Source organism: Mus musculus, chromosome 4 (genome assembly GCF_000001635.26).
Source record: "Mus musculus strain C57BL/6J chromosome 4, GRCm38.p6 C57BL/6J".
Taxonomy (NCBI): domain Eukaryota; kingdom Metazoa; phylum Chordata; class Mammalia; order Rodentia; family Muridae; genus Mus; species Mus musculus.
The window spans coordinates 88,649,786-88,721,874 of NC_000070.6; the positions used below are offsets into that span (position 1 = coordinate 88,649,786).

The 72,089-nt window shown below is 40.1% G+C and overlaps 4 protein-coding genes and 1 pseudogene across 4 annotated transcripts in view; all 5 read right to left on the reverse strand.

Annotated features, from left to right (window-relative positions):
• Positions 1-26,501: 26,501 nt before the first annotated feature.
• On the reverse strand, positions 26,502-27,071 carry Ifna16 (interferon alpha 16). The gene has a single exon (NM_206867.1). It carries the CDS (start codon positions 27,069-27,071, stop codon positions 26,502-26,504), a length of 570 nt encoding a protein of 189 aa, NP_996750.1.
• Positions 27,072-33,421: 6,350 nt separating this feature from the next.
• Positions 33,422-33,994, reverse strand: Ifna2 (interferon alpha 2). Its single transcript, NM_010503.2, has one exon. The coding sequence runs from the start codon at positions 33,992-33,994 to the stop codon at positions 33,422-33,424; it is 573 nt and encodes a 190-aa protein (NP_034633.2).
• Positions 33,995-40,813: 6,819 nt separating this feature from the next.
• Positions 40,814-41,483, reverse strand: Ifnab (interferon alpha B). The gene has a single exon (NM_008336.2). The coding sequence runs from the start codon at positions 41,440-41,442 to the stop codon at positions 40,870-40,872; it is 573 nt and encodes a 190-aa protein (NP_032362.2). The 5' UTR covers positions 41,443-41,483; the 3' UTR covers positions 40,814-40,869.
• Gm13282 (predicted gene 13282) lies at positions 58,107-58,669 on the reverse strand (annotated as a pseudogene).
• The window catches only part of Klhl9 (kelch-like 9), a 4,217-nt gene continuing 634 nt past the window's right edge, over positions 68,507-72,089 (reverse strand). The window contains exon 1 of the mRNA NM_172871.2: positions 68,507-72,089. This exon is cut by the window's right edge and continues 634 nt beyond it. Within this exon, the coding sequence (NP_766459.2) occupies positions 70,364-72,089 (1,726 nt within the window). The 3' untranslated portion in view covers positions 68,507-70,363.

A 72,089-nucleotide genomic window follows, 5' to 3' on the forward strand; every position in this document is an offset into this window, starting at 1 on the left:
AATTTACACAACTCTTGTAATGAAACAATTCTTTCAAATTATTTGATAAAGGTGGTTAATATCTGTAAGGTCCATTTGATTTATAATGTCTGTTACTTTCATATTTGTTTAGTTTCTGTCTCAGTGACCTGTTCATTGATCAGAATCAAGTGTTGAAGTCTCCCACTATTAGTTCATGATGTTCAATGTGTTGTTTAAGCTTTAGTAATGTTTCTTTTAGGAATGTGGGTGCCCTTATATTTGTCACATAGTTGTTCAGAATTGAAATGTTCTACTGGTGGATTTTTCCATTGATGAGTATGAAATATTCTTCACCTTCTCTTTTGACTACTTTTGAATGGAAATCTATTTTATGACATATTAGAATTGCTACTTGAGCTCGGTTTTTGGGACCATTTGCTTGGAAAACCTTATCACAGCCCTTTACTCTAAGGTAATGCTTATTTTTGTTGCTGAGGTATAGTTCTTGTATATAGAAGAATGATGAATCCTGTTTATGCATCCATTCTATTAGCCTGTGTCTTTTCATTGAGGAGCTGAGTCTATTGGGAGATATTAGTGACCCTTGACTGTTAATTCCTGTAATTTCCAATTTGTTGGTGGTTGTGTGTGTGTGCATGTGTGATGTGTGTGTGTGTGTGTGTGTGTGTGTGTGTGTGTGTGTGTGTGTGTGTATTAGAATGAGTTATGATCCAGCTAGTCCAAAAAAATGGTTACCTATGTGTGGAATGTCCCAGAATACAGTAATTGTCATTCCACAAGGGTAGATTTCTTAGCAGGTGTTGATTATATTCTGGAATCCAAAAATAGTAGACTCTAATACTAGTAAAATGAATGGACTTGCTGGCAAGATGAGAACACACAAGCAAACAGCAAAAGCTTCCTTTCTTCATGTACTTGCATAGGCTTACAGCAGGAGGTCTGGCTCAGAGTAGAGCTGAGTCTTAACACCTCAAAGATCCAGATTATTTTCCCACTCCAAGTTAAGCAAAAGTACCTCAGAAGTGTAGCCATACATATTAGGATTTCTGTCAATTCCACATGTAGTCAAGTAGATATATAAGAACAGCCATTACAAGCTCACAAGTCAACCATTCTGACTGCAATTGTGAGCCCTAGATTAAGTGAGAGATGCTGTCACAGAAAATGAGGTAGAGAGTGACTGAGGTAAAAACTTGACACTGATTGACATATGGCCCCACTGTATGCACATGCAAGGGGGAATAGACATCATGTGTATACAATAGGGCTTTTATAACCTAAAACATTTTAACAAGTATATATTACAGTTAATTAAAAGTAATTATTATTCATAAAGTGAGTCTAAGGTCTATAGCAATACTGAAAAAATAAAAGAACTGGTACAGGTGTCAGCATTCTTGCACTCACAACATATTACAGAACTATAATAGTAAAATGACTATGGGATTGGAATAAAAACATCTGGTTGATCTATGGAATAGAATTGAAGACCCAGATATAAGTCCTCACAAATACTGACACCTTGTTTTTATCTTAGATCACGGAAGTACACACTAGAAATAGGAGACCACCCTCAAAACATGGTGCTCATCTAACTAGATGGTTGCATGTAGAAGCATGGAAAGAGATCCATATTCATCATCCTGTTTAAAAAAAACTCAATTGCCTATCAAGGACCTTGATATATGAGGTGGTGCACTGAATCTGATGGAAGAGAAAGTGGTGAATAAGCTTCATCCTACTGGCAAGTGAAGACTTTCTGCATGGGATGCTGAAACAGAAGCACTAAGACCATCAGTTCCTAACTGAAACATCATGAAGATAAAAGGACTTCAGTGTGACAAAGGATGCATTGACTCAGGCAAAGTATATAATATAACCTTGGTTTTGCCAACACAATTATGTGATATTAAACCATGGTCATTGGTAAAATACTAGCTTGCCTATCTGTGTTAACAAACACATACAGGATAGCTCAGTGCTTTTCCTCTGGTCCCACAATGAATGCTTACTTTCCTTTGGTGTCAAGGTCCACATGCTTAGGAAATATGGCACTAATCAGGCTCCATGACTATCTGTGATAGCAAAGTAGCTCTCTAGAACTGTTGTGAGTACTGTTAAAATATTACCTAATTTTATAATCATTTTGGTTAACGTGAAATTTTTATTCTTATAAACATAATGTTGTAATATGGTCCAGTATCTACTAAAATCTTCTGATATGCTGAGCTATGCCAATGTATAGCACACATCTTCCTTCAAAAGGAGTAAGAATTAGGTAAATACACATCAATTAAAAGTGACCATGGATTTTAGCACAGATTTAGAATACACCATGTGGTATGTGCCATTGTAGAATAGATTACTTGGACTCTTGGAAGTCACAGATTAAAGGACAGTCATAAATCAATGCATTTACCAAACACACCATTGCTGGCATCAGCAGGCCAAGCAACAGGTGGAGAATCTCTACAGCATGTTCAGGTGTTATTTTATAGCATTCCTAGCTCAGGGATGGTTTTCTCAGTTTTACAACACATTCCACATTGTTTATAAAATGCTCAAAATGATGTGAGTTTAGTTGTGAATCACTACTGTGAGGACTGCACAGAGACTCCTGCTTCTCCAGAGAATTCCCATTACTGAAGATTTGAGGGAAAGGACACAAAAGGGCTTTTTGTACACATTTAGATGTCCATTGTTCAGAAGAAATGATCTTTGAGGACCTGAGATTTTTTTCTCTCTCTCAGAGAATTGAACGGAATGGAACTTTCTAATCTAAAGTTGGTTCTTCTGGTGGAAAGTCTGTTTTAGTGAGGAAGAAACTCTGCCAGGAATCAGAATTGTATAGAGAAGAACCAGAGTTGGACTGTTTGTTCTTTGCAGGGCATTGCCAGTAGGTGGTGAATTCTTCCCTAAATTTTTCTCATAATTTGAAGATTTGGTTCCTTTTTCCTTTTTTCTTTGTTTCTTCTTTCTTTGTATCTTTTCCCTTTCCTTTCCTTTCCTTCTTTTTTCAAAACAGCATTAAGTCATTAAACGAACATTCTCTTAATTTCTAGACATCAGAGGAGATTCTTATACAAGTGTCTTGCATTCAAACCTTGAACTAGTGGTTATACATTTTCAGAAAAAAAATTCTAGTCAGAACTATTAAAAAAAACAGTTGCACAGTGAGCAGAGCTGGTTAATGAGGTACAAATGAGCAGCACACACTGGGACTTTCTGCATCAGCAAGGATGACACAATGGCAGTGAAACTGAAAGGTAGGGTCTGGGACTACAGGGAGATACTGGGAGTCTATTAGAGGGAAAGCTGTACATAATTATATACTGCTATTGTGTACTGCTATTATGCATTGTATATACAGTGCATCATGTACAATATATGCATTTATGTGTAGTTTGACTTTCAGTTTCTAAGACACAGATGCCTATATAATTTGTCAGTCTTGTTACTTAACATTGAATTCAGTGATTAATCTTGTGTGTGCAATGTTTCTAATGGCTGAAATCTTTAGGCAGTTCTGACACAAAGCAAGGGCTTTCAGTGCCTCTACTGTCTATAATTTTCATTTATTCCTTTATCTTTCCTGATAAAAGAAAAGTGTTGGTGATAGAGCAAAAAGAAGTCTCCACTTCTGTTTTATTTCTTGTTTCTACTTTCCTAGAAAGAAAACCCTGGTTTTGGTTTGTCACTAAACCAAAAATATGATGTCATTGGAAATAAAAGCCAAAAAAGGAACTGATTCATCAACCAAATGACAAAGCAGTAGCAACAATTTTGGGATTAAGATAAAAAGAACAAGGTCTATGGTAATTAAATAGAATAATGTTATGAAAAATGATTATATTTTCAAGTGATGTTCAGGTTCAATACAATCCAAATTAAACCTTTGTGGGAATGTATGATCTTAAAGAACATAAGATGACCTGAAAGACCTTGCTAGAATAGCATGCTGGGTACCTTCCGCTAGAAGGTTGCATCGAACACTCCCTTCCCAGAATGTCCCAGCAAAACAGGTTTTACAAGAAAGCAAGACAGGTGCAGATAATGACCAAGAATGTTTCAGTTCCCTCTTCTGGTGACTAAGACCTCACCTCACTCCAGACCATCAAAGCTGCTTAAGGAAGGTCATGAAAAGACATGTGCCTCTCTGGAAGGGAGAGGCTAATTACCATTTCTAAAGGGGGGAATGAAAAGGTCAGCTCGGGTCAACAATGGACTTAAACCAACTCATGTTGTTATCAAGGTCTACCCACATACTGTATAAAAAGTGTGTGTCTAGGAGATTTGGGGTTGCCTCTACCCTGATTGCAGGATGGCCCCGACACATCAGATCAATAAACATCATGCTTATTGCATCGATATCCACTCTGTGCTTCTGTGATTGGTATATCCCGGACATAAAGTTCATCTGGTTTTACACCTTCAATAATGTTTCTCCCAGAAGTATCACTTTTAAAAATACATGAGGAATCATGAAGATACCAAAGAAAAAAGGCATTTTGTGTTGTACTCATACTATCATAATACCCAATTTGAAATTACAGCTTATATGTAAGAAAAGGTTTCTACACTGACCAACTTTTGCCACAGAAAGCTCTTTCAGTCCAATAAACACAGGGACCCACAATTGGTCACTGAGCAGAAAATAAAAGGTTGATTTCATGTCATCAAGGATCACTGCAGAAGGGGAGGCAGAGTACTTGTAATAAACAGATGCAGTGGATAAGGACAACAAAGCCATGTTCTTGGACACAGCAGAATTGTTATACAAATGTATGGAGAATCACTATGACTGAGTAAATGCCAACCCAGACAAAAATCCCAGCTTGGAAAACAGAGGCAATTCTACCTGTAGATGAGGAACAATGACAACTGGTAGTTGCTGGGAAAAAGAGATTCAGTTATTCTCAGGGATAGGACCCCTGAGGGAGGCTACTCCTGCTCCAAGAGATGGCACTGTACTGTGCATAAGAAGGATCAAGAAGAAGGAGCAAAAGGAGTAGCAGGGTGGGGTGGGGGGAGGAGGAGGAGGAGGTAGAAGAATGAAGTAGGAAAAGAGGAGAAAGGCACATACAATTGAGAGGGAATAGTGTTGTTTCAAAAGATTAATTTTATAGGCCTTTCACTTTCCTCCTGGGATTTATTTCAAGGGTTGGTTCTTGAGGCTATTATGAATAGAGTTAATTCATGGTTTTTTTTCTTGGTCTGTTTGCCTGTGCTATATAGGCAGGGTGTCATTTTTCTTCATCTATATGTACTGCTTTACTTGATCTCACTCATACTTAGAACCCAAAACAGTTATACTCATCGAAGATGAGAGTAGATGATGGGTACTGGAGGACAGGGAAGTCAGATGGAAGATTATTCCAGGAAATCCAGGAAATATTGGGTCAAAGAGGACTAAGGAATGTGACAGGAGCAAGATTATATGGCTTTCTACTGCACAGCATTCTGCTATAAATCCAGACAAATACTATATACTGGAGAGAAGTACAAAGGAAGCTGTAAGTTTTGTGTAAATACTATGCACTATGTATGTGCATTCAATCTTATTTTTAGACATTGTTCATTTGTGTAATGTTTATGATGTACAGTACAATGTTTAAAACATTTAAAGCTTTTGAATACATATCAAAGTAACAAAGCAAAAGTGGTTTATTGAGTAAAACGTAATTGAATACAAAACAATTTAATTACATATGATGGTTTGATATATTAAAGAAAATATAAGAGCAGACCTTGGGCACAAAATCTGCAGTCAGTCCCACAACACCCACAGGGAGCTCGACTCCCAGGCACTCTAACACACCCAGGATCATAGGATCATAGGGGAGGAGGCCACAACTGCTCCAACTTTAGAGAGTAAGTGGAACAAGCAGGATCCAGGCACTCAGGAACCCTGCCTGGCCAGTGGAACAGGTTCCTTCCAGTCTGAGCTGGTGCCCTGAGCAGACCTTGGGCACAAACTCTGCAGTTAGTCCCACAATACCCAGAGGAAACTCTACTCCCAGGTGCTCTAAAGCACCCTGGATCATAGAATCACAGAATCCCATGATCACAGGATCACAGAGATAGCTGGACTCTGAGGAGTTCTGACACAACCAGAATCACAGGAGGGACAGGCTCTAGTCAGATACAGTGAGGGCAGGTAGCACTAGAAATAACCATATGGCAAGAGACAAGCATAAGAAGACAAGCAACAGAAATCAAGGTTACTTGGCATCATCAGAACCCAGTTCTACCACCAAGCAAATCATAGATACACCATCACACTGGAAAAGCAAGATTCAGATTTAAAATCACTTCTCATGATGATGATAGAGGACTTTAAGAAGGACATAAATAACTCCCTTAAAGAAATACAGGAGAACACAGGTAAAAGGTAGAAGCCCTTAAAGAAGAAGCACAAAAATCCCTTAAAGAATTACAGGAAAACACAACCAAACAGGTGAAGGAATTAAACAAAACTCTCCAGAATCTAAAAATGGAAATAGAAACAATAAGGAAATCACAAAGGGAGACAACCCTGGAGATAGAAAACCTAGGAAAGAGATCAGGAATTATAGATGCGAGCATCACCAACAGAATACAAGAGATAGATGAGAGAATCTATGGTACAAAAGATACCATAGAAAATATTGACACAACAAAGGAAAAGAAAAGTTCAAAAGCTCCTAACCCAAAACATCCAGGAAATCCAGAACCCAATGAGAAGACCAAACCTAAGGATAATAGGTATAGAAGAGAGTGAAGATTCTCAACTTAAAGGGCCAGTAAATATCTTCAACAAAATTATAGAAGAAAACTTCCCAAACCTAAAGAAAGAGATGCCCATGAACATACAAAAAGCCTACAGAACTCCCAATAGACTGGACCAGAAAAGAAATCCCTCCATCACATAATAATCAAAACACCAAATGCACAAAACAAAGAAAGACTATTAAAAGCAGTAAGGGAAAAAGGTCAAGTAACATATAAAAGCATACCTATCAGAATTACACCAGACTTCTCACCAGAAACTATAAAAGCCAGAAGATCCTGGACAGATGTCACCCAGACCTTACGAGAACACAAATGCCAGCCCAGGCTACTATCTACTATACCCAGCAAAATGTACAATTACCATAGATGGAGAAACCAAGATATTCCACGGCAAAATAAAATTTACATGAGGAGGGAAACTACACCCCCCAAAAAGTAAGAAACTGATCTTTCAACAACCCCCCCAAAAGATAGCCACACAAACATAATTATACCACTAACAACAAAAATAACAGGAAGCAACAATCACTTTTTCTTAATATCTCTTAAAATCAATGGATTCAATTCTGAATACAAAGACATAGACTGACAGGCTTGAAACATAAACAAGACCCAGCATTTTGCAGTTTACAGGAAATACACCTCAGTGACAAAGACAGATACTACCTCAGAGTAAAAGGCTGGAAAACAATTTTCCAAGCAAATGGTCCCAAGAAACAAGCTGGAGTAGCCATTCTAATACTGAATAATTTCAACTTTCAACCAAAAGTTATCAATAAAGATAAGGAAGGGTACTTCATACTCATCAAAGGAAAAATCTACCAAGAAGAACTCTCAATTCTGAATATCTATGCTCCAAATGCAAGGGCACCCACATTTATAAAAGAAACTTTACTAAAGTTCAAAGCACACAGTGCACCTCACACAGCTATAGTGGGAGACTTCAACACTCCACTCTCAGTAATAGACATATTATGGAAGCACAAGCTAAACAGACACAGTGAAACTAACAGAAGTAATGAACCAAATGGATTTAACAAATATTTATAGAACATTTCATCCTAAAACAAAAGAATATATCTTCTTCTCAGCATCTCATGGTACCTTCTCCAAAATTGACCATATAATCAGTCACAAAACAGACCTCAACAGATATAAGAAGACTGAAATAATCCCATGCATCCTATCAGATCACCATGGATTAAGGCAGGTCTTAAATAACAACACAGAAAGTCCACATAGAAGCACCATAATACCCTCATAGAAGCAGGGGGGGGTCAGGTGGTCTCTGGAGGTGTGGGGGGATCGGGAAGGGGGATAATATTTGAAATGTAAATAAAGAAAATATCCAATAAAAAATATGCAATGACAAGAAGTGCATGCTGAAAGGAGCCTGATTTGCCTGTTTCCTGAGAGGCCCTGCCAGAGTCTTACAAATACAGAGGTGGGTACTTGCAGTCAACCATTGGACTCAGCCCAGGGTCCCCAATAGAGGAGTTAGAGAAAGGATTGAAGGAGTTGAAGGAGTTTGCAACCCCATAGGAAAAACAACAATATCAACCAACCAGACCTTCCAAGAGCTCCCAGAGAATAAGCCATCAACCAAGAAGTACACTTAGCTCCAGCTGTATATATAGCAGAGGATGGCCTTATCAGGCATCAGTGGGAGGAGAGGTTCTTGGTCCTATGAAGGCTTGATAGATGCCGCAGTGTAGGGGAATCGAGGGCACGGAGGTAGGAGTGGGTGAGTGGGTGGAGGAACACCCTCATAGAAGCAGGAGGAGGGAGGATGGGATAGGGGGTTTCTGGGAAGTGGGGGGAACTGGGAAAAGGGATAATATTTGAAATGTAAAAAAGAAAATATCCAGTAAAAAAAAAATCCGGGTTCTGGGACTCCGCCAAAAAGTAGTCTGCACAGGTGAGAGTGTGCACACAGAAGCTAACATCTTCTGGGACAGTCTAGAGCCACAGAGATTCTGAGGCAGCGCCCTTTTCAGGCATCAGACATCTGACCACCTTCCCAGCCAGAGGACAGGTGTCCACCTGGCCCGGGAGGCTTTTGCCTCAGGATCGGCGGTAGCCATCTTGGTTCTGGGACTCCACCGAAAAGTAGTCTGCAGAAGTGAGAGTGTACTCACAAAAGCTGACAGCTTCTGTGACAGGCCAAAGCAACACAGCTTCTGGGAAAGGTTCTGTTTTCGGCCTTCATCTTTGGCCAGAAGGGCGATCCGAACGCCAGATATCTGTGCACCTTCCCTGTAAGAGGAGATCTTGCCTGCAGAGGGTGCACTGACCACTGAAACTCAGAGGAGAGAGCTTGTCTCCCAGGTCTGCTGATAGAGGGTAACAGAATCACCAGAGGAACAAGCTCTAACCAGAGACAACTATAACAACTAGCTCCAGAGATTACCAGATGGCGAAAGGTAAACGTAAGAATCCTACTAACAGAAACCAAGACCACTCACCATCATCAGAACCCAGCACTCCCACTTCGCCCAGTCCAGGGCACCCCAACAAACCCGAAAACCTAGACCCGGATTTAAAAGCATATCTCATGATGATGGTAGAGGACATCAAGAAGAACCTTAATAACTCACTTAAAGAAATACAGGAGAACACTGCTAAACAGGTAGAAGACATTAAAGAGGAAGCACATCCCTTAAAGAATTGCAGGAAAACACAACGAAACAGGTGATGGAATTGAATAAAATCATCCAAGACCTAAAAAGGGAAGTAGACACAATAAAGAAAACCCAAAGTGAGGCAACGCCGGACATAGAAACTCTAGGAAAGAAATCTGGAACCATAGATGCCAGCATCAGCAACAGAATACAAGAGATGGAAGAGAGAATCTCAGGTGCAGAAGTTTCCATAGAGAACATCGGCACAACAATCAAAGAAAATACAAAACGCAAAAGGATCCTAACTCAAAACACCCAGGAAATCCAGGACACAATGAGAAGACCAAACCTATGGATAATAGGAGTAGATGAGAATGAAGATTTTCAACTCAAAGGACTGGCAAATATCTTCAACAAAATTATAGAAGAAAACTTCCCAAGCCTAAAGAAAGACATGCCCATGAACATACAAGAAGCCTATAGAACTCCAAATAGACTGGACCAGAAAAGAAATTCCTCCTGAAACATAATAATCAGAACAACAAATGCACTAAATAAAGATAGAATACTAAAAGCAGTAAGGGAAAAAGGTCAAGTAACATATAAAGGCAAGCCTATCAGAATTACACCAGATTTTTCACCAGAGACTATGAAAGCCAGAAGAGCCTGGACAGATATTATACAGACACCAAGAGAACACAACTGCCAGCCCAGGCTACTATACCCAGCCAAACTCTCAATTACCATAGATGGAGAAACCAAAGTATTCCATGACAAAACCAAATTCACATATTCTCTTTCCACCAATCCAGCCCTTCAAAGGATAATAACAGAAAAAAACCAATACAAGGACGTCCTAGAAAAAGCAAAAAGGTAATCCCTCAGCAAACCTAAAAGAAGACACCCACAAGAACAGAATGCCAACTTTAACAACAAAAATAATAGGAAGCAACAATTACTTTTCCTTAATATCTCTTAATATCAATGGACTCAACTCTCCAATAAAAGACATAGACTAACAGACTGGCTACACAAACAAGACCCAACATTTTGCTGCTTACAAGAAACTCATCTCAGAGAAAAGGATAGACACTACCTCAGAATGAAAGGCTGGAAAACAATTTTCCAAGCAAATAGTATGAAGAAACAAGCTGGAATAGCCATTCTAATATCTAATAAAATTGACTTCCAACCCAAAGTCATCAAAAAAGACAAGGAGGGGCACTTAATACTCACCAAAGGTAAAATCCTCCAAGAGGAACTATCAATTCTGAATATCTATGCTCCAAATGCAAGGGCAGCCACATTCATTAAAGAAACTTTAGTAAAGCTCAAAGCATACATTGCACCTCACACAATAATAGTGGGAGACTTCAACACACCACTTTCACCAATGGACAGATCATGGAAACAGAAACTAAACAGGGACACAGTGAAACTAACAGAAGTGATGAAACAAATGGATCTGATAGATATCTACAGAACATTTTATCCTAAAACAAAAGGATATACCTTCTTCTCAGCACCTCATGGTACCTTCTCCAAAATTGACCACATAGTTGGTCACAAAACAAGTCTAAACATATACAAAAATATTGAAATTGTCCCATGCATCCTATCAGATTACCACGGAATAAGGCTGATCTTCAATAACAAAATAAACAATAAAAATCCAATATTCTCATGGAAACTGAACAACACTCTTCTCAATGATACCTTGGTTAAGGAAGGAATAAAAAAAGAAATCAAGGAATTTTGGAGTTTAATAAAAATGAAGCCACAACATACCCAAACCTATGGGACAAAATGAAAGCATTTCTAAGGGGAAAACTCATAGCTCTGAGTGCCTCCAAAAAGAAACTAGAGAGAGCACACATTAGCAGCTTGACAACACACCTAAAAGCTCTAGAACAAAAGCAAGCAAATTCACCCAAGAGGAGTAGATGGCAGGAAATAATCAAACTTAGGGCTGAAATCAACCAAGTGGAAACAAGAAGAACTATTCAAAGAATCAACCAAACAAATAGCTGGTTCTTTGAGAAAATCAACAAGATAGACAAACCCTTAGCCAGACTCACTAGAGGGCACAGGGAAAGCATTCTAATTAACAAAATCAGAAATGAAAAGGGAAACATAACAACAGATCCTGAAGAAATCCAAAACACCATCAGATCCTTCTACAAAAGGCTATACTCAACAAAACTGGAGAACCTGGATGAAATGGACATGTTTCTAAACAGATACCAGGTACCAAAGTTAAATCAAGATCAGGTTAATGATCTCAACAGTCCTATATCCCCTAAAGAAATAGAAGCAGTCATTAATAGTCTCCCAACAAAAAAAGCCCAGGACCAGACGGGTTTAGTGCAGAGTTCTATCAGACCTTCAAAGAAGATCTAATCCCAGTTCTTCACAAACTATTCCACAAAATAGAAACAGAAGGTACTCTCCCCAACTCATTCTATGAAGCCACAATTACTCTGATACCTAAACCACAAAAAGACCCCACAAAGATAGAGAACTTCAGACCAATATCCCTTATGAATATCGATGCAAAAATCCTCAATAAAGTTCTTGCTAACCGAATCTAAGAACACATCAAAACAATCATCCATCCTGACCAAGTAGGTTTCATCCCTGGGATGCAGGGATAGTTCAATATACAGAAATCAACGTAATCCAGTACATAAACAAACTCAAAGAAAAAACCACATGATCATCTTGTTAGATGCAGAGAAAGCATTTGACAAAATCCAACACCCATTCATGATAAAAAGTCTTGGAAAGATCAGGAATTCAAGGCCCATACCTAAACATGATAAAAGCAATCTACAGCAAACCAGTAGCCAACATCAAAGTAAATGGTGAGAAGCTTGAAGCAATCCCACTAAAATCAGGGACTAGACAAGGCTGTCCACTCTCTCCCTACCTATTCAACATTGTATTTGAAGTCCTAGCCAGAGCAATTAGACAACAAAAGGAGATCAAGTGGATACAAATTGGAAAGGAAGAAGTCAAAATATCACTTTTTGCAGATGATATGATAGTATATATAAGTGACCCTAAAAATTCCACCAGAGAACTCCTAAACCTGATAAACAGCTTCAGTGAAGTAGCTGGATATAAAATTAACTCAAACAAGTCAATGGCCTTTCTGTACACAAAAGATAAACAGGCTGAGAAAGAAATTAGGGAAACAACACCCTTCTCAATAGTCACAAATTATATAAAATACCTTGGCGTAACTCTAACTAAGGAAGTGAAAGATCTGTATGGTAAGAACTTCAAGTCTCTGAAGAAAGAAATTAAAGAAGATCTCAGAAGATGGAAAGATCTCCCATGCTCATGGATTAGCAGGATCAATATAGTAAAAATGGCTATCTTGTCAAAAGCAATCTACAAATTCAATGCAATCCCCATCAAAATTCCAACTCAATTCTTCAACGAATTAGAAAGGGCAATAGGCAGATTCATCTGGAATAACAAAAAACCTAGGATAGCAAAAACTTTCTCAAGGATAAAAGAACCTCTGGTGAAATCACCATGCCTGACCTAAAGCTGTACTACAGAGCAATTGTGAAAAAAAAAAAAAAAAAAAAAACTGCATGGCACTGGTATAATGACAGACAAGTAGACAAATGGAACAGAATTGAAGACCCAGAGTTGACCCCACATACCTATGGTCATTTGATCTTTGACAAGGGAGCTAAAACCATCCAGTGGAAAAAAGACAGCATTTTCAACAAATGGTGCTGGCACAACTGGTGGTTATCATGTAGAAAAATGCGAATTGATCCATTCCTATCTCCTTGTACTAAGGTCAAATCTAAGTGGATTAAGGAACTCCACATAAAACCAGAGACACTGAAACTTATAGAGGAGAAAGTAGGGAAAAGCCTCGAAGATATGGGTACAGGGGGAAAGTTCCTGAATAGAACAGCAATGGCTTGTGCTGTAAGATTTAGAATTGATAAATGGGACCTCATAAAGTTGCAAAGCTTCTGCAAGGCAAAAGACACCATCAACAAGACAAAAAGACCACCAACAGATTGGGAAAGGATCTTTACCAATCCTAAATCAGATAGGGGACTAATATCCAATATATTTAAAGAACTCAAGAAGGTGGACTCCAGAAAATCAAATAACCTCATTAAAAAATGGGGCTCAGAGCTGAACAAAGAATTCTCACCTGAGGAATACTGAATGGCAGAGAAGCACCTGAAAAAATGTTCAACATCCTTAATCATCAGAGAAATGCAAATCAAAACAACCCTGAGATTCCACCTCACACCAGTCAGAATGGCTAAGATCAAAAATTCAGGTGATAGCATATGCTGGCAAGGATGTGGAGAAAGAGGAACACTCCCCCATTGTTGGTGGGATTGCAACCACTCTGGAAATCAGTCTGGCGGTTCCTCAGAAAATTGGACATAGTACTACCAGAGGATCCTGCAATACCTCTCCTGGGTATATATCCAGAAGATGTCCCAACCAGTAAGAAGGACACATTCTCCACTATGTTCATAACAGCCTTATTTATAATAGCCAGAAGCTCGAAAGAACCCAGATGCCCCTCAACAGAGGAATGGATACAGAAAATGTGGTACATTTACACAATGGAGTACTACTCAGCTATTAAAAAGAATGAATTTATGAAATTCCTAGGCAAATGGATGGACCTGGAGGGCATCATCCTGAGTGAGGTAACCCAATCACAAAGGAACTCACACAATATGTACTCACTGATAAGTGGATATTAGCCCAGAAACTTAGGATACCCAAGATATAAGATACAATTTATAAACGCACAAAACTCAAGAAGAATGAAGACCAAAGTGTGGACACTTTGTCCCGTCTTAAAATTGGGAACAAAACACCCATGGAAGGAGTTACAGAGACAAAGTTTGGAGCTGTGACAAAAGGATGGACCATTTAGAAACTCCCATATCTGGGGATCCATCCCATAATCAGCTTCCAAATGCTGACACCATTGCACACACTAGCAAGATTTTGCTGAAAGGACCCAGATATAACTCTCTTTTGTGAGACTATGCCGGGGCCTAGCAAACACAGAAGTAGATGCTCTCAGTTAGCTATTGGATGTATCACAGGGCCCCCAATGGAGGAGCTAGAGAAAGTACCCAAGGAGCTAAAGGAATCTGCAACCCTATAGGTGGAACAACATTATGAACTAACCAGTAGCCCGGAGCTCTTGACTCTAGCTGCATATGTATCAAAAGATGGCCTAGTCGGCCATCACTGGAAAGAGAGGCCCATTGGACTTGCAAACTTTATATGCCCCAGTACAGGGGAATGCCAGGGCCAAAAAGTGGGAGTGTGTGTGTAGGGGAGTGAGGGGGGGAGGGTTTGGGGACTTTTGGGATAGTATTGGAAATGTAAATGAGGAAAATACCTAATAAAAATAAAAAACAAACAAACAAAAAAGAATGGGAGATTTCCATCTTCTGAGATCTTCAATTTCTTTCTCCAGAGACTTGAATTTCCTGTCATACAGATCTTTTACTTACTTGGTTAGAGTTATACCAAGGTATTTTATATTATTTGTGACTCTTGTGGAAAGTGTGATTTCCCCAATTTATATCTCAGCCAGTTTATCCTTTGAGTAGAGAAAGGCTACAGATTTGTTTGATGTGACTTTATATTCAGCCACTTTGCTGAAGTTGTTTATCAGGTTTAGGAATTCTCTGGTGGAATTTTTGGGGTTGCTTAAGTATCCCTATCCTATCATCTGCAAATAGAGATATTTTGAGTTCTTTCTTTCAAATTTGGACCCCTTTGACCTCCTTTTGTTGTCTAATTGCTCTGGCTAGGACTTCAAGTACTATATTGAATAGGTAGGGAGAGAGTGGGCAGCCTTGTCTAGTCCCTGATTTTAATAGGATTACTTCAAGTTTCTCTCCATTCATGTTGATATTGACTAGTGGTTTGCTGTATATTGCTTTTATTATGTTTAGGTATGGGCCTTGAATTCCTGATCGTTCTAAGACTTTTGACATGACGGGATGTTGAATTTTGTCAAATGCTTTTTCAGCATGTAATGAAATGATCATGTTTTTTTTTCTTTCAGTTTGTTTATGTAGTGGGTTATATTGATGGACTCCCATATATTGAACCATCCCTGCATCTCTGTGATAAAGCCTACTTGAATGTGATGGGTGATCATTTTAATCTGTTCTTGGATTTGGTTTGCAAGAATTTTATTGATATCTTATTATTGTTTGCATCAATACTCATAAGGGAAGTTGGTCTGAAGTTGTCTTTGTTGGTTCTTTGTGAGGTTTTGGCATCAGTGTAATGGTGGCTTCATATAACAAATGGGTAGTGTTCCTTCTGTTTCTATTTTGTGGAATAGTTTGATGAGAATTGGTATTAGGTCTTCTTTGAAGGTCTGATAGAATTCTGCACTAAACCCATGTCCTGTGCTTTTTTTTTTTTTTTTAAGTTGGGAGACTTTTAATAACTGCTTCGATTTTTTTAGGGGCTACAAGGCTGTTTAGATGATTTATCTGGTCCTGATTTAACTTTGGTACTTGGTATCTGTCTAGAAAATTGTCTGTTCCATCCAAATTTTCCAGTTTTGTTGAGTATAGGCTTTTGTAGTAGGATCTGATATATTTTTTTTAAATTTCCTCAGTTTCTGTTGTTATATCTCCCTTTTTATTACTGATTTTGTTACTTTGGATACTGTCTCTGTGCCCTCTGTTTAGTCTGGCTAAGGGTTTTATCTGTCTTGTTGATTTTCTCAAAAGAATCAGCTCCTGGTTTTGTTGATTTTTGTATAGTTTTTTTTGTTTCTACTTGATTGACTTCAGCCCTGAATTTGATTATCTCCTGCCATCTTGGATGTATTTACTTCTTTTTGTTCTAGAGCTTTCAAGTGTGCTGTTAAGCTGCTAGTATATGCTCTCTCCAGTTTCTTTTTGGAGGCACTCTGAACTGGGAATTTTCTTCTTAGCACTGCTTTCATTGTGTCCCATAAGTTTGGGTATGTTGTAGCTTCATTTTCATTAAATTCTAAAAAGTCTTTAATCTCTTTCTTTAATTTTTCCTTGACTAGGTTATCATTGAGTAGGGCATTGTTCAGCTTCCATGTGTATGTGGGTTTCTTTTGTTTTTGTTGCCTTTGAAGATCAGCCTAAGTCTGTGGTGATCTGATAGGATGCATGAGATTATTTCAATCTTCTTGTATCTGTTGAGGCCTGTTTTGTGACCGATCATATAGTCAGTTCTGAAGAAGGTACCATGAGGTGCTGAAAAGAAGGTTTATTCTTTTGTTGAAATGTTCTATAGAGATCTATTAAATACATTTGCTTCACAACTTATGTTAGTTTTACTGTGCCTCTGTTTAGTTTGTTTCTATGATCTATTCATTGATGGGAGTGGGGTGTTGAAGTCTCCCACTATTATTGAGTGAGGTGCTGTGTGTACTTTGAGCTTTAGTAAAATTTCTTTTATTAATGTGGGTGCCCTTGCAGTTGGAGCATAGATGTTCAGAATTGAGAGTTCTTCTTGGTAGGATATTCCTTTGATGAGTATGAAGTGTCCTTCCTTATCCTTTGTGAAAACTTTTGGAATGTTGATTTTATTTGATATTACAATGGCTATTCCAGCTTTTTTCTTGAGACCATTTGCTTGGAAAATTGTTTTCCACCCCTTTACTCTGAGGTAGTGTCTGGCTTTGACACTGAGGTGTATTTCCTGTATGCAGCAAAATGCTGGGTCCTATTTACATATCCAGTCTGTTAGTCTATGTCTTTTTATTGGGGAATGGGTTCACTGATGTTAAGAGATATTAAGGAATGGTGATTGTAGCTTCCTATTATTTTTGATGTTATTTTTATGTTTGTTTGGCTATCTTCTTTTGAGTTTGTTGAAAGGTTACTTTCTTGCTTTTTCTGAGGTGTAGTTTCCCTCCTTGTGTTGGTGTTTTCCTTCTATTATTCTTTGTAGGGCTGGATTTGTGGAAAGATACTGTTTAAATTTGGTTTTGTCATAGAATATCTTGGTTTCTCCATCTATGCTAATTGAGAATTTTGCTAGGTATAGTAGCATGAGCTATTTATCAAGCTTGTCCTGTGCTTTAATAGTAGAACAATTGGATGTTCTATTGAATATTGCTGATAGCAGCATTCAGAGGGAATAAGGAATCCATAGTAGAGGGAGGGAGTCAGACCCAGATGGTCCAGAGAATTTCTTAGCTCTGACCATCTAGCAACCAGATCACTTCTGAAGCTCTGACTGATTAGAAACCAGACTGCATCTTTAATTTTACAGGTTTCACAGAACAAAGACAGACTCATGATTATCTAAGAAGTACAGATTGTGGGTTTGATTTTTCAACATGTCCTTGTACAACTGTATAAGGATCAATACAAATGAATGAGGATGTCTCTTTCATCAGTACCATGAGACTCAATGTTCAGATGATGACCTTGAGGCCCTCCTGCTGGTTATTTTCAACATCTCTAGCACAATATGTAATGTTAACTGTCAGGCATTGTCACATTGTGAATTACCCAAATCTGAAAATCAAGGTAGATATTTACAGTGCATGCTGAAGTTAACATGATGTCTGTCTCATTGTAAGAGAATGCACTGTTTTAAAGTCAATGTTATGCACCTGAGACTGGCTTAGGTTCTGAATATTTTGATGTAGCAATTTCGCCTTATTTCCACACACCAGTTTTGTTGTGAAAACATTGCGCTATGGGGAGAACTTTAAGCAGAAAAATAGATATTTTTCTTTAGACCACTCAACTCTCAGGTGGAAACATATTTGTATCCTACTTTCTCCAGCTTTTCAAGTGAGGTAAGCATGATGATGGACTATAATGGATGTGCCCTGAATGAAAATAGCAAACCATCTAGGATTCTCTCCCCAACTCCGCAAAAGATGACTGAGAGCATGTTCAGGGGTGGAGAAGTATATAGTGTCCCTTGCATTTTAAAATTCATTTAGGAAAGTTTTTACATGTGTTTCACAGTACATAATACATAGCAATTGTGCGTTCAATTACCACAAAAGAAATTAATTTTTAAAAAGAAGGCAGCACATGAAATTGGGAAGGAATATTGGAGTTCTAAAGGATACATTTTATACATATATCAAATCCTTTCGAAGCCACAGCAGCAGCGGTCGCCATCTTGGTCCGGGACCCGCCGAACTTAGGAAATTAGTCTGAACAGGTGAGAGGGTGCGCCAGAGAACCTGACAGCCTCTGGAACAGGCAGAAGCACAGAGGGGCTGAGGCAGCACCCTGTGTGGGCCGGGGACAGCCAGCCACCTTCCGGACCGGAGGACAGGTGCCCGCCCGGCTGGGGAGGCGACCTAAGCCACAGCAGCAGCGGTCGCCATCTTGGTCCGGGACCCACCGAACTTAGGAAATTAGTCTGAACAGGTGAGAGGGTGCGCCAGAGAACCTGACAGCTTCTGGAACAGGCAGAAGCACAGAGGCGCTGAGGCAGCACCCTGTGTGGGCCGGGGACAGCCGGCCACCTTCCGGACCGGAGGACAGGTGCCCACCCGGCTGGGGAGGCGGCCTAAGCCACAGCAGCAGCGGTCGCCATCTTGGTCCCGGGACTCCAAGGAACTTAGGAATTTAGTCTGCTTAGGTGAGAGTCTGTACCACCTGGGAACTGCCAAAGCAACACACTGTCTGAGAAAGGTCCTGTTTTGGGCCTTCTTCTTCGGCCAGGAGGAGGTCCAAATACAAGATATCTGCGCACCTTCCCTGTAAGAGAGCTTGCCAGCAGAGAGTGCTCTGAGCACTGAAACTCAGAGGAGAGAATCTGTCTCCCAGGTCTGCTGATAGACGGTAACAGAATCACCAGAAGAACAATCTCTAAACAGAGTCAACTATAACTACTAACTCCAGAGATTACCAGATGGCGAAAGGTAAACGGAGGAATCTTACTAACAGGAACCAAGACCACTCACCATCACCAGAACCCAGCACACCCACTTCGCCCAGTCCAGGGAACCCCAACACACCTGAGAACCTAGACCTAGATTTAAAAGCATATCTCATGATGATGGTAGAGGACATCAAGAAGGACTTTAATAAATCACTTAAAGAAATACAGGAGAACACTGCTAAAGAGTTACAAGTCCTTAAAGAAAAACAGGAAAACACAATCAAACAGGTAGAAGTCCTTACAGAAAAAGAGGAAAAAACATACAAACAGGTGATGGAAATGAACAAAACCATACTAGACCTAAAAAGGGAAGTAGACACAATAAAGAAAACTCAAAGCGAGGCAACACTAGAGATAGAAACCCTAGGAAAGAAATCTGGAACCATAGATTTGAGCATCAGCAACAGAATACAAGAGATGGAAGAGAGAATCTCAGGTGCAGAAGATTCCATAGAGAACATCGGCACAACAATCAAAGAAAATGGAAAATGCAAAAAGATCCTAACTCAAAATATCCAGGAAATCCAGGACACAATAAGAAGACCAAACGTACGGATAATAGGAGTGGATGAGAATGAAGATTTTCAACTCAAAGGTCCAGCAAACATCTTCAACAAAATTATTGAAGAAAACTTCCCAAATCTAAAGAATGAGATGCATATGAACATACAAGAAGCCTACAGAACTCCAAATAGACTGGATCAGAAAAGAAATTCCTCCCGACACATAATAATCAGAACATCAAATGCACTAAATAAAGATAGAATACTAAAAGCAGTAAGGGAAAAAGGTCAAGTAACATATAAAGGCAAGCCTATCAGAATTACACCAGATTTTTCACCAGAGACTATGAAAGCCAGAAGAGCCTGGACAGATGTTATACAGACACTAAGAGAACACAAACTGCAGCCCAGGCTACTATACCCAGCCAAACTCTCAATTATCATAGAGGGAGAAACCAAAGTATTCCACGACAAAACCAAATTCACGCATTATCTCTCCACGAATCCAGCCCTTCAAAGGATAATAACAGAAAAAAACCAATACAAGAATGGGAACAACGCCCTAGAAAAAACAAGAAGGTAATCCCTCAACAAACCTAAAAGAAGACAGCCACAAGAACAGAATGCCACCTTTAATAACTAAAATAACAGGAAGCAACAATTACTTTTCCTTAATATCTCTTAACATCAATGGTCTCAACTCGCCAATAAAAAGACATAGACTAACAAACTGGCTACACAAACAAGACCCAACATTTTGCTGCTTACAGGAAACTCATCTCAGAGAAAAAGATAGACACTACCTCAGAATGAAAGGCTGGAAAACAATTTTCCAAGCAAATGGTATGAAGAAACAAGCAGGAGTAGCCATCCTAATATCTGATAAGATTGACTTCCAACCCAAAGTCATCAAAAAAGACAAGGAGGGACACTTCATTCTCATCAAAGGTAAAATCCTCCAAGAGGAACTCTCAATTCTGAATATCTATGCTCCAAATACAAGAGCAGCCACATTCACTAAAGAAACTTTAGTAAAGCTCAAAGCACACATTGCGCCTCACACAATAATAGTGGGAGACTTCAACACACCACTTTCACCAATGGACAGATCATGGAAACAGAAACTAAACAGGGACACACTGAAACTAACAGAAGTGATGAAACAAATGGATCTGACAGATATCTACAGAACATTTTATCCTAAAACAAAAGGATATACCTTCTTCTCAGCACCTCATGGTACCTTCTCCAAAATTGACCACATAATAGGTCACAAATCAGGCCTCAACAGATTCAAAAATATTGAAATTGTCCCATGTATCCTATCAGATCACCATGCACTAAGGCTGATCTTCAATAACAAAATAAATAACAGAAAGCCAACATTCACATGGAAACTGAACAACACTCTTCTCAATGATACCTTGGTCAAGGAAGGAATAAAGAAAGAAATTAAAGACTTTTTAGAGTTTAATGAAAATGAAGCCACAACGTACCCAAACCTTTGGGACACAATGAAAGCATTTCTAAGAGGGAAACTCATAGCTATGAGTGCCTTCAAGAAAAAACGGGAGAGAGCACATACTAGCAGCTTGACAACACATCTAAAAGCTCTAGAAAAAAAGGAAGCAAATTCACCCAAGAGGAGTAGACGGCAGGAAATAATCAAACTCAGGGGTGAAATCAACCAAGTGGAAACAAGAAGAACTATTCAAAGAATTAACCAAACGAGGAGTTGGTTCTTTGAGAAAATCAACAAGATAGATAAACCCTTAGCTAGACTCACTAAAGGGCACAGGGACAAAATCCTAATTAACAAAATCAGAAATGAAAAGGGAGACATAACAACAGATCCTGAAGAAATCCAAAACACAATCGGATCCTTCTACAAAAGGCTATACTCAACAAAACTGGAAAACCTGGACGAAATGGACAAATTTCTGGACAGATACCAGGTACCAAAGTTGAATCAGGATCAAGTTGACCTTCTAAACAGTCCCATATCCCCTAAAGAAATAGAAGCAGTTATTAATAGTCTCCCAGCCAAAAAAAGCCCAGGACCAGACGGGTTTAGTGCAGAGTTCTATCAGACCTTCAAAGAAGATCTAACTCCAGTTCTGCACAAACTTTTTCACAAGATAGAAGTAGAAGGTATTCTACCCAACTCATTTTATGAAGCCACTATTACTCTGATACCTAAACCACAGAAAGATCCAACAAAGATAGAGAACTTCAGACCAATTTCTCTTATGAATATCGATGCAAAAATTCTTAATAAAATTCTCGCTAACCGAATCCAAGAACATATTAAAGCAATCATCCATCCTGACCAAGTAGGTTTTATTCCAGGGATGCAGGGATGGTTTAATATACGAAAATCCATCAATGTAATCCATTATATAAACAAACTCAAAGACAAAAACCACATGATCATCTCGTTAGATGCAGAAAAAGCATTTGACAAGATCCAACACCCATTCATGATAAAAGTTCTGGAAAGATCAGGAATTCAAGGCCAATACCTAAACATGATAAAAGCAATCTACAGCAAACCAGTAGCCAACATCAAAGTAAATGGAGAGAAGCTGGAAGCAATCCCACTAAAATCAGGGACTAGACAAGGCTGCCCACTTTCTCCCTACCTTTTCAACATAGTACTTGAAGTATTAGCCAGAGCAATTCGACAACAAAAGGAGATCAAGGGGATACAAATTGGAAAAGAGGAAGTCAAAATATCACTTTTTGCAGATGATATGATAGTATATATAAGTGACCCTAAAAATTCCAACAGAGAACTCCTAAACCTGATAAACAGCTTCGGTGAAGTAGCTGGATATAAAATTAACTCAAACAAGTCAATGGCCTTTCTCTACACAAAGAATAAACAGGCTGAGAAAGAAATTAGGGAAACAACACCCTTCTCAATAGCCACAAATAATATAAAATATCTCGGCGTGACTCTAACGAAGGAAGTGAAAGATCTGTATGATAAAAACTTCAAGTCCCTGAAGAAAGAAATTAAAGAAGATCTCAGAAGATGGAAAGATCTCCCATGCTCATGGATTGGCAGGACCAACATTGTAAAAATGGCTATCTTGCCAAAAGCAATCTACAGATTCAATGCAATCCCCATTAAAATTCCAACTCAATTCTTCAACGAATTAGAAGGAGCAATTTGCAAATTCATCTGGAATAACAAAAAACCGAGGATAGCAAAAACTCTTCTCAAGGATAAAAGAACCTCTGGTGGAATCACCATGCCTGACCTAAAGCTTTACTACAGAGCAATTGTGATAAAAACTGCATGGTACTGGTATAGAGACAGACAAGTGGACCAATGGAATAGAATTGAAGACCCAGAAATGAACCCACACACCTATGGTCACTTGATCTTCGACAAGGGAGCCAAAACCATCCAGTGGAAGAAAGACAGCATTTTCAACAATTGGTGCTGGCACAACTGGTTGTTATCATGTAGAAGAATGCGAATCGATCCATACTTATCTCCTTGTACTAAGGTCAAATCTAAGTGGATCAAGGAACTTCACATAAAACCAGAGACACTGAAACTTATAGAGGAGAAAGTGGGGAAAAGCCTTGAAGATATGGGCACAGGGGAGAAATTCCTGAACAGAACAGCAATGGCTTGTGCTGTAAGATCGAGAATTGACAAATGGGACCTAATGAAACTCCAAAGTTTCTGCAAGGCAAAAGACACTGTCTATAAGACAAAAAGACCACCAACAGACTGGGAAAGGAACTTTACCTATCCTAAATCAGATAGGGGACTAATATCCAACATATATAAAGAACTCAAGAAGGTGGACCTCAGAAAATCAAATAACCCCCTTAAAAAATGGGGCTCAGAACTGAACAAAGAATTCTCACCTGAGGAATACCGAATGGCAGAGAAGCACCTGAAAAAATGTTCAACATCCTTAATCATCAGGGAAATGCAAATCAAAACAACCCTGAGATTCCACCTCACACCAGTGAGAATGGCTAAGATCAAAAATTCAGGTGACAGCAGATGCTGGCGAGGATGTGGAGAAAGAGGAACACTCCTCCATTGTTGGTGGGATTGCAGGCTTGTACAACCACTCTGGAAATCAGTCTGGCGGTTCCTCAGAAAATTGGACATAGTACTACCGGAGGATCCAGCAATACCTCTCCTGGGCATATATCCAGAAGAAGCCCCAACTGGTAAGAAGGACACATGCTCCACTATGTTCATAGCAGCCTTATTTATAATAGCCAGAAACTGGAAAGAACCCAGATGCCCCTCAACAGAGGAATGGATACAGAAAATGTGGTACATCTACACAATGGAGTACTACTCAGCTATTAAAAAGAATGAATTTATGAAATTCCTAGCCAAATGGATGGACCTGGAGAGCATCATCCTGAGTGAGGTAACACAATCACAAAGGAACTCACACAATATGTACTCACTGATAAGTGGATACTAGCCCAAAACCTAGGATACCCACGATATAAGATACAATTTCCTAAACACATGAAACTCAAGAAAAATGAAGACTGAAGTGTGGACACTATGCCCCTCCTTAGAAGTGGGAACAAAACACCCATGGAAGGAGTTACAGAAACAAAATATGGAGCTGAGATGAAAGGATGGACCATGTAGAGACTGCCATATCCAGGGATCCACCCCATAATCAGCTTCCAAATGCTGACACCATTGCATACACTAGCAAGATTTTACTGAAAGGACCCAGATGTAGCTGTCTCTTGTGAGACTATGCCGGGGCCTAGCAAACACAGAAGTGGATGCTCACAGTCAGCTAATGGATGGATCACAGGGCTCCCAATGGAGGAGCTAGAGAAAGTACCCAAGGAGCTAAAGGGATCTGCAACCCTATAGGTGGAACAACATTATGAACTAACCAGTACCCCGGAGCTCTTGACTCTAGCTGCATATGTATCAAAAGATGGCCTAGTCGGCCAACACTGGAAAGAGAGGCCCATTGGACACGCAGACTTTGTGTGCCCCGGTACAGGGGAACGCCAGGGCCAAAGGGGGGGAGTGGGTGGGTAGGGGAGTGGGGGTGGGTGGGTAAGGGGGACTTTTGGTATAGCATTGGAAATGTAAATGAGCTAAATACCTAATTAAAAAAAAAAAAAAAAAAAAAAAAATCCTTTCTTAGGTTTGATCTAAAGAATATTTCTTGAGGCTTTTATGAGTTGGTTTGCTTCCAGATTTCTTCTCAGGATATATGTCATGTGTCACTGCGTAGGCAGGATAGTTATTACAGTGTGCTGCATTTTCATACTATGCATATGACTTCACTGATATTTGATCTTCTAATCATTCAGACACTCCTAGGAGTTGAGAGTAGACAGAGTCAGGGAACGTGGAAGCTGCTAAAGTCTGTGGAATCCTTTTCAAAGTGCACTAAGTCACAATGAAGGGAATCTAGTCAGTCTGAGCATGGCCAACAGGGCTCTGGCAAACCTTGCCCTTCTCCTCCAATCCCTCTGCTTTGCTATAAGTCATTAGATGAGAATTGTAATGCTTGCCATCAAGGGCTATTCCCTTATCTGTCTACTTCATTCACCTAAGCATGACTACCAAGGTCCAGCTATTAAAGCAGAAAACCAGCAAACAAAAGCCCCTGTGGTTGCCTCAATTAAGCTGTACAATATTAAACACCTTGTCCTAACATGTTTTTTTTTTCCCTTTTACTTTTATAAACTTCCATTTGTCTTAGGGCCCTGTTTGTCTCCTCTCTATCCAGAGGCAGGTTTTTGTCTCTCCACCCCTAGGACAAGTATTTCTGCCTTGTTCCCTTCCCCTTCTTTCTAGTCCTCTATAACCTGCCTTTTTCTCTTACTCTTGGCCCTTTGTCTTCCAGGTCAAATAAATCACCTTTGTGCTGAGAACTTGATTGTGGAGGGTCTTTTATACTTACAAGTCCCTTTATATAGCTTGACAGGGGTTATATTATGCCTTATCCCTGCACAGAATGCTGTATTTACATTCAAAAGTATATGATACACAGGAAAAAGGAAAGACTTTGGAATCAACCATGAATGAATGAGAAGCAAGAGACAAATCTATCTAATTTTCTGAAAACGATGCAATGTCACATGCATTTACCATACTTGGCAAATTGACTATGTATATAACTTCTTTACTGAAAAGCTCAGTGGTTAAGAGCGCCAACTGCTCTTCTGAAGGTCCTGAGTTCAAAACCTAGCAACCACATGGTGGCTCACGACCATCTGTAATGAGATCTGATGCCCTCTTCTGGTGTGTCTGAAGATAGCTACATTGTACTTACATATAATAAATAAATCTTTCTTAAAAAATACCAGTGTAAAGAATGAAACTTTTTAAACAATTTAATAATGAGAAAACAAAACAAGTTATATTTAGTAATAATTTATGGAAAAGCATAACTAACAAGTTATGCTGCAATATATGTTACATCGCATAAATAGTTAAATAAGTGAATAAATAAACACATAAATAAATACATACATGCATACATACATACATACATACATACATACAACCAAATGGAAGGAACAAGTGCCTTTACAGAAATATTAAGGCAAATTGTTTGAATTCCTGCCAAAATGAATGACAGTTTTGAGATGACAGAGATATGAGCAGAGAGGTACAGTGTTCTAGTCTGGAAGAGTCCTCTACACTTTGGCTCAGGACTCATTTCTCTTCTCTCAGTCTTCCCAGCACATTGGCAGAGGAAGACAGGGCTCTCCAGACTTCTGCTCTGACCACCTCCCAGGCACAGGGGCTGTGTTTCTTCTCTCTCAGGTACACAGTGATCCTGTGGAAGTATTTCCTCACAGCCAGCAGGGAGACTTCCTGGGTCAGAGGAGGTTCCTGCAACCTCACCTGCTGCACTAGACAGGCTTGCAGGTCATTGAGCTGCTGGTAGAGGTCATTACAAAATGTATCTAGGAGGGTTGCATCCCAAGCAGCAGATGAATCCTTTGATGTGAAGATGTTCAGGATCTGCTGGGTCACCTCACTTAGGACAGGGATGGCTTTCTCTTTCTGGATCTTCAGGGTATCCACCTTCTCCTGGGGGAATCCAAAGTCCTTCCTGTCCTTCAGGCAGGAGAGAGGGGAGAGTCTCCTCATTTGTATCAAGAGTGTCAAGGCTCTCTTGTTCCTGAGTTTATGAGTCTGAGGCAGGTCACATCCTAGAGAGCAGGTTGACCAGTAGCTCATCACAGCCAGAACCATCAGGAAAGCACAGAGCCTAGCCATGGTGAATGTTGCCAATGCTTCTGGTCTTCTGGGCTGTTTAGTCCTGCTCCTTCCCCTCTAGGTCTTCTGAAGACCATCCTGTGTCTTAAATAGGGCAAACACTAGTTTTTACTTTCTGAATGCCCTCCTCTAACTTTCCAATTGTCCTTTCACTTTAACTTATTCTCTACTTGTGTCTAGAGATTTTTCTCAACCGTTGTAGTTTTCATTATTGTTTCCTCTTTCACTGCTCCCCACCAAAAGCTGTTCTACACTTTTTCTTTTCCTAATTTTAATTTTCATTAACTGTTATAGAACCAATAAACTGTCTTTGAAATTTACATATTTATTGTAAATCAAATTTTCCTGTAAAAAAATCTATAAATGTTAACTAAATTTATTTTACATTTAATTTTTGTTTTATTTATATTGCTTACAAAGTATTTAAATCATAATATAAGATAGGTCTGAAAATTCTCTCAATTTTACTTTAAAGTGTTTAAAGCCCTAAAATAGGGTTCTTCAATTTACCTTCATTAAATGTAATATAAATTTATATAAGGCTTAATTTAATAATCACTGCTATTTATCTGATACCTTAGTGCCATCAAGAGGATGCAGGGTCCAAAAAGTGTGATTCCTAGAACACATGACTGCAGTAGGGAACCAATGCATGCATAGGAGCCCTCATCACAACATTCACAGCACTGCAGGCTGTGCATGTGCACGCGCTCGCTCTGTCTCTCTGTGTATGTGTGTGTGTGTGTGTGTGTGTGTGTGTGTGTGTGTGTATGTATGTATATATATATATATATATATATATATATATATATATATATATCTGTGTGTGTGTTTGTAAAATATACACTCACATGTATATGTGTATGCCTGGTGTTAGAATAGCTTAAGGATGTGATCCAGCCAATTCAGAAAATGTCTGCCTATGAGCATAAGTTCAAAGAATCCAGTAATTGTTCACTAGGGTGGATTTCTTAGCTGGCACTCACTATGTGCCAGATTCCAATACCATTAGGCTCTAGTGCCAGTGAAGGAATGGATTGCTGGCAAGGGGAAAGCCCACAGGCAAACAGCAAAAGCATCTTTCCTTCATGGACTTACATAGGCTTCCAGCAGAAGGCCTGGCTCATAGCACAGGTGAGTCTTCTCACCTCAAAGATCCGAATTAAAGCTGTGTCTTCCCATTTTAGAGATCCTGATTAGAGTGGATTTTCCCACTCTGAGTTGAGCAAAACTAGGTCACAGATGTGCCCCTAACTTTTGGGCTTTCAGTTAATTCAACATTTAGTCAAGTTGACATCCAAGAATAGCTAGCACAAGCCCACTGGCCAGTCAGGCTGACAGAAATGGTGAGCCCTTGCTTAACTGAAAGATCCAGTCACAGAAAATGAAGGAAAACCTGACATTGATTGACATCTGGCACCACTGTATGCACATGCAAATGTGAACACACAGCATGTGTATACAATAGGGATTTTACAATCTAAGACATGTAACAACTATATGTTGCAGTTAATTAAAATTAACTATTTATTATACATAAAGTGAGCACAAGGTCTACAGCAATACTGAAAAATAAAAGAAGTGGTACAGGTGTCACCAGCCTTGAACTCAAAATGTATTACAGACATACAATGATGAAAAGACCTTAATTTGGGAATATAAACACATGATTGATCTATGAAATCCAATAGAAGACCCAGCCATAATTCTTTACACTTACTGAAATTTCATTTTTAAGTAAGAATACAAATGTACACACAGAAAATAGGAGACCATCTTCAATGAGTGGTGGTGATCTAATTAGATGCTTGCCTCTAAAAGAATAATTAATAGATTCATATTATCCTGTAAAATGCTGAACTGCATAGCATCAAGGACCTTGATGTATAACTTGATACACATAATCTGATAAAGGAGAATATGGTGAATAGGTTTCACCATATCGGCAAGTGCAAAGAGTTTTAGCTCTGCTGACCTGTGCATGTGCATGTGTGTATGGAAGACAGAGATGGGTGTCAGGTATGCTCTATTGCTCTCTTCCTGATGCCTTCCTCACAGTGCCTCACACTGGTCTTGAAGCTCACTGATCTAGCTGGGATGTTGGCCAGATCATTGGGTGGACTTCCTCCTTTAGTTAAGATGTTTCTCTGTCCTGCTCTACATCAGTGGGTACTGGTCACTGCAGCTCAGCAATAGCAGACACAGAGACCTGGATATGGCCATGTTCACACTCTCAATCCTGAAACTTGACAAACTTGGCAGTCTCCAGCGTACACCGTGTTACTGTAGACAGATGTGTCTTCATGCTGTGTGATGCTCATCGATTCTAAGGTCCTTTTTGTATGAACTGAGTGTGCATTGAATCAAGTCTGCTTATGGGAGCAGGAATGTTATAGTCCAGTAGTTTCTCACCTACTGCATTCTCCTGTCTCAGTCCTTCAATTTCTCTGTCTTTATTCCTACAGTTTATTTATTAAAGATGAGGTATTAAATTAATAAAGATGAGGTAAAAGTCAATACAACATCACATATTTTCTGAGCAGGTTTATATGTGGAGCTATTTCATAACATTTTTATGATATGAGCATGATGAAAGTTACATAAAATAACAAACAAATAACAATACAGGTATTCATGTCTGAAACATGTTTAGAAGTCACAGCAACAGTCATTTATCCAATAATTACAATCCCCAACACAGTGTGCTTCAATTACCAGATCTGCAGCTCACCTTGATATCACTTGATTTTCTGCAAATACACTGATCACCACTATGTGTCCCTATTACATATAATGTTTTAAACTATGTCTCTGCTCCCACTGAAGAATCAGACATGACAACACTCATATAAGCATGCTCATCACCCAAAGAGACAGAAACATTTATCTCCTGACCACAGAGTCAGGGGGGAAAAAAACTCAAGGATGAATTGTTTTAATTGACAGATTAGTCTTAAGAGGAGTTGATGAAGTTCTAGCATATCCTTGGTAGTCCTACACACAGATACACATTTCATTCATCTGTTCCAGTGTCCTTCAAAACTCAAAAACTCTGAGGGTCAAGAGTCCCTGATATGCTGAGCCATGTGTCTGTAAATCACAGACTTTGCCCCAATAGACATATGAACTAACTATTCTGCTTCAATTTAGAGTGACCACGGCCTGGTCACAGATTCACATTGCACTATGTGCATGTGACATTGTGGAGTAGGTTACCTGAACTACTGAGGTCACAGATCAAAGACATCATAAATCAGTGCATTGACTGAACTCACCCTGCTGGCCTCAGCAGGCAGAGCTGCAGGTGAAGAGTTTCTTCCATGGGTTCACATGCCATCTTACAGAATTCCTGCCCTGTGGTTGGTTGTCTCAGTTTCACAATGCTTTTCCTACTGATCAAAAGGGTGTGAGTTTGTCTGCGAATCCCTACTACTTGACTGCACACAGACTCCTCATTCTTGAGATCACTTTGTTATAGGAGGCTAGAGGTAAAGGGCACAAAAGACCTTTCGATACATACTTATCTGTGCATTATTCAAAAGACACGGCCTGGGGAACCGAGAAGGTTTCCCTTCCGAAGATGAATTTGAAGGGAACGAACTCTTCCTGAAGTCGTTCACCTGGGGAAAAGTGTGTTTTAGTGTGTAGGAAACTCTGCCAGGGAACTCTGTAAAGAACTTGCCAGAGTTGGATTAGGTTTGTTCTTTGCAGCCCAAGCCAGTAGGTGGAGCACTTCTTCTCTAAAACTGTCTCATAATTGAATATTCGGTTTCCTTTTCCTTTCTCTCTTTTCTTCCTTTCTTCTTTTTTCCTTCCTTTCACCCTTCCTCTTTCTTCCTTCCTTCTTTCCTTTCTTTTTCTTTCTTTGCGTTTTTTGTTTTTCTTCCTTTTTGTTGAAACAGAAAGCATTAAGTGTCTAGAATATCATTGTCTAAGGTCTAAAATTAAGAGGAAATTCTTATACATGAGGATTTCACTGAAGCCATGAACTCGTTCATTCTGGTTTCGACTGTGGTCATGTGTTTTCAGAAAGAAAAAAAAACCTCCAGTCAGGAATCAAGATGTAATAGACAGCAGCTGTACAGTGAGCAGAGCTGGGAAATGCGGAGAGAATGAGGAGCACACGATGGGGCTTTCTGCATCAGGGAGGGGGAGACAAGGACAGTGACACTGAAAGATGGGGTCTGGGACAGCAGGGCGGTACTGGGAGTCTATCAGAGAGAAAGCTGTGTCTGCACACATATGTACATATATATACATGTATAAAATTAGTGGTATATGCATCATATATACAAGACATCGTATATGATATATGCATATATCTGTAATTCCATTTTAATTTCAATCTAACACATTGAAGCCCATATAATTGGTGCTAGCCATCAATTCTTATTGAATATTGAATTCAGTGATTATTCTTCCATGCCCATTGTGTCTAATGGCATAGATGTTCAGTTGCTTGTGACAGACAGCAAGGGTTTTTAGTCCCTCAACTGTCTGTACTTTCCCATTTACACTTTCTTCTTTCCTGAGGTGTTGGTTTCATGTTCGATGTCTCCAATTCTGTTCTCTACACTCCTAGAAAGAAAACCTTGATGCTGGTTTGTGGCACTGAGCCAAAAATATGATGTCGATGGAAATGAAAGCTGAAAAAGGAACTGATGTGTCATCTAAAAGACAAAGTAGTAGCTTATGTTAGGTACTAAGACGATAAGGGCAAGCTTTGTGGCCATTAGTAAGATAATGTGATGAAAGTGACTAAGCTTTCTGGTGATAAATGCAATCCACATAACACTTTCAGTAAAATTAATCTCAGAAGTGTCATGTTTAAAATACATTGGAGCCATGAAGGTAACAAAGAATGAAAGCAGTGCTGTGTTCAAACTGTCACAATACCTGATTTGAAATTAGAGTTACATTATAGAGAGGGTTCCTGTGCAGACCAACACTTACCACAGATCCAAGCTAGTGAACAGAGAGACTCACAACTGGTCACTGACAGAAAATGAAGGGCTGACTTCTTGGCTTCAAGGATCACTGAAGAAGAGGGAGTAGAAGAATTGGAAGAGCAAGAGGCAGTGGATGACAGCAGCAAAGCTATGTTCTTAGACACAACAGGGTAGTTATTCATGTGAACTGAGAGTGGCTACGACTGAATGAACAAGACCAAGCCAGACAAAACATCAGCTTGGAAAATAGAGGCAATTCCACCTCCAGTTGAGGAACTATGTCAACTGATGAGTGTTGGGAGAACGAGATTCAGGTATCCTCAGGAAGGGGCTCTGAGAGCGGCTACCCATGCTCCAGGAGATGGTGCTGTACCCTGCTCAAAGAAGATGAAGCAAAAGTAGCAGGATAAGAATGATGATGGTGAGGAGGAGAAGCAGGAAGAGGAGGAAGAGGAGGAGGAGAGTGAAGAACAGTAACAGACCAAGAAGTAGAAAATGGGATGAAGCAAGGTCCAGGAAACAGAGAAGGAAGAGTGGTGTTTCAAAGGGTAATTTTAGAGTCATTTCACTTTTCTGGTGGGAATTCTTCCCAGGGCTGGCTTATGAGGCTATTATGAGTGGGGTTTATTCCCAGGTTCTTCTTGTCTTGCTTTTCTCTGCTATATCGGCAGGCTACTCATTTTTCTTGATCTCTTCTCCATTACTTTACATGATCTCACTCATATTTAGAACCCAAAACAATGAAACTCATTAATGATAAGAGTGGATGATTGGCTTGACATCCGGGAAATCAGATGCTGAATTGATCCAGGGAATATTTGGTCAAAGTGGAACAAGGAATATGACAGGAGCAAGATTCTTTTTCTCTCTACTGCACAGCATGCTGTCTATATATCCAGTGCATACTGGAAAGAAAACATAAAAATATTTAAGGATTGTCTAAATACTGTACAGTGTATGTGTCTATCTTCTCTGATATTTGGAGACTGTTTATTTGTACAATATTTATAGTGTAGGTTTTAATGTTAAAAATATTTGGTAATGTTAGAGATAGCAAATTAACTAATCCAAAGTGTCTTCTAAAGCAAGTTTATTTGAATATAAAATAAGTTTAATAAAAATGATAAGTTGTTTTATGAAAAAATATGAGATTGAAATATTTAACATAAATACCTTAAATTATATTAATAGCATTAAATAAATAAATAAATAAATAAATAAGAACAAATGGGTGCAGATACAGGCATGGATGTACATACTGAAAATAATTGCTCAATATTATGAAAAAATAGGCAGGTTGATTGTATTCATACTGAAGGTAACGAGAGTTTTAAAGGAGAGCTTATAAAATGAGATGCAGTTTCTAGTCCAGGGGAGGTCTCTCCACACTTTGTCTCACACTCACTCCTTCTCTTCACTCAGTCTTGGCAGCAAGTTGACTGAGGAAGACAGGGCTCTCCAGACTTCTGCTCTGACCACCTCCCAGGCACAGGGGCTGTGTTTCTTCTCTCTCAGGTACACAGTGATCCTGTGGAAATATTTCCTCACAGCCAGCAGGGCGTCTTCCTGGGTCAGAGGAGGTTCCTGCACCCCCACCTGCTGCATCAGACAGGTTTGCAGGTCATTGAGCTGCTGGTGGAGGTCATTGCAGAATGAGTCTAGGAGGGTTGTATTCCAAGCAGCAGATGAAGCCTTTGATGTGAAGAGGTTCAAGGTCTGCTGAGTAAGATCTCGCAGCACAGGGATGGCTTGAGCCTTCTGGATCTGCTGGTTATCCACCTTCTCCAGGGGGAATCCAAAGTCCTGCCTGTCCTTCAGGCAGGAGAGAAAGGGGAGCCTCCTCATCTGTGCCAGGACCTTCAAGGCCCTCTTGTTCCTGAGGTTATAAGTGTGAGGCAGATCGCATCCTAGAGAACAGGTTGACCAGTAGCTCATCACTATCAGCATCACGAGGAAAGCACAGAGTCTAGCCATTGTGGGTCTTGCAGAGGTTGATGGCTCTCTGGACTGTGTGTTTGAGTCTTCTCCTCTAGGTTCTCTGAGAAGCCTGCTGTGTGCATCTATCTTAAATAGGGACAAACACAAGTTTCTCCTTTCCAAATACCCTCCCCTTGCTTCCTAATTCTCTTTTCACTTTCTTTACTTCACTCTCTGCTTGTGTCTGGGCTTTTTCCCCCCTCACGCATGTGGGTTCCATCATTGCTTTCTCTTTCACTGCTGCCCTCAGAAAGCTACTCTACAGGGTTTCACTTTAAATTAGACTTAAATTGTCATTAACTACTACTCCACAGATATACAGTCTCTGTGAGAAATTTACACATCTATGCAAACATAAAATTTCCTCTATGATTGTATTTAAGTTACTGTAATTCATTCTACAATTATTTTTCATTTTATTTATACCATTTACATAAATATTTGTATCAAAAAGTAAAGTATGATGCAAAATGTTTCTAAGGTAGAAGTATTGTTGTGGCCTGGACATGGTGCTGCACAGTTTAATCTCAGAAGAGGCAGATGGGTGTCTGAGTTCAAGGCCAGCCTAGTCTACAGAGCAAGTTCCAGGACTATGAGGACCTCACAGAGAAAACCCTGTGTCTACAAAAATCATACTGATGTAATGATACACTTCAAATTTTTCAATTGTTTAGAGGCTAAAAATTAAGTTGTATTCTCTATATTACCTCCACTAACTCTAATATTAATTTTCATAAAAGGTTAGTTATACCATCATTGTATATTAGCTATTTATCCTATGATTGTCATGGCATCCTGAGGACTATGTGTGCAAATATCCTTATGTTCAAGCTTGATAAGCTATGCTTGATTTCTGGAACACAGTGATGCAGTAGACAACCAAGACCTGTAAGGTGGCCTCGGGCCACCACATCCGTAACTAGGCAAGCTTGTGCCTGCGTACACATGGGCTGTGTGCCACTCTGTCTCAGCATGTGTCTGCCTCTCGTTCTCTCTCTCTCTCTCTCTCTCTCTCTCTCTCTTTCTCTCTCTCTCATACACACACACACAAACATGCACAAATACACTCACACATTTATACACACTCACTCATCATGATATGCATACACATAGACCCACTCTTATATAAATATGCACAGAAATATACAAACACACTTACACAATACACACATACATCCATACACACACTCACAGACTCCCACATACAAACATTCCCACAATACTTATACATATATAAAACTCCTCATTCATTCATACACATATTCTCTCACATAAGACAATTTTCAACACACGAAAACACACTAGATAAACATTTAAACACACATACACTCACATGTACAGATTTCCCCATCCTTCAAACAAACACTCACACAGACACACACACGTGCAAAATTTGCACACATTCTCACAAACTCTCACAAATCTTTTCATACACACAGTCACATTCCACCATAACACAACACAAGCAGTAACTCATATACACACTCATATGCATACATACATGTGTATATCCTTATACAAACTCACATGTACACATACTCAAATACATACAAACACACATACAGTCACACATGCAGTTAAACATAAACACACTGATGTCACAGGGTTTTCCCTGTCCAACAACATTAGTGCAGAGGAGGTCTGTAATTGGACGAGGAAAAGGGAGGTGGAGCTAAAAATTGCAGAGACACGGGGAGCCTCTCAGAGGAGGAAGGAGAACAAAGATGGCTGCCGACATAAACCCACGTGGCGTTTTCAGGCCACAAGATTAGATAATTGGGATAAAGCTTTTATCTCTATCAATTGGCTCTGAGATTATTGCGTTGGCATCTTGTAAATTGTGGTATCATTGATACATGAATCTCATTGGCTAATTAAGCTTTAAGAGTTTTGATTCTACTGTGTTACTGGGTCTTGTGGTTTACAGCCATGAGGTTCCATTTAGTTACTGGAATGTGGACCACTGACTAAGTGGGCTGAGGAGGAGCTAACAGCGCCAGGGACAAGTGCCTGATCATGGGAGTGTGGTCTGGCATGGCCATAGAGTTGGCAGGCTGGCAGGAGTGTGGGAGCATAGTCCAGGCACATAGATAGTTGGAGGGTTCATTTTTTCATATTTCCCACAACACACTGAGCGATAAACAAACACATGGACACACATACACATATACTCACACAGAAAAACACATGCAGCCACAGATACACACACACACACACACATGCACACAGAGGGACATTCACACACATACACAAAAGTAGTAAGATATTTAAAATCTCAAAGCTTAAATTTTCATTTATTTTGTCTCGTAACATTAGACCACTGACACCATGGCTTTCTGAATCCGTTGCATAGTTGGAAGACTATGTGTCTCAAAATTTTACTCATCTCATGGTCTCCAAGAGGCAGACAGGGAAAGTTTGTCCTTAGGATGAATACCCCTAACTGTCCTCCAGCAAAACCTCACTACCTAATAATAGTCTACTCATCTAAAATAATCAATGGGATTTCATTGATAAAGTTTGTTCCTGGAAGATACAATCAAGGCTCCAGTGCCCTGTGAACAGTGCTTCCCTGAGTAACAACCTCCAACATGTTGAACCTCAGTAACATTTTGCATCCAAGCCAAAACATACAGGTAAGTATGTGAACTTTGTATTTCAAATGCATGAAATCTCACACTCCATGCCATGAGTACTATTAAAGCCACACAAATCAACATGCAATGTTCATAATTATGCTCAGGATACTGTAGCATCAGTCAGAACCATACACACTGTTCTTATCAAATCACAGTAGAAGCAGCTCTAGCTTCTCTGCACCGCCTCACAGCAGACAGGAGTCTGCACACTCATTTCTTTGTGCTGCAGATTTCAAAGTCTTTGCACTCATGTTGAAAGTTAGGAATGAATTGAGTTTATTTAGTGGCAGCGATAAGTGTTCTATGTATGGTTTTTATATATTTAAAAAGCCCTTCTCTGTAGGAGAATATTAGAGTTACTATTTCCCTTGTGGAAACAAAATTGTATCTAACTGGAATATTTGCTTTTGTGCTGTTGATAACTTTAGTTTTTTCTACTTTCAGGGCACACCCAGTGTCAGACACTTGGTAACTATGTTTCTTCATCTTTTTATGTCTGCTAACTCTGGAAATGATTTTCTTGGCTTTGCAGACCTTTCTCAGTGCCCTTCCATCTCCATAGCCTTCTAATGCCGGTGCTTTTCCTCTTTGTTCCCACAGGTGACTCATTACAGACAAAGTGGTTTCTCTGACATCTTTCTCTCTCTAAGAATCAAACTCCTGTTGGTCACATGGCCGTGCTTCACTGGTCTTTCAAAGTCAGGATCAATGAAGACACTCCCTTTCTGCCCACAATGTTTGTAGTAGGGTCTGCAGTGTCCTTCAACCTCTAATTATTACCCTGACAGTGATCACTGGTTCTCCTTTGGTGTGGATGTGTGTAGGGAGATGACAGGGGCCTACCTGGACTTTTGGGGTTTGAGCTGAAGTGAAACACAGAGTTAAGCAAAGTCTATAGAACAAATGATCCTCGGCCTTATAATCTTACTTTTTATGCTTTATTAAGCTTTGGATTCTTTTTCTATAACTCTCTGGGCTTTATTGAATGTGGTATCTTTATTTTATAAATCTCTGTAATTTGTGAAATTCTGTATCTGGGATTTTTAACTCCCTATGCTTTATTAAACTCTGGGAACTCACCTCTTTATTATTGTTCTGTGTTTAAATAAGCACTGAAAACTCTGTATTAAATGTTACTGCTCTGTGTTTCAATCAGAGCTAAAACTTAACCGTTTATGCTTAAATAAGCCCTAGAGAAACTTACCTCTATCTCTGCTATTATTCGTGTTTAAATAAGTGCAGATATCTGATGGCTAACACATGCTGTTTAGCAGCAGGGAATTAAGTAAAAGGATTTATTGCTAGAGCTACTTTCTTGGCAAGTAAGACAGGAGCCTCTCACAGAGAGGCTTGGAACTAGTTAACTCCTTTTGAACTAGAGATAAAAAGAAAAGGAAAGAAGTCACTCAGATAAAACACACACACACACACACACACACACACACTGAGTGAAAAAGAAATTGACTGCACCACCTTTTTTACTGCTTTCAGCTTCTTATAGCTTTTTGACAAAAACTTCTCTATGTAAGAAAGAATTACCTCCTAGTTAAAATGTTACAAAAGCAGGGGAGTTACAGAAAGGTTTCAATAACAAGTTCAAGGCAGTGTTGCATACTGTAAACTCATTATAAGTTCAAAGCAGTAGTTTTTGCATGGCCTTGCCTTATCATAGTGTACACCTGTGGCTTCATCCTTGAACCTGAATGTTTTTTCTTTGAACACAAATGTGCCCCAAGCCTATTTCTCTTTTTAGTGAAATTATGAAAGCTCATTGTATTTCTTACTATGCAGCCATTACTTACTATTATGAGGAGTAGGCATATTCTATTCTTGATTCTAACATTATTATATCTTTCTAGCAAAAAATAAAACCTCCAAAACAAAACAAAAAACAAAAACAAACAAACAAACTAAAACCATCTCTTAAAATGTTCTTCCTAAAATTATTTGAATCAAATCAGGAATTCTATAAAATCATTAATTTATCTACACAATATTAGTTCATAAAAGTTCATCTTTATGTTGATCAGCAGGAAATTTACTAAATAGGATGCTTTGATGCCCAGGAATTGTTAGACTGTGTAATAGTGATAGGACAGGCATATAAATAGCAAGAAGCAATACTGGGATGAAATCTTTCAGGGCCTTGCCTCTCAGAGCTCACTCATCATAAAACATGCAAAAACCAGTGGGCTGTGGGAAGCCACATATGCCATTACAAGGTGGCCCTGGCTACCGCTGGCCACCATGCATAAATTTGGGAAAACAACCAATGTGTACATATGCAGTAAAGTTTTTTGCCAAGTCACTGCCTGGCCGGGGCATGATAATGAGGATCTGTGAGGTACTGAGAGAATAACCAATCGGATGTGAGACGTGCAAATGAGGTATGATAATGAGGTTCTGTGAGGTCTGAGAGCATAACCAATCGGATGTGAGACATGCAAATGAGGTAGTAAATGCATAACCAATCTGGGTGTGAGACACGCCTCTCCTAGGCCTATATAAGCAGCACCAGTTCTGGGCTCAGGGTCTTTTCGCCTCTGCAATCAAGCTCTCCCAATAAATGTGTGCAGAAGGATCCTGTTGTGGTGTCATTCTTGCTGGCAAGTCGGGCGCTCACAGTGGGCCATCTCCAGGAAACTCATCCACTAGCATTCACTTATCCTCCAAAGATCCTGACAGAGTCTGATCCCAGAATGGTGCTTCTTCTGGAACTCTGTGTGACTTATTCAGTAGATATCAAATTTACTAGCACTCTGCTATACAGAGAATCTCATCCTCAGCCCTCCATCTTGTACCTATCTCCACGAGAGTGCAGTTACGAGCATGGCTTCAGAACTCAGCCTAGAAGACTCGTCCCCATGGGTTAGGTTTTGTAAATAATACGAGACTACTGCTTTTAGCTGTAGAGTTCATGTGAAGGAGTTGTGTGTCCAATTGAACACACAGTACATGAGAATAGAATAATAGGTACCAAAGTGAGGGAAGTCAGAGGCTAGTAAATCTGGGGATGAGTTGTTCAAAAAAGACAAAGCCACAATTTGGCAGAAGAAAGATATTCTGCCTTCCTTCTGCACACTGTGCTGGTTGCATATATAGAAGATTACTGTGTACTGGAGAAATGTAAAGGCTTAGATTTTACCATCAATGAATGTGAAGCATGAGATGTGTCTATCTTATCTACTCATGTACACACTAAGCATTGACATACGCACCCACAATACTTTGCACCCTAGCCTGGTATCTAATTTGTATATTGCAGAGTATTAGTTTAAAACATTGGTAATACTGGGGAGCCATCCTGTGTACAGTCACCAAACCCACTCACTATTGTGGAGGCCAAGAAGTGCATGCTGAAAGGAGTCCGATATAGCTGTCTTCTGAGAGCATCTGCCAGAGTCTGACAAAGACAGAGGCAACCAACCATTGAACTGAGCACGGGGTCCCCAGTGGAGGAGTTAGAGAAAGGACTGAAGTTGCTGAAAGGGTTTGCAACCTCAGAGGAAAAACAACAATATCAACCAACCAAAACCCCCTCAGAGCTCAGGTTGGACTAAAACACCAACCTAGGAGTACACACGGAGGGACCCATGGCTCCAGCCGCATATATAATAGAGGATGGCCTTGTCAGTCATCAATGGTTGGAGAGGCCCTTGGTCCTGTGAAACCTTGATACCCCAGTGTAAGGAATGCCAGGACAGGGAGGCAGGAGTGGATGGGTGGCTGACTGGGTGGATGACTGAGGGAAGACCCTCAAAGAAGCAGGGAGAGAGGATGGGATAGGGGATTTCTGGGGGGAGACCGGGAAAGGGGATAACATTTGAAATGTAAATAAAGAAAATATCCAATAAAAAACATTGATAATGTCTGAAAAGATGTAAAGAATGAAAAAGCCAAAGCAGATTTTTTTAAGAATAATTTATGGAACATAGAAAATTAACTGGATAATTATGTATTTGTTACACTGAAGAAAATATAAATCTGCTTAAAATTAAAGTAGAAAATAAGTTACATAAAAATAAATATTAATAAATAAATAATGTATATAAATCTGAATGGATGGAGAACAAATGTCTTTACAGATTTACAGAGCATTGCTCATTACTGCAGAAGCATCTAGGCAACTTGTTTCAATTCATGTCAAAATGACTGGTATCTTTGAGATGGTAGAATCTGGGCAGAGAGGTGCAGTGTCCTAGTCCAGGAGATTCTCTCCACTGGGTCTCAGACTCACTCCTTCTCCTCACTCAGACTTGCCAGCAACTTGGCTGAGGAAGACAGGGCTCTCCAGACTTCTGCTCTGACCACTTCCCAGGCACAGGGGCTGTGTTTCTTCTCTCTCAGGTACACAGTGATGCTGTGGAAGTATTTCCTCACAGCCAGCAGGGAGTCTTCCTGGGTCAGGGGAGATTCCTGCACCCCCACCTCCTGCATCAGACAGGTTTTCAGGTCATTGAGTTGCTGGTGGAGGTCATTGCAGAATGAGTCTAGTAGGGTTGCATTCCAAGCAGCAGATGAAGCCTTTGATGTGAAGAGGGTCAGCATCTGCTGGGTCAGCTCAGTCAGGACAGGGATGGCTTGAGCCTCCTGGATCTGCTGGGCATCCACCTTCTCCTGGGGGAATCCGAAGTCCTTCCTGTCCTTCAGGCAGGAGAGAGGGGAGAGTCTCCTCATTTGTACCAGGAGTGTCAAGGCTCTCTTGTTCCTGAGGTTATGAGTCTGAGGCAGGTCACATCCTAGAGGGCAGGTTGACCAGTAGCTCATCACTGCCAGGACCATTAGGAAAGTGCTGAGCCTAGCCATGGTGAATATTGCCAATGCTGCTGGTCTTCTGGGCTGTTTGGTTCTTATCCTTCCCCTCTAGGTTCTCTGAAGACCATCTTGGGTGAATGTGTCTTAAATAGGAGAAAAACACGAGTTTCTATTTTCTGAATGTCTTCCCCTCTCTTTCCAACTCTGTTTTCGCTTTCTTTAACTCATTTTCATTTTGTGTCTGGGCATTTTTTTATCAATCATTTTAGTTTTCATTATTGTGTCAACTTTCTCTGCTCTTTTCAACAAAGATATTTAGAACTTCTCCACTGAATGAATTTTCATTAACTTTCACTATATGTGTGTGTATGTGTGTATCATGTATATAAAATTTACTCATCTAATATAAAGAATGAAAATAATTTCACCCAAAATATGTTCTTAAAAGCTGTTGAATGGCTCAGTCATCAGTATTCTTACAGCACACACATGAGTACCTGGTTTCCCAGCACTCCTGTGAATTCAGGTACAGAATTACATATAACTAATCATGAAACTTGGGAAGAGAAGCAGACGGGTACCTAGAAATCAATGTCATCCCATCTAAGTAGGAGTTGGAGTTTCTTCGAAGTGACCAAAGGCAGTTGGATGCCTTTGAAATCACAGAGTAGGCAGAAGAAAGATATCAACGTTTTCTCTGTTTTTCCCCCCTTTTTATAGGGAAGGGTTCATTTGTGTGTTTTCTCTGTGACCTCATAGCACAGGGCTCAGATACTGACTTTGAAATCAAATCTTAATTTTTCCACTAAACCTCAAATATACCAAATATAAATAGCAAGTCTCATTTCTAATAAAATTAATCAGTGTGGTAGAAAGTCAAAGTGCATATGAAAATATACACCCACTATCCAAGTTGGCTTCATATCTAAGTATTACGCTTTTAGGAACAATTATTTAACCTGTCCCCTCTGTCTTCCTTGCTTCTTTGAAATTCGAAATGATGCTCTCACGGCTTGATGAGTTTCCTTTACTGTGTAGACTGGGCAGAGCTGTCATGGCACAGAGGCTCTTCAGAACACAGAAGTAGATGTTTTGTTGTTACTGTTATTCCCATTGGTGACTTGTTACAGTTGACGGCGCTTTGCTGATCGTTCTCTCTCTCAGGAACCAGGTCCTGCAAGCCATGAGGTTGTGTCTCATCGTTCCCTCAAAAACAGGATGAAAACAGACATCTCCCTTTCTGTCCACCCTGTGTGCACTGATGTCTACAGTGTCTCCAGCCTATAATAATCACCCCCACCCTGTCTATCTCCATCCCTATCTTCCTACCCTCCTCTTTGTTTCTCTGTGTCTCTGTCTCTGTCTCTCTTTCTCCCCCTCTGTGTGTGTGTGTGTGTGTGTGTGTGTGTGTGTGTGTGTGTAGTCTGATCCTAATATAATGCCATTTTCCAAGTACCATGTGACTTGTTGATGGGTTTTGAGTCTACTCACACTTTCTGCTTCAGAGTAGCATGGTATCTTTAGGTCTCCCTCTTGAAACTCACTGCCGGAAAATGCCCTTACCACATCCTGATGATGTCAGAACTCATACTGGATATGGTGTGTACTTGGTTTTCAAAAGCATAAATTCTAGAGGTCTGCTGTTCTTATGTTTACTGTGTTCACATGGAGGGATTTTTATCTCAGTAGAGACCCACAATCCCAGGAATCAGAGTGTAAAAAATACTTAGACAATGACAGCAAACCTGTATAAAAATACAGCTTTCTCTGTATTTTTGAAGACATTTTCCAGTCTTTCTTAATTTCATTCATAGGAATAAATACTAATTGCTCTGCCAAATGCTTTTTTTAATAACCCATACTTAATCATCAAATATTTGTTCTGTTTGAAATATCCGTACAGATGTAATGACACGCTGATGGTTGTACCTTTGGTTGTTGCTCAAGAGGAAATACAAACTAAAGGTGTTTATCTGCTTTGTTTGGAGTAAGGGAGGAGAGGTCTTGCATTCCCATCTCCATTCACCTCCAACTGCAGGGTAGAGACATTCAGACTATTTTTCCAGAGAGGAAGAACTTTATGTCCTTCAGTTGTACACAATTTTTCACTTAATTGTACTATACTTTTGAAGTGTTAAAATTAAATTGTGGAATTCTGCCTCACTGTCTTTTCATTATATTTATTTCATGATGATGTCAGAGAGTAAAATGAAACAAGTAGATAGTATGCATCCTAATGTTCATGACAGTTTATTTTTTTTCTTTCCTTTCCTTTCCTTTTCTTTTCTTTTCTTTTCTTTTCTTTTCTTTTCTACTTTCCTAGAGAGCAAAACACATATTTGGTTTTAGCGTGGGAACAAAATGTGATGTAGGTTGTCATGAAAGCAAAGAGAGGAAGTGGCTTTTGCTGTTTGCTGTTCAGATAGGGAAGCAATACCACTCATGTCAGTAATGTTCAATGTAGCCCTTGGGTAAGTCCCATTTTATGAATTTTTTCTTTGAAATGATAATATGAAAGTGCTTACTTAAGATATAGTGAAGTTTCAGTAAATGTGTTACAACATTACACTTAAAAACAAAATCATCAATTCTCGAATAACATAAAGGCACAAAGGGCAGTGGTGGGAGTTATTACAGTACCTGGCTGAATGCAGTATGGAGTTGTAGACCTCAGAATAGCAGAACACTAATATGAAAGCATTACGAGGACCAGTGCAATGAATCTGAAGTTGGTAGGTAAAACAGACACAGAGAAAACTCTTCACTATAGCGAGAGGCAAGGGCGTTATGAAAAGGATCCGGACAACCCAGGAAACAGCAAGAAGTTAGAAATGGGAAATCAGCACAACAAATAACATAAAATGTCAGTGCTTTTGCATAGCAAAGGAACTAATGGAAAGTATAAAAATCCTAAGGAGACACTCTTCTCAGCAACAGGGCAACAGTCGTCCTTCCACCCTCATGTTCTCCATGCTCTAACGGCTGGAAGTTCCCAGACACTCAGTCTAGAGGCATGAGGGAGTAAAAGAGCCTAGAAAGGCAGAGTTGGCCCCCAGAAAATCCACACACTGTCTTCATCCCTGCCTTACTCTCTGGAATCTTTCAGAAGCACAGCCAGATCTAGATCAAACTATTGTTTCCACTAGTGTTCTGCCAGAGACTTTCTCTTCCCTTTCCTCTCTAGCATGAAAACCCCCATTCCCCACTCCAGACACACTACCCGATCTCAGAATTGGCCCCATCTGAATTACACACTATAGTTTAGTATTTTCATTGTAGTGTACCTCCACATGCACCACATTCTTTAAACACTTTGCATGCTTCAGATATGCCCTTAAAGTGACCATTTGTAGCTCTTCCTTTATCTATTTATTTGAATATCCACAAGGCTTTGGGTTCTTTTTGACCACATAGTTGTACCTGGTCCTTGTTGAAGCCTTACCTGGATGTCTGCATGGTTGCAAACTTGAGGGAAATTGTGGATACTATTTCACTGATTTCCTTTTTTGCTTTTCTTAACATCTTCTTGAATTTGCACAATTCAGACTTTGTTCAGGCAATCCCATTCCACATACCTTCAAGTTCAGATGCCTTTATTCTGTTGTTTTACCTGGTCTGTCATCAGGGCCTCCAGATGTGCATCTACATGGAGTTCTTTGAGTCCAGTCTGTTTTTTGTTTCCGTGTCATCTCGATTTCCTCACCATCATTTTTACTCATATCATGTGTTAGCTTCCTAATATCATTTTTTGGTGTGCTTGCATGTTCGTCTATATTTCATACTGTCAGCTTGGAACATTCCTTTAAAATTGTTTTTCAGGAATCTCATTGTGTGGTTTTCATCTGGAGACGTGTGCTTTATTTTCTACAAGGCAGCTTTCAAAGGAAGCCTGGCTTTATTTTTTAAACTTCGCACCAGACTTTACTCATTCCTTAGCCTCTCCATTGAGACTGCCAGCTCCCTTTAGTGTTCCCACAGCCTTGAGGATCACGGCGATTCGATGGAGTCTACCTCTCCCTGGAACTCTGATAGTTTCAGACAGCAGAATCTGCTTCCATGCTCATAAGGCAAATATCACAAACTGCCACAATCATAACTTGTGGTACAACAGCATAAATCTTACCGCCGTTCTGTTTTGGTTTACGAAACATGGGTGTTCATATTGTTGTTCCTCCTATGGGAAGAGGTAATTAGTGGGAATTGAAAGCCTGCCACCGAGTAGGAGCCGGGATCAGAACCAGGGTCCTTTGCAGCCGTAGTCAGCACTCTTACCCACTGAGCCGCAGCCCCTAACCAGTACCCTCAGAGCTCCCTGGGACTAAACCACCAAACAAAGAAAACACATAGTGGGACTCATGGCTCTAGCTGCATATGTAACAGAGAATGGCCTAGTTGGTCATCAATGGGAGGAGAGGCTCTTGGTCCTGTGAAGGTTCTATGACCCAGTATAAGGAAATGCCAGGGCTAGGAAGCTGGAGTGGGTGGGTTGGTGAGCAGGGGGAGGGGAGAGGGGATAGGAGCTTTTCAGAGGGGAAACCAGGAAAGGGAATAACATTTGAAATGTAAATAAAGAAAACATCTAATAAAAAAAAAGAAAAGAAACCCATGGGCGTTGATTTTGCTTTCAATAAGAAGTTATTAATTACAGGAACTAAACAAAATGCCAAGTAAAAACATGAAAGAGTTGATTGTAAAGTGTAATGAAATATGAAAATAAATTTGGTGTATGGACTGTATAAATCTAAGTACATGAAAATAAATAGATGATAGGTAGATGAATAAAGAAATATCAGGTCAATCATCTCAGAGACTGATGTCCCTGGATAGGAATCTATTTCTCATATATATGTTTAACATTATTAAAGTACTTTCTAAATTCAGTTAAAGCAAATATGACCAAAGTGTAAATAGGAGTCACTTGAAATAACAAAGGTGTCAGAGCACCCGAGAACAATGGTTTCCAGAGGACCCAGGTCCACCTTTGCTTCATCAATTTGTAACATTCTTCTTGCAGAGCAGGGTCTGGCTTCCTCCTGGACAATCTCCCAGGCTCAATCACTGTATTTCTTCTCTTTCATGTAGAGATGGATTCCCCTGAAGTATCTCAAGGGCATTTGTAGGGCAGACCTCCCCATCCCATCACCTCCACAGAACATGCTGCAGGTCCTCCAGTTGCTGAAGGAGCTCAGCATGGAGTTTATCAGGAGGGCTGTATTCCAGCATCAGAGGAGCTGTCTCTGAGCAAGAGTTGGAGGGTGAGCTACTGGAGCCTCAACTGGAGCAAAGACATAACCTGGACCCTGTGGAACAGGATACCATTCACCATGTTCCTCTGGAATTGGAAGTCCATCTGTCACTCCTGCAAGAGGAAGAAGAGACTCTTCTCATTTGGCCCAGGAGCACAAAAGTCTTCCTGCTAAGCATGGGAGAGCTCTGAAGTAGCTCAGACACCAGAGGTCCAACAGGGCACAGCTGCACATCTCCAGGACGGCCAGTAGAGGGAGCAGGAGGGCCATGAAGAAATGAGGTTGCCACTGCTCCTGCTGAGCTGGGCCTGGGTCAGTCTTGGACATAGGTTCTGTGAAAACAACCTGTGCATGCCTGCCTTCTATGCAGCAAACACAATTGTCATGTCTGAACACTTTCCTACGGTTTACTTCTGTATTTTTGTTTGAATGTTCTCAATGCGACCTGAGATCATAAGCCTAAAATAATTTTGCAAGGTGAAGGTTCTCAGTAAACTAGATACTCCATTCTAAATGGAAATTATCATTGCAAAGAATTTGGTCTGTACTCAGCAGTGTGTATATGTATGTAGTCACTCACTTATAAACACATTCACGTTTAGTGACGTTTACATTTTGAAATAAAATTTATGATTCATTAAAAAAAAAACATTCACAACTACAGACTTTCTGCGTATTTAAACATTGGTCTGGTGTAGGGACAAACGTTTAGGCAGTCTTCACCTCTATTTTTCCACCCTTCTTTTACATGCAGAGTGATGCCCCTGAAGCTCTGTGCATTTCTGAAGCTATTCGTGACTTGCTGAACCATTCATGGCAAGGAGGCACTGGGAGCAAAGGGTGCTTGTTTTACTGTGAAAGTGACTCATTACTTTTAAAAGAGCTTCCCTGCGGTTTTTCTGCCTGCGGGAACACATTTGCAGGCCATGCAGTTGGGTGTCACTGGTCTCTCAAGGTCACTATTAACGGCCTCTGCCCTCTCAGCCTACTTCTTTCATCCTGAGGTCTAATGCTCTCCCTGCTGTAACCATCCTGAGTATGGGTTCTTTCTAGTTGTGTCTGAGTGCGACAATTCTAATCCTAAGGCAACGCTGGTTTCCCCTCACCCCATGGCTCATGCAGTGTCTCTCATCTGATCATCTACACCTCCTGATGGACAGTGATAATGTTTCTCAGCACAAACGATTTCCTATCACTTCAAAACTCTGGTTCTAGAATTGCTGTTCCCTTGTCCTTCCAGTGTATAAAACCCTCGAGTTTGTGTTAGCGTGAAAGGCTTCAATAATGACTCGTGTCACTCATAGAAAACTGTCAGGAAACCACAGAAGCTAAAACAAAAGTCGATTTTGTTCCATGGCTGAAAATAAAGTGTCCAAGTTGTCATAATTCTATTTTTATTAGACAAATTGCAAGGTCCAACCAACTCTGTTTTTGAAGTAACTCTATTTTGTGCAAGACCAGGGTCTAAACTCCAATTCCAGGAAGAAAATCAGAGTCCTCCTGAACAAGCATTCTATGGCAACCCCAACCCCAACCCCTTAGCAACAGCCAGTCAGGCTACAATAGCGGGGTCAAGGTACATACAAATAACTCAAGACACCCTGCAGAGAATAGGTAACTTAGCCACCCTTTTGTCAGGTGTTGTTTTTTTTTTTTTCCCTTGTGTTCGGTTTATGCGCATTACACCCAGAAATCCAGTTTTTATAGATTAACTTGCTGAAGCATATGGAAATTCCCCATGCTTGCTGTAACTACAATAAATACCCTGCACCCCTAGACTTGGGGTTCTCACTCTGACACGCTGCAGTAGGGACAGTGAGAGACCTTGCTTGCAAGCTCATATAGAGACCCTTATGTGTTTGCATCACAATTGGCTCTTCAGTCCCTGCAAGTTGGGCATAACAAAATATTTTGTATCTTGTAAATGCTGTATTTATAATCAATCTCCTTAAATCCTGAGGACTTACTATCTTTGACAATGACAATGATGGACTGATGTGTTACCTTCACTGCCAGCTAATTATTCACAAACTGGTGTCCTATGTGTGTTCATGCAGGCCGTCTGGTACACTACCCATGTTCCACACACACAATGACACCATCCTTGCTAGTTTGTCAGGGACACATTTGCAGGCCATCTGGTACACTACCCATGTTCCACACACACAATGACACCATCCTTGCTAGTTTGTCAGGGACATAAAATTTCTGTGCTTCAGCTGGGAAAGCTCTGTGCTCTAAACTTTTCCAGTGTTTTCAGCATGTGACAGCAGCTTAATGGTTGACACTTGTTTCCTTCTTCATTCAATACATACGATTTCATGGAGAAGTAATGAGATTACAGGGAACTAAGAGAAAGACTGAAGAGTGGAATCATTTTTCTCTATGTCTCTCCTATATGTTTTATTTATTTCTACTTTTTTAAAATAAAATAAAACTCCGTAGGAATTTTGTGGTCTAAAAGAATTTGTTGAAACTTCCGTTGTCATAAAGCTAAAGGAAGTGACCTTCACTTATGAAAGAGGGAAGTATCAATTGGGGAAACATGGTGGAGCAAAGCTGCGTGAGTCAAGACAAGAGCAAGGTGAAAGCTGCACTCTGCTGCAGAAGCCACAAAGACAGGTGTAAGCGGATGCTTCTGGCAGAGACTAGCCAGAGCTGCTCCATGCAGATCCGCTGCCTTTGTGAGGCCAGATACTTGTATTTTCTCTCATTTATGGGAGTCTCAAGTAGCTTTGAGGACAGAAGGGAGGAACCAGACTAGCTCATAAAAGACTGGTGGCCAGACCCCATTCACGATAAAACTAACTCCAGATGGCCAGACTGTATGTTAATAATCCTTCAAGGCCAAGAAAATACTATGTCCAAAAATCTAAACGATAATAGAAAGGGAATTAGATGAATTTTAAACTTTTGTATTAATTTTGATAACAATTAAGATGACATTAATATTTAAGTGATGCTAGTAATGGGACTTGTATTGCTGTGAGGTTTTTGAGAATATTCACCCTTATGCTTGCCTGGCAGGGGAGATACCAGGAGCTAGAGAATATTAACTCAGCCCTCTTGGTAACACTATTTGAATGATCTTCATTTATGCAACATCTTAGGGGAATTATTAATCTTCAAAGTTAAAACAAAGAGTTGAGATGTGGTTTGTCTGCAACAGTCCTTAAAAAGAAAGGAAGAATGGAAACATGAGAATTCAGAGCCCAGGAAAACCCATGGCATGAAATCTGGAGGGCAGAGGAAGAGGACGGGATAACAGCAGATTAAATAGGCTTTTTCTGTGTGTAAGAAATAATTCAAAATACCTTTTAGGTTTACTCCGTGTGTGTGTGTGTGTGTGTGTGTGTGTGTGTGTGTGTGTGTGTGTGTGTGTGTGTGTATGTGTGTGTGTGTGTGTGTGTGTGTTGGTGTACACCTGTACCATGGGTAGTTGAATGTCTTTATCTTTGTTTACAACTGGCATTAAAGCAGATTTTTCCCCCACATTTTTTGTCCCTGTATTATGAGTTTCTTTAGTTTTATAAGCTATTATGGTTTTACAGACATTTAGCAAACCTGTAACAAAACTGTCATGTCTGAAGTACTGTCCTCTCTGTGACAAATGCAGACTAGACTGTGTCACATGGAGCATCTCTCCTGGTCCCAGATGAACCTGTCAAAGCTCACATGTATCAAGAGCCATCCTGCTTGGGCCCCAGTGCTGTCACTGGGACTTGATAGATGCCTGTAGAGCTGGGATGGTGCCCTAGGGCTGGCAGTGATGAGTTAGTTTGCTTCATAGGAAGTCACAGTGAGTGGAGCTTATGAGGGCTTTTCAGTGGGTTCCACTGCAGTGGAGTTTCCTACTGCTAAAAGAGAAGACAGGCTGGACCTGGTGGTACAACAACACACAAATGTGTGGCAGGAGAGCTGCAAGTTCAAGACCTGTTTGGGCAACTTTGCAAACATTTGGAACAATTGTACCCTAAAACACTAAAGAATGGTCAATGGGATGGGGATATAGCTCCAGAGGAGAACATTTGGCTAGTATGTGTGAGGACCTCCTTTGAGTCACTAGTATTAGAATGAAAGAAGAATGAAAGAAAGATGAGAGGTTTAGACTGGGAGGTGTGGCTTAGTGGAAGAGCAATTCTCCACTCTGCATGAGGTGTCCTGGGCTCCAACCTTAGCGTTAGTGAGAAAGTGGAAAAGGAATGGAGGGTTGGTGTGTAACTTACTCAGGAGTGGGTTCATCACCAACACCACACCAAAGTTGGTGTGGTGGTTCATCTGTAATCCCACACCTCTAACAGTAGAGACATGAGGATTGAAGCCCAAAGTCATGTTCTGTTAGACAGTGAATGACTTTGGGTTCATTGTGATCCACATAAGATCCTGTCTCAAAATAAGAAAAGACAGCAAGAAAAAAAAATAAAGTTTTTGTTTACACATATGTACTCTTTAAAACTCCATAATGGCCAGGTCCATAATTAACTGTCACACTTTCCATAATTGACCTTATGCCACTCGCATTAATGACTAATGGTTCTAATGTATTTGTAGAGGTTTCATGCTCGTTGTTGTGTGGGCCCTAATCCTCAGGAACAGTTGTAAACTCAAATGTGCCTATTCAGAGCACAGTGCACCAAGCAGAAGGAAGAATGAGAACTGACCGAACAACCTGATTGAACTAGGTAAAGGCCATAAATTAACCTTCACAAAAGACTTTGCTGCCAAAAGCAGTTGTGATTTCTCAATAGCACTGTTGTTATTGTTGTTTTCTTCAACCACTTCTCACTAAATGTACTCAAAGTCTCTGACCCTCTGTACATGCATACACTATCTGCAACACACTTGTATTTTAAAGAAAGTGAATTATGGGTAGTATCTAAGAGCTTCCCTGGGATGCCTGGGTTCCATGAATAGCTTCTCTGCACTGTGATAATGTGCTGTTTTTTAGGGAAAACACACACACACAGGCATATGCACATACAAATGTGCACACACACACACACACACGCACACACACACACGGTTACAAAGGATGCTAAAATAACCTATAGAGCCCCTTTCTAATAGTCCACAGGCCCCTGTGACCTTAGTCACGCATGCTGGGGACACTGGCTGTTGGTGCCTTCTCCCTGGAACAGCAGTGGGCTCTCAGAAGCTTCTTCAGTCATCTCCATTTTCTAAATGAAAACTTTTAAATGGTTAACTCCACATAGCCCAGTGCTTGCTCCATCCCTCAGAATGCTCTTAGAAATGTTTCATTCTACTCTGCTTCCCTTCTGTGTTCTCTCACAGGACACATTTGCATTGTAAGCAAATAGACTTCCTGTGCTTTGTCTTCTAGTGGAGCAAAAATGAAGAAATACCTGAACAAGGGAAAGACGGGCTCCTACATCCTTAACCAATTCACTGGGGGTTGGCTTATGTGATTAAGGCTCTTTATTTAAATGTTTTCTGTATATTATTGGACATTAGTGGGTCTTGACCACTGCAACTCAGGAATGAGGAAGCTTCAGAATTCAAGTCATGGTCACAGTCATACTCTTGGTTCTGATCTTCTAAATGGTAGTTAATTCTATCTGGCCCTGCACATTGTTCTTTTCCTAAAAAGACTGTGTTCACTGAGTCATTGCAGCCACCATCCTGGGTTCCTTGTCATGTGGCATAGACACTGCTTATCAGAGCTTCAGCAAAAGGATCAATGTCTGGTTCTTCTATCAATCAGATGTTGCTGATTGAGCAGGTCAATACTCTTCCAACTCATCTCACCCACATCCAGTCCATCTTCTCAATTCTATAATTTTACAAATGCATAAAAAGTCAATGTTGCCTTATGAAACAAAATATAGCTACAGACAAGTCCAGGGCAATGTGTCAGTATGGAGACAATAATAAAACTTTCAGGTGTAATTCTTTATATAGAAAAAAAAATGACACAAGGAACAACAAAGATAGAAGTGGTCAGAATGGGACAATGTTATGCAATCACAAGGTCAGTCAAGCTTACACAACCAACAACTCGCCCCAAAATGGTTCCTATGGGATGAGATCCTCTTAGGAAGAAAAGGATCATGGGTGTTGCTGCATGTTGTTTACAAAGAGATGTCCATGCTCACAAGGGAACTTAATGAGTCCTTTGGAGAAGTCTCCAGAGCTCCAGGCCAGTGAGTCTGCTGAGATGAGAACACCTGGCTGGAGCCATGTGGCCCGCTGCTGGTGCCCTGGCATAGTATGGAAACTTGCCTGTCTTCTTTTATATTTCCCGCAACAGGTGCTGAACCAACATGTTGGGTAAGAATCCACTAGAAATTTAAGATTATTAGCCTGAGAGTTAGATGTTTTTTTGTTTATTTATTTGTTTGTTTGTTGAAGTAAGGAGCTGGGTAGAGCTGAGATGAGTCACATGGACTCAAGGTCAGGAATTGAAACAAAGAAAGCAGGCTCTGGGGTCCCCTGCTGTGGGGAGTAGCAGGCTGCTCTCCTTGCGGAGAAGGAGGAAGGAAGTTGCCTACTTCTTAGGGAAGAGATGGATTGAACTGTGAATTTATAAAATTGGGATTATTTGCTTTTAGGAAAGATTTATATACAGATTTTGTATATAATCATGTGGGGATTTTTGCCCCACATGATGGAACTAGTATACAGAAAATTAGTCACTGATTCCAAGTCGAGAGGACAGTGATAATTACCTGCTATAAACAGGTATTAATTAATAACGTCTGTAGTTCCTGGTAGAGAGCTCAACAGATATATAACAGGTATTAATAAAATTAATATCAGTGGCTCTAGGCAGAGTGCCAAACAGTAAGATGGTATGTAGATAGTTTGCTCTAATATGCCTCACAGGATACTCAAATTCTGTTTAATGTGGGATCCACGGGAATCTTGGGTTATAATCCTGCTTGGCAAATTGAAAAGGCCTAAGAATAGGCACATACAGTATTTTAGTTTACTTCATTTGTGTTGGATTGTTTTAACTTTCAAAACGGGTGTGATTTTGAGTTTTGTGGTTATATTATTCCTCTGGGAGAGGGGTCAATATAAAGGTTTTTCTGGTTCCTGGCTCAAGGATATGCTGATTTGGGAGTAAGGTATTGTCTTTACATTTTTAGAAAAGGTGATTTAGTGTCTTTACACCTTCCAGAGTAATATGGATCAGATGTGATAAAGGGAGAGCCCCAGAGAACTAGATTCCAGAGAATCAAACAAAAACGTTATCTTGATGATACTAAACCTTTGTTGTGAGATTTTCATTTTACAGAATATACAGCTTTGGCGAGAGTCATAGTCATACATGCTGAACTGATGTGCTTGAACTCTCAGCTGGATCCAGTCAGGACATAGACATCAGAGACTAAAACAATCGTTGGTGTGGCCTTCTTAAGGCCATCCAACTCCCCCATTTTTTCTTACCCCCGCCCTTCAAAAATAACTCAACGGCCATTTTCAGCTTGAAGAAGTTATGCAGAGTCATCATCTCCATTCCCTGGGCTTTGGGGCTGGAGGTGGTTATTCTAAGGTTGTCTTTCTAGAGAATTTAGAAATGGTCCTATTTGGAACAGGGAGGAAATAGCTAGACTTGACTGTATAGCCATAATTCATTTGGTAGAAAGCTTTTTAATTGTTACTAGTTGAAGTCATAATCTCTTATTTTGGTACAGAATTTATTTTGATACAGAATCAAGGTTCCATTGGTATAAATTTCTTCTATTGATACAAGAATTTTGGAAGTACAAGGTTTGGGCCTAGTCCTTCTATAAATGCCATTGTAAACTGATCTGAGATGTTTAAGCCTGTGAGTTAAGGGCCAGATAACAAATTCTTGGCTCTGAGTTTATTGTTAGGGTGTTTTCAAGATATTTAACTAGAAATAGTTGAGAGTAATTAATGAACCACAGTCCAGATTACTTTACATAGATAGTTGATTTTTTTAAATGTCAGAAATCCACAGAACATAACATTTAATGTTATTTATTCACTTGTTGTTGAGACAAATCTGCTCCTAACAGCTTCGCAGATTCAAAGCAGCAGCTGATCATCCATACCTCCAGGTGAGGCTGGACATTGTGGCTAGGTCGCCACTGGGCAGAAAATTGCCAATCTCTCCTGCAGACCTGTACTGTTCTTGAAAGGACACAATTTATGGTTAGGACAGTTTAGTTCTACAGAAACAGAATAGGCTAGTCCTTAATAGCTCCTGTTTTTCGAAGGTCTGTCAGATGATCCTGGGCCAGAAGGCTGAAGACTGATGCTCCAACTTCCTGACCTACTGGGGCTGTATAGGTAGGCAGCTGTCTCTACAATAGTCTCAGTTCTGGAAGCTGTGTTAGGCTTCCTATATATTTTCAATTAATGTTGGTATTCTCAGATTTCTGACAGGGTTGAAAGACTATTTATAGTCTCATAGCCAACCCAGGCTACTTACACTGAGAGAACAGATTTGAGAGAATGGTTTTCAGATGATTTACAATCTAAAGCCAGGACATAATTCAAATGTATAAGTCTTTTAAGTTAGGATAGATGACAATGTTCTATTTTAATGACAAAAATGATGGGCTGGGTGTTAGGTCTACCTTATATCTTATAAATTACAGAATGGTAATAGTAGTGCTCAATTTATATTTGAGAGAAAAGTTTTTGTTTTAAATTTGAACAGAAAAGGTAATGTATAAAGGTAATTTTCCCTGTCCAATTAATTAAATTATTTATAGAACAAGAAGCCTGTGATTGGACAGGGAAAAGGGAGGCAGAGCAAGGAGGGGCAGAGACGGAGATGGAGGAGAGAGGTAGGAAGAAGGAAACAAGATGGAGGATAAACAGGATAATTCAGATTCCATGTGTTTTTAAAGCCACAGGTAGATAGATATGGTATCATATAGGGATAGAGTAATTGGGGTAATTTGTCTAATCTAGGTGGGCAGCTTGTATCATTATCAATTGGCCCTGAATTTATTGTGTGGGCATCTTGTGTATTAAGAATTTATTGATACATAAATCTGATTGATTAATTAGAAGCTTCTAGAGTTCTGATTTTACCGGATTACTGTGGATTGTGACAACTAGACACTGGGGATAAGGGTAGAGAAGTATGCTCAGTGTCTAAATCCTCAAGGGAATACTGCATATTTCACTTTGATACAGGACACCAACTGCCTTCCAGTATTCCTATCTACAGTCTTATCCTAGCTGAATATAAAGTAAGAGCTGTTCCCATGTGAGGAGTGACTGTTTTCCAGTCTTCTTCAGAACTCTTCCTTGATGTGTTTTCTTGGAAAAAAAAATGCTCTGAAGATGTCTACTAAGATATGTAAAATATTTTAATATTATGATGCATTTTTATAAGTCTTCCTTCAATTACAATGTGTAGCTGTTAGGATTACCAAAAAAAAAAAAAAAAATGATCCTCAGCAATATGAAGAAAATCTCCATTCAATGATGAGATTTCAGAATGACCAGAATGTGCCCCAGTCCCGGTTGCTGCCCTTGGTAAACTTACTTTCCAGGCATAGCACTTCCCTGGGTTTCCCTTAACCCAGAAGCACTACATCCTGCAAGCTTCCTTTGGGTACAGCATTAAATTATATGGAACAGCTATTAGGAGTGCTCTCTAGCAGATGCATCACAAAACACAGACGTTTCATTGAACTTCTGCTTTCTATTTGTGGCTTCTGCTCTTTAGGGAAACTGCTGAGCTGAAACCAGACGGAAGAGAAAGCAGCTATGTGTGAACAGGCAGAAAGGTGAAGGGAGAGATGACAGAGGTCACATGGCAAAGGTGACAGCTATCCAATCACTAACTGAACATCACAGGCCTTCTGCACTTTCCTCCAAACGTTTTCCCATTGAGCCTCCTATCTCCTAACTAAATGTAAGAGTCTTCCTTCAAATGAAGATCTCTCCTGACCTGTGGTGCTTCTCTGCCTCCCCAGACTTCAAAACCTACTATTACCTATTTAAGCTGCTCCCTTTGAAGTCAGCTACTGAGTAGTGGCTACATTGCCTAACAATTTTAGAGAAAAAAATAATACATTGAAAAGTATTTTTCAATATTTTTATAATATTTCACATACAATAAAATATTGGGAGATACTTGATCTAGAACAGCAGGTGTTGTGTGTGTGTATGTATGTGTGTGTGTGTGTGTGTGTGAGAGAGAGAGAGATGTGTGAGAGAGAGAGAGAGAGAGAGAGGGTCCTGAGAGAGAACCAGGAGATCATAAGATAAAGGATTGAAAATAGAGAATATAAGAGTTTGAAGGATTTGCACAAGCTATATCTCATGCCAAGCAAACTTACTTAAAGAGTATAGCTCTGTATATACTATTTCCAGGAGAGAAATGGTAGTCAGCAGAAACCAACATACAAATAGAAATAAGTCAGCAAAATGCTAACAGTGTTGTACAGGGAGGACACAGGGTGTCTCAAGAGCACTGTAGACGGAGCATACAGCAGCCTTGGGGCTCATCACCATAGTCCCATAGAGTAGGAAGAACTGGGTTCTCATGGTCCTAAGCCACAGCTCTCCCAAGGCGCTGGCTCCAACATATTATTGGCTCTGCCACACTGTGTTCCTTCTCCATAAATCAGTGGTTCAGGGAAAACCTCACTTGATCAGTCCAGCTCTTAACAGATACCTAGCATATTTAAAATATTATGTATGGAAGACAATAACTAAGTGTTTTACAATGCACGTTGTTTGCTGTTCAGAACAACCATGTAAGCACTTTGACTTTATTTTAATCCAGAGAAAACTAAGGCTTGGAGAAAATGAAGTGATTGAACATCACACACACACACAAACACACACACACACACACACACACACACACATCTCTAAACAGAGAAGAATTTCAACACAAAGTTATGTTCTCTGTACAGCTGTGTTGCAGGTTTTGTATTTTCAGTTCCTTTAATAGTTTCCAGTCCCCTTTGCCCTAGAATTGCATACATTTCTCTTGTTTACTGGATCCCATGGTTCATTTTGCAATTTCAGCTAGTCAAGAACTCTTTTCTATGTGTGATGTTGAAGATCTGAGAATTCTGTTAATGTGTTTGGGACTCACAAGGTCCTGTAATATTTTTAAAGTGAGGGAATTAAAGGAGATAGTGGAAAGGAATTCCTTATCCTGTGTCCCTGTTCCAGGAATTGGATGCTCTGAAGTCACAGTAGAAAGCATGTGACAATGATGCCCACCAGCACATTGTGTAAGCACAGCACAATAGCCTGGGTGTGGCGCTTCTTTAAAATGATGAGAGCCAACTCTCCAGCCTTTTTGGAACTCATAATTCTGCCATTTGGGACTCTTCCTTTGGGGTAGTTCCTATGGATATATCTTTGTGTTTATAAAAAATAAATTCCCTTAGAGTTGAACACAACAATGTAACTTAATACTCTTAAAACTATCTAACGATTGAATGGATTTATCTCAAAATTACAATACAAATGAAGGTTTGAAATGTCAGACAGTGAGAATCATTTCTGTTAGAATAAGACTCAATTTTGTCAGCAAGTTGGCTGAGGAAGACAGGGCTCTCCAGAGTTCTGCTCTACCTACCTGCCAGGCACAGGGGCTGTGTTTCTTCTCTCAGGTTCACAGGGATCCTGTGGAAGTATTTCCTCACAGCCAGCAGGGAGTCAGGGGAGTCTTCCTGGGTCAGGGGAGGTTCCTGCACCGCCACCTGGTGCATCAGACAGCCTTGCAGGTCACTGAGCTGTGGTGGAGGTCATTGTAGACTGAGTCTAGGAGGGCTGTTTACCAGGCAGCAGATGAGTCCTTTGGAAGATTCTCATTACCTGTTAGGTCAGTCATGGCTTGAGCCTTCAGAATCTACTCAGCATCCACCTTCTCCTGGGGGAATCCAAAGTCCTTCCTGTCCTTCAGGCAGGAGAGAGGGGAGAGTCTCCTCATTTATGCCAGGAGTGTCAAGGCTCTCATGTTCCTGAGGTTATGAGTCTAAGGCAGGCCATAGCCTAGAGAGCAGGTTGACCATTAGCCCAACATCCCCAAGGGCATCAGGGAAGCACAGGGCCTAGCCTTTGTGGGTGTTGTAGATGCCGCTGGTCCTCTGAGCTATGTGGACCTGAACCTCTAAGTTCTCTACAGTCCTTGTTTTGTAAGGTATGTTTGAGGTTTAATTTTCTAATTGTCACTCAGGCTACTTTCTACTTCTGTCTTTATTTTTCTTCCATGTATTTCCTAGTTGGTTCAGAACAGTGTTGCTCAGGTGTTTGGTTTCCCGCCTCCCACCTCCCACCTCCTGCCTCCCGCCTCCAGCCTCCTGCCTTTACTCACCTGTAAAGTGTTATCCTTAAGCATCTTTCAAAATTACTAAATATGTTGTATTTTAAAGTTTATTCTTTGTGCATATAACTTAATTTTGCTTCAAACTTTTCTTTTCCTCCCTATCTTCCCCCCCCCTCTCTCTCTCTGTGTGTGTGTGTGTGTGTGTGTGTGTTATGGGCATGCATGAGGGTGCTCTCACCCATATATCCATATGTGGAGGTTAGAGCTTGACAGTGGATGTCTTCCTCTATGAACCTCATTATATTTCTTAAAACATAAGTCTCTCACTGAGCCAGATCCCCTCCATCTCATCTAAACTAACTGGCCAGCAAGCTCCCATAACCCTCCTGTAGTGGTTCGAATGAGAATTCCTCCATAAGCTCTCTCAATATGAATACTTGATCCCCAGTTGCTAGTGCTGTTTGGAGAGGCTTAGGAGGTATGGGGTCTTGTTGGAGGCGTTACACCACTGACGGCAAGCTTCAAGAGTTTAAAGATTCATATCATTTCCAGTTTGCTATCTTTGTTTCATGCTCGAATTTCAAAATGTGCGCTCTCAGCCTGCTGCTCTGGCCAACAAACTTCCTTGCAGCCATGCTTCCCCACTATAGCAAACTCTTATCTTCCTGGAACCATAAGCCAAATAAGTCCTTTCTTCCATTAGTTGCCTTGATCATGGTGTTTTATCACGGGAACAGAAAGGTAACTAATACAGAAGTTGGTACTAGAAGTATTGGCTACATTTCTAGGGCTGTAAGAAAACACCATAACCAAGAAAATTTATAGAAGAAAAAGTCTCTTTGAGCTTATGGTTTCAGAGGGCTAGTGTCCTTGATGGTAGAGCAAAGATGTGGCTGCAGGAGCAGGAAGCTGGGGGCTTTTATCTTGAACCACAAGCCCATAGCAGAGAAAAGCAAATTCCAAATGGTTTGAGTTTTTAAACTCTCAAGTCCTGGCTCCAGTGGCATATCTTCTTCAACAAGGACACATGTTCTACATAGTATGCACCATCAACTGGAAACCAAGTATCCAAATGGCAGAACCTATGAAGGACTTCCCATTCAGAACACCATGCCACCTGTCACTATTCTCCTTCCTATAAGCTCCAGGCTATCAACATGCACCAGTGTTCCTGGCTCTTACGTGGGTGCTGAGGATCTGAATTCAGATCTTCATACTTGCTCACCAAACTCTCTGCCCCATGTAGCTGGGCAGTGATGGTGCACACCTTTAATCCTAGCACTTGGGAGGCAGAGGCAGGTGGATTTCTAAATTCGAGGCCAGCCTGGGTCTACAGAGTGAGTTCCAGGACAGCCAAGGCTACACAGAGAAAAAAAAAAAAAAAAAAAAAAAAGGAAAGATTAATGAAATGCAAACTATGTGTTTAGTTCATAGAATCAAAGCACACTCAGTATTCATGTTAAGCATAAGGAATATATACAAATTATCCAATGGTAGGCCAATGCATGTGAGGAGAGAGACAAAAATCCAAAACAGGAAAATCTCAGTCTTCTACTGTCTGTCATTTTAGCATTAATCTTGTACACATTTTATTTATGTTCTATGAATTCAATGTCAATGGTTCTCACAGGATATACAAGATGTAAAACACGTTTTAAAGAAATAGTAAGACTGTGTTAGAGTTGAGCTTTAGAGGCCTATCAATCATTATAATAACCCAGATTATTTTCAGTCCCACACAACCAATCTCCTATCACATGGAAGAAATATTATTCCCAGTGATCATACTCAATAGAGAGATCTCATTGAATTTTTTAAACTTGCATTAGAATTCACATTCCTCAAGAATTTTCAGCAATCAACTCCTAGTTAATTTTAATAAATAATAGAAAAGTGATGTTAATGCTACATGTCAATAATGGGATCCAGATATAACAAGATAAATAGCTAGCTGGACAGTAGCCTTATACAACATGTAGGTGGCAGACATTCTTGTTTCTCATTGCCTTCTTTATAGAAAGCAAAACATCTCTGCACCCCAATGACTGAGGACAAGAAGAAAACAAAAGTGCATCTAAATGTAATGAAAAAAGAGCCAAGGGAGGTGACATCCCACTGGCAAACAGTGAAAAAGTGTAAGCAGCCAGTCTCCAGCAAGATGGAGGGTAGAAATAAGATAGAGCAGAAGCAAGATGGCCAAAGGGGCAGAGCTCTAGGAACCAAGCACAGAGGCTGCAAAGCAGTCACTCCCTAGCTCCTTTCAGCCTTGCTAAATCTGGCCTTCACAGAGCTTCAAGGAAGTCATGCTGCCCAACACCAAAAGACTATACAGCAAAAAACCAGACACACTCTGCTGACAAGTGTTAATTATATCAAGTTCTCCCCTAATAAACTGCTAAGCTTGGAAATCAGTATCATTTCTGTATTGACTGACAGGAAATGCTAATTTCAAAGAATAGCTCTTCAACATAATATTTTCAGACAGTAAAGATAATACTAGTAAAGAAATGGCACTGTCGTATGATATGTTAATCAACCATATGTCAGACGTAATTGTCAGCACTTAAGACAATTCTTGAGGCTGGAGAAATGGTTAAGAATAGCATTGGCTGTTCTTCCAAAGGACCTGCGTTCAATTCCCAGCACCCACTTAGTGGCTCACAACCATCTATAACTCCAATTCCAGAGGATCTGATGTCCTCTACTGGCTTCCATGGGCTCCAGGGACACACACACATATTGTGCATATATTGATACAAGCAAAGTCGGTGTACACATAAAATACAATTTTTAAAAAATCAATCCTTATTTTATTCCAAGAATACCCTCGTTTTCTCTATCTTTCAGGTCCCAACATATTCCCAGCATAATTAAGTCACTGGAGATACGAGTGTGTAAAGCAATGTAAAGGTCTATTATCCCATTCAGAAAAGAGAACAATGAAGAGCACAGGGGCTCCTGTCATTTAGAGCTCAGCCTGCTTTGAGCACTCAGCCCTTCCCTTCTCTCTGGAGACGCTTCCTGCCAGAACTAGAGTTGATTCTAACCTGATCCATGAATTCCAGGAGTGTTCTGCCTAAATTTTGACAGAGACTCCCTTCAGCTCCTTTTCTTCTTCACTGAAAAGCTCTCTACAGCTTCTGGAATATAGTACTAAATTGTCTTCATGTCATATCCTAAGTTTTTCTCTTCAATTTTTATAAGCTTGCATGTTTGTAAAATACTTATGTATTTTTGGGTGCATATTAGAAATGATTCATTTAAAGCCTGCATATTCCTTTTGACTTATTCACGTATCTAAAGACTTCCAGCCGGGCGTTGGTGGCACACACCTTTAATCCCAGCACTTGGAAGGTAGAGGCAGGTGGATTTCTGAGTTCGAGGCCAGCCTGGTCTACAAAGTGAGTTCCAGGACAGCCAGGGCTATATGGACAAACCCTGTCTTGAAAAACCAAAAAAAAAAAAAAAGTGCATGGTATACAAATGACTTCCCCACCAACATAATAAATACAAGTGAGTTGAATTTATAACACAAAGGCAGGTTTATTAGGGCAGCTTGGGGTGAGAAGTGGGGTGTCACTGACCTCACAGTAGGGGGTCAGTGAAGTCACAAGGCTGGGCTGGGGTAGGGGCTTCTTTTCATTATATTATTAATTTTCTTCATTTACATTTCAAATGCTATCCCGAAAGTCCCCTATACCCTCCCTCCCACCCTGCTCCCCAACCCACCCACTCCCACTTCCTGGCCCTGGCATTCCCCTGTACTGGTACATATGATATTTGCAAGAACAAGGGCCTCTCCTCCCACTGATGGCCAATTAGGCCATCTTCTGCTACATATGCAACTAGAGACACGAGCTCTGGGGGTACTGGTTAGTTCATATTGTTGTTCCTCCTATAGGGTTGCAGACCACTTTAGCTCCTTGGGTACTTTCTCTAGCTCCTTCATTGGGGGCCCTGTGATCCATCCATTAGCTGACTGTGAGCATCCACTTCTGTATTTGCCAGGCACTAGCATGGAAGGAGTTACAAAGTTCGGAACTGAGATAGAAGGAAGGACCATCCAGAGACTGCCCCACCCAGGGATCCATCCCATAAACAACCACCAAACCCAGACACTATTGCATATGCCAGCAAGATATTTCGGACAGGGGTAGGGGCTTCTTAAAGAGGAGTATGTGGGCTGTGATGAGATGGTGAAGTCCTGGGGTGATAGCTTTATTTGGTGAGGGCCCTGTATGTAGTTCTTATGCCCAGTGGTCTCTGAGATCCTGATCCAGGAGCTGGCTTTATCCAGTGTTTTGTGTTGGCTTTGTAAGTCTGGGTTCCTGGTCAGAAAAAAAGGGCAGGAGACTTCTTGGTCCAAGCCATCTTGCATTTGCCTCAAAACCTCCCCACGTAATAGAAGGGAAGAGAAAACTGTCCAAAGACAAGAGGGAAAAGGCCAGCTCAATAGAGCAGGAGAAACAAGACAGCAAAAGACTGCATTACCCAGCTTGCCCACTGGTGTTTGGTGTGTCTGATCAATAATAGCCTGGACAATTTTGTTCCTTGCCAATTCTACTCATTTGTGTTGGTGACCTGGGCCCAACAGCTGATATCAGGACATATTAAAGAAGAAAGCTTGGGCCAATGGCTGACATCAGGACATATTAAAGAAGAAAGCTTGGGCCAATGGCTGACATCAGGACATTAAAGGAGAAAGCTTGGGCCAATGGCTGACATCAGGACATATTAAAGGAGAAAGCATGACGGGGAGCAGAGGGAATGCATTTGCAGGGGTGGGAAGTATGTGTAAAGAAGATCCATTCCTCTTCCGCCTTTCCATTCTCAACTGGATCATGACTAGTATAAAAGTTGTCTTGGTTTCATTCCAGAAATAGAAAGTTCAGCATTGTGACAAATAAGTGTATCTTATAGTAGGGTGGGTGATAAAAATCATGGTCACCCCAAAAGATACAGGAAAAAAGAGATTTGATAAAAGCTCTGAACAAGGGCTATGAAATTGGTTCAGTATGTAAAATGCTTGCTGCACAAGCAATGAAGACCCCAGCACCATGTAAGTAAGGGCAGGCACTGTGGGACATATTTGGATGTCCTGTGCTGGCACAGGAGGGCAACAGGAAGGTCCTGGGGGCTTGTTGGCTAGTCAGCCTGAGGTTTAGTGAACACCCTGTCTTAAAAATGGCAGGAACAATAGAGGAAGACAGATGATGCCAACCTCTACCCCTTCATTGACACACACACACTGAGGAGTAAATGAACCCGTATACCCTCATATACACATACACTTAAACTCTGAAATGTGTGTGTGTGCCTGGTGGTAATGGTGGGGGTGCACACCTATGATCTCAGCACTTGGGAGGCAGAGGCAGGTGAATCTGAGTTCAAGGCCAGCCTGGTCTACAGAATGAATTCTAGGATAGCCAGGGCTACACAGAGAAACCCTGTCTTAAAAAAACAAAACAATCCCCCAAATAAACCACATACACTAAAGTCTTTCTGTAATATGTAGAAAGCCAACAACCAACTGAAAAGGGAAGGAGAATCAGAAACCGGACAATGGTGAATCTCAGCTCTTCCTCAATAAAGTACTAACAATTTTAGACAAAAGCGATTTGTGAAAAGTAATAAAGGGCATCCTAAGAGAGGTCAAATTATGCCTGCTGACAACAAAACGGTCTTATACATAGAAAACCCACTTCCTCTCTTTATTAACAGTAAGCACCAAACTCCACTGAGTACTCTAGTGTTTAATTAGTCATAGTCATGTCCTCCTGCTCCCTGAGGGCAATCATCATCAGGTCTCTTACTCATAAGTGCTCCTTGCCAAGTGTGCTGTCTGTCATTTAAATGCATTCAGTGCCTTTTTAGATAGTGTGAAGACAACTGTATGATTTATGATTTGGTTTCCCTCCTATGGCACTGTTTTCTGTAAACTGTATCAGAAACCATGAACATTGTTTCTTGCTTACAAGAGTCTCTCTTTAAAAGAGTAGATAAACTCAAATCTAGAGTACTAGCTCTAAAGGGGAATATAAAGAGATAAGGTGCGTGTACTTGTGTACAACTTTAGAAGTACAAAAATGACATCTAGGATCGAACATCTAAGTGTTAGAATTTAAGGGACAGCTGAGCAGTGGTGGTGCACACCTTTAATCCCAGCATTTGGGAGGCAGAGGCAGGCAGATTTCTGAGTTCGAGACCAGCCTGGTCTACAGAGTTCCAGGACAGCCGGGGCTACACAGAGAGACCCTGTCTCGAAAAACAAAAACAAAACAAACAAACAAAACAAAACAAAAAAAACAACAACAAAAAAAAGAATTTAAGGGATAGATTAGCACTCGGGTGGGTTTGTACTTCAGCAGTGGGCCTTGGATGAACACATCCTATTGGAATGGAACTGGACATCTGCCAGTTTGTGTACACTGATTTTTCACTCCACTAAGAGAAGTGCTGTGGTCATGTAGAACTTGGACAAATACCAAGTCTGAAAGTCTTGGATGTGTTGTGTGAGAATCCCACAAAGCAGCTGCATCTTCCCCAGGCCAGGGGAGTCAGTTTTATATTGAAGGTGTAGCTCTCCAGTTACTTCTAAGCTCTTAGGCATGGCTTGGCTCTGAGCCCTGGCTGGTAAGCATGAGACATGCACAATTCCATGCCAAATCAAGAACCTTCCCTGTTCCAAAGACAAGATTATATTTATAGGTTTCCTTAAGACAAGTAGACAGTAACAAATCCCAAGAGGCTCAGGCTACTCCTGACTGTGTCACCTGTTAATACATGGGGTTAAGTTTTATGTTTAATAATTAAGTTTTCCAGGTTTACTTACAGTGATGAAATTTTAGGATTAGTCAAATATCAGTATATAGACGTGTAAAATCTATGGCACTTTCATGAAATTATATACTACATAGACACAACATTTTCAAACAACCTGTTTGAATTATTGACTAAACTAAATTAAAAACCTCAACTAAACTGCTGGGTGGGACTGAAGAGATGCCAGCCTGATCTACAGAGTGAGTTCCAGGACAGCCAGGACTACACAGAGGAAGCCTGTCTCAAAAAAAAAAAAAAAAAAAAAAAAAAAAAAAAAAAATCTGTTTGCTTTTGCAGAGGCCCTGGGTTCAATTCCCAGCACCCATATGGTGGCTCCTAACTATTCATAAGTAACTGTAGTTTGATCTTTTGCCTTCTGACTTCTGTGGGCACCAGACAAGCACATAGTACACATACATACATGCATACATACATACATACATACATTCAGGCAAAATAAGTCTAAAACTGCTTGCCACATAAGCGTATAACCCAGTGCTGTAGAGATGGAGACAGGAGGATGCCCAGTGCTTTCTGGCCAGCCAGTCTAGCTGAAGTGATGAGTTGAAGATTCAGTAAGAGATACTGTCTTAAAATAAAACAAGGTGGAAAAGCAACTGTGGAAGACACCCTGCTTCAGCCTCTAGCCTCCACACACATGTATACACATGAACCTACACACACATATAAAGCCATATACACACATGCACAGACACCAGAACTCATATATACATGTGTACACACATACGCATGGACCTACACACACACACACACACCCCAATTATAAAATGCCACTGGTCACGACTGCCTACTTAAATGACTACTTCTCTGTGTAAAGCAGTTTTAAGACACCTCCTCACAATCCAATGCATACAGTACTTTTAGACTTATTTTTGCCTGAATGTATGTATGTATGTATGCATGTATGTATGTGTACTATGTGCTTGTCTGGTGCCCACAGAAGTCAGAAGGCAAAAAATCAAACTACAGTTACTTATGAATAGTTAGGAGCCACCATATGGGTGCTGGGAATTGAACCCAGGGCCTCTGCAAAAGCAAACAGATTTTTTTTTTTTTTTTTTTTTTTTTTTTGAGACAGGCTTCCTCTGTGTAATCCTGGCTGTCCTGGAACTCACTCTGTAGATCAGGCTGGCCTCGAACTCAGAAACCTACCTGCCTCTGCCTCCTAAATTCTGGGATTAAAGGCATGCGCCACCAATGTCCGGCACAAACATATCTTAAGCGCTAAGCCATCTTTCCAGTCCCAAAATGGAAACTCAACAAGCTCCAAGATAAGAGGAAACATGAATATTACAGATGTAAACAGACCCACAGAGTCTGTCCATAGACTTTAGTTGAGCAAAGGATACTTTGTCATATGTAAAAATGTTTTTCCTAAGAACAAAGTACTTTCAATTATGAGCCAGAAAAACTTCTAAGATGACCAATGTATAAACTATACTAGAAAGAAAGAAAAATTCAAGTCTGGATTTATCAGCACAAAAATGCAATTTATCTTTTTGTTTTCTCACAGGTTCTTCCTAGAGAGCCTAGACTGGCCTTAAACGCCTAATCCCCTGCTTCCATTCCCCAAGTCTTGGGATTATACACCTTCTCCACCACCTCCAAAAGAATCTGCTTTTCATAATGAGGTGCATTTGGTAAGAGATAAACCATGCATAGTATTTCTTAGTACCTACACATGAAAACTAGGCAAGTCATTGACTTTGAAAGTTGAATTAGCAGCTTTAAAAACTATTTGCCAATGTCTTTATGTATATGTATGATGACCTCAATATTCACAGGGTTTATGGCCGGCATGTAAAATCAAAAATAATCTTTATCTTATGCTTTATTTTCCTGTTCATTTTGTAGGGCAAATCTTACTTTTATACCAGGAAAGCTTGTAAATAGTTGAAAAATAATTGGGAAAAACTAAAATGTTAAAAATGCTTTGTAATGATATATGCTTATTATTTCAGTCACTTAAAATTTCCATCTTAAAAAAAATTTCCATCTTAATAGAAGTTCTGGTTTTAATTAGTCATAGTAATCACTACTAGCTAGCTACTTGTATGATTACCAAGAGAGCCATCAACTATACAACACTGGAAAGTAACAGGAGAGGTATATGTATAAGACTTAGGGTGATGTAGATGGAGCAATCTGCTTACCTGATTAAGGAGTACGTGTTAATTATAGAACAAGAATGTCAAATGTACTAAGAACAAAGAAAAGCTTTTTAGAACACTGGAAAATAAAAGGAGAGGTGTACCTTTAAGACTTAGAGTGATGCAGATGGAACAGTGTGCTTTAACCTGGACTTGAAGTACATTAATTACAGAACAAGAATGTCAAATGTATTGAGAACACAGAAATGCTTTCTTGGCAAAAGAAGGAAAAGCATGCATAGAAAACAGGCTTGCAATATCAGCTCAGCATGTTAGAACCAGCATGAAAAAGCAATATATCAATTCCATGTGGCATCAAAGGGAGGGGAGGCCCTAGGTCCTGTAAAGGCTCAGTGTAGGGGAATGGTAGGGTGGCGGTGAGGCTGGAGTGGTGAGTGGATGGGCGAGCACCCTCATAGAAGCAGGGGGAGGGGGAGGGGAAACCAGGAAAGGGGATAACATTTTAAATGTAAATAAATAAAATATCCAATAAAAAATCAAATAAAATAAACCACAGTAAAGTTATCCAAAGGCCAAAATATAGAAGGGACAAATTTGGTTTCAAAAACTATTGAACAGCCTCCACTTGTAAAACTAAGAGCCTGAGAGGAAGAAAAAAAAGCAATACAAGAAAATATCAGTTAAGTAATTTTATTATATAAAGAGATCCTCTAACTTGATATGAAAAACAAAGCAACTCCAAAAGATATCACAAGGAAAAGGACACTGACATTTGACCAAAGGGAAAATGTAGCTATTCAAAATACACAAGTATTCAATCTTGCTATTAATAAAAGGAAAAAATCAGGATGCAATTTCTTACTTATTCAATACACAAAGTTAGTAGCAATTTCTACCTTCTAAAAGTAATCAAATATGTCTGAAGTTAACAAAAAAAGTCATTTTAAAAAAAACCACACACACAAAGTATGAAAATTCTGTCAATGCAGAAATCATGAAAAGCATTAAAATGAGTCAACACTTATGGGCAGTTAAGTTAAAGTTCAGAAGCCAGAAGCCGAATCCTTTCACTTTGTCTGAATTACATTAAGGGACTGTCAACAGCACTCTGGCACTCTCCCAGGACTAGGTGTGTGTGTGTATTTTTTTCCTTCAGTTGAACAATTTTCCCAGGAAAGTACATATTCAGTATCACTCATTACCAAGGGACACTATAATTCCATTTATCTGATAAGTTCCCTTTAAGATTTTCCCATGTAATTCTCAGGCAGAAAGTATTCCCACAGTATTGAAGACTGAAGGTCTACTTTAGCACTGCCTTAAAGAAACCAGCTGACTTCTTAGGGGATCTGAGCTGGTTCTATTTTTGAGTCAAGGCTAAAAAGGCGTAATTCTGATTTGATGCAGAACAGGGTGTATCTGTTTGCTCAGATCACAGCCTTGAGGCAGCTCACACATTACAGGATGCTTACCAGCTACCTCAGCACCAAAAAAAAAAAAAAAAAGAAAAAAAAAATCATTCAAAATCACATAATAGGCATGTCAGAGTGACTGAGGCAGGAGACTAAACTTAAAATCCTGGAGCTTTGTTGAGAATGCTTCTATGCCTTCCTTAACTCCCGATTTTCACAGGTAAAAGTTAATGATAAAAAAAACAACAAAGACAAAAACAGTTCTTTGAAACTTGCTTTCTGCTAAATAAGCATGTAACTACAGACTACAGAAAAACTAATTAAATTTCATTTAAAGAAAAAATTCTATTAAATGACAAATTTGGCTGTCAATTTAGTTTGTTGTAGCCCTTAGCTATCTAAATTCGGTTTAAGACTTTAGACACGGACTCTCTGGTATTGAATTCTCATTGAAATAAAATTAGCTGCTTTCTGGAAGAAAATATAAGGTCATTTTCACAACAGTTGAAGTTTCTATCAAGTCTAAAAGTTTATGTGTGTACACAAATTTTTGAGTGAGCATGAATATCTGACTAGTGTACACACCTATTATTTTTTCTCCAGTGAGAGAACAAATCCTGACCTGTTTCTTCTAGTTAATATTGTTACTATTTCTGTCTACCTAGGAAACTTCAAATATTCTAAGACTAATCACACAGCCTAGACAACAGATTGTCCAAAACTATCCAAGAGGGAGGTAGCTGTACCTTGGCAATCTTTATATTAGGTTAGAACAGGGGACCTCCATTTAATGTTTCAGTCAAATCAAATGTTTTAATTTTTAGTATAACAGACATAATTACACATTTACTAAGATCATCTATAATTTGACACATGTAACACCACAAAAAAAAATCTAATTTTCTATGTATCTTTTTTACTTGTTAAAACAGCTGAATATATTTAATACTTTTCAAAATGCACTTGTATAGCCATTTACTAAACAATATCAAGCCAAACCAAAAAAAAAAAAGGGTCTAAGTTACCTTTTTGTCTATTAACTGTAGCAATAAGGAGAAACAATACAAGGGGATGAACAAGACCACCCATGATACACTGAAAAGGTATTACACCTTGGATCTAAGAATGATCTGAAGGTGCTGAAAGAGGTGATTCTCTAGAAGGTGACCCAGGGTTTTCTTCAGGTGGAAAAACTGTGAGAGTGCAAGCCCGAATGCCACCCAGCGACTCAGGAAGATCAAAAACTTTATGCCACTCGTCTTTTTCTGGGTCATATTTCTGGACAATTTCTACCATGCACCGGTTATTCCAAGAATATCCACCAACAACATAGATTTTGTTTTCAAAGACTGCAACTCCAACATCACTCTGACCTCTCAGCATAGCAGCAATTGGTGTCCACTGGTCAAGAGTTGGCGAATAGTATTCGCAGCTTAGGACATCATCATAATCACTTGTTCCTCTGAAGTGGTTGCCACCGATGACATACAGCTTGTCTCCAACTGTACACATGCAATGCAGACCTCGGACTGTAGTCATAGGAGCCTTCTGTGTCCATTTGTCTGTATCTGGGTCAAAACACATGAGCTCATTTTGGAAAGTGTCATGAGTGATTCCTCCGGAAATATACATTAAACCCCCATATACTGTTCCAGCATGGCCATAGTGGGGTTCACTCATCTTTGCAACGTAGCTCCATTCATTCATTCTTGGGTTGTAACATTCTACTGTGGCCAGTTCACCAGCTGCACTGCGCCCACCAACTGCATATAAATGTCCTTTGAGGGCACTCAGGTGAAAGAATGTGCGCTTTTCGTTTAATGATGCCACCTGCATCCACTTATTATAACGAGGATCAAATCTGAAAACTGTATCAACAGCCGTTTTTCCTTTTGTATCATAATTACTCTGGCCACCAACTACATAAAGGAAATTTCCAATAACAGCAATGCCATGCTGGTATCGAGGAGCATCCATGGGCGCTAACGACTTCCACTCCTGCGCCCTTTCGTCGTACATTCGTAACTCTTTACTGACAACTAGCTGTTGTCTCAAAACTCCTCCTAAGGTAACCAAATGAGTAGAATCAGATCGAATGGCAGTTCTGTCCGACTGCATCACCGGCTGCATATACGGCATCATTTGGTAATTGCTTGCTTCCAAAAGTAAATTCACACAGGTATTGTCTGTTCTCATGAAATCTACTGTCTGCACATAGTTGATGAGATCCTGTGGTGTCATCAGTGGAAAGCGAATATTCTTCATTAATTTTGCGGCATAGTCCATCCGAGGGTCTTCCAGCCTCAGCCAGCGGCAGGCTGCCTTGAAGAGCTCAAGTTCCGAACAGTGCTTGAGACTATTGCTGGAAAGCACAAAGGCAAGCCGTTCAAAGGGGAGTTTCAGAAACTCCCCAGTATTCAACAAGGCAGGAAAGTTCTTCAGGATGAAATTATTTACGTATTTATCCACTTCTATAAGATTGTAGGTGTTAGCAATCCGGCCAACCTCCACACAGTTATCCAAAGAGACGCCTGATATAAGAAATACTTTACAAAAATCCAAAACCGGCAAGATCTGTAGAAAGCTGGCAGCTTCAAGAGTGTCCTGAAGATTGTCCATATTAAGAGACAGTTTTGCAGTATAAATAAAATCAATGATTTTCTTCAGACCAACTTTGTTCACCCCATGAAGCTTGATGCACATCAAATCTTTCTCTTTCATTCCTCCAGTGAACATGGCCTTGAAATAATCACTGGCAGACGCCATCATGGCTCTATGAACCGGGAAGATTTCCTCTCCATCGCCAGGTACCAGCGTCACGTCACAAAGTAGGCCCTCTATTCTG

Excerpts from the sequence above, each read along its gene's own strand:
- Ifna16 (NM_206867.1), bottom strand. The coding sequence starts at position 27,071 with ATGGCTAGGCTCTGTGCTTTCCTGATGGTTCTGGCTGTGATGAGCTAC.
- Ifna2 (NM_010503.2), bottom strand. The coding sequence starts at position 33,994 with ATGGCTAGACTCTGTGCTTTCCTCGTGATGCTGATAGTGATGAGCTAC.
- Ifnab (NM_008336.2), bottom strand. The coding sequence starts at position 41,442 with ATGGCTAGGCTCAGCACTTTCCTAATGGTCCTGGCAGTGATGAGCTAC.